At 42.5% G+C, this 60,948-nt stretch overlaps 2 protein-coding genes and 2 non-coding genes across 12 annotated transcripts; 1 reads left to right on the top strand and 3 right to left on the bottom strand.

The window, feature by feature from the left end:
* Positions 1–1,362: 1,362 nt before the first annotated feature.
* Positions 1,363–52,905, bottom strand: METTL9 (methyltransferase 9, His-X-His N1(pi)-histidine). Of its 8 annotated transcripts, XM_045382306.3 has the most exons (6): positions 52,599–52,905; positions 39,181–39,371; positions 33,949–34,158; positions 26,565–26,749; positions 15,136–15,184; positions 1,363–3,601 (listed from the first exon to the last, which is right to left on the bottom strand). In XM_045382306.3, the coding sequence occupies exons 1-6, from the start codon at positions 52,761–52,763 to the stop codon at positions 3,529–3,531; spliced, it is 873 nt and encodes a 290-aa protein (XP_045238241.1). In that variant the 5' UTR covers positions 52,764–52,905; the 3' UTR covers positions 1,363–3,528. The 8 variants fall into 8 exon arrangements, with proteins under 8 accessions (XP_045238241.1, XP_005591505.2, XP_005591506.2 ...); XM_005591448.5 differs by lacking the exon at positions 15,136–15,184; XM_005591449.5 differs by lacking the exon at positions 15,136–15,184 and having other exon boundaries at positions 1,363–3,598.
* Positions 6,236–20,102, top strand: IGSF6 (immunoglobulin superfamily member 6). 2 transcript variants are annotated; one of them, XM_045382307.3, is made up of 6 exons: positions 6,236–6,312; positions 11,238–11,597; positions 14,350–14,456; positions 15,170–15,220; positions 15,614–15,694; positions 18,744–20,102. In XM_045382307.3, the coding sequence occupies exons 1-6, from the start codon at positions 6,246–6,248 to the stop codon at positions 18,801–18,803; spliced, it is 726 nt and encodes a 241-aa protein (XP_045238242.2). In that variant the 5' UTR covers positions 6,236–6,245; the 3' UTR covers positions 18,804–20,102. The 2 variants fall into 2 exon arrangements, with proteins under 2 accessions (XP_045238242.2, XP_005591503.3); XM_005591446.5 differs by having other exon boundaries at positions 15,148–15,220.
* LOC123570762 (U6 spliceosomal RNA) lies at positions 17,911–18,017 on the bottom strand. The gene has a single exon (XR_006695006.2). It is a non-coding gene; the product is annotated as a U6 spliceosomal RNA (small nuclear RNA).
* LOC123570757 (U6 spliceosomal RNA) lies at positions 18,151–18,257 on the bottom strand. Its single transcript, XR_006695002.1, has one exon. It is a non-coding gene; the product is annotated as a U6 spliceosomal RNA (small nuclear RNA).
* Positions 52,906–60,948: the final 8,043 nt, after the last annotated feature.

Here is a 60,948-nt window from a genome sequence, read left to right as displayed (position 1 = left end):
GCATTGTACTAAGTGAAAGAAGCCAGTCATGGGCCGGGCGCGGTGGCTCATGCCTGTAATCCTAGCACTTTGGGAGGCCGAGGCAGGTGGATCACAAGGTCAAGAGTTCCAGACCAACCTGGCCAACATGGTGAAACCCCCATCTCTACTAAAAATACAAAAATTAGCCAGGCATGGTGGTGCACACCTGTAATCATAGTTACTCAGGAGGCTAAGGCAGGATTGCTTGAACCCGGGAGACAAAGGTTGAAGTGAGCTGAGATTGTGTCATTGCACTCCAGCCTGGGCAACAGAGTGAGACTCCATCTCAGAGAAAAAAAAAAAAGGAGGAGGGGGAGGAGGAATAAGCCGGTCGCAAAAAGGCAAATACTGTATAATTCCAATTATATAGGAGGTGACTGGATCATGGGGCGGATCATGACTACCAAGAGTAGTCAAAGGGGCAGAAAGTAGAATGAGAGTTGCCAGAGGATGGGGTGGAGAGAATGGAGAGTTCTTTTTTATGAACACAGTTTCAGTTTTGCAAGATAAAGGGAGTGCAAGGCCAGGGGCAGTGACTCACACCTGTAGTCCCAACACTTTGGGAGGCCAAGGTGGAAGGATCACTTGAGGCCAGGAGTTTAAGATCAGCCTAGGCAACATAGTGCTGATTTGTTTCAAGTTACTTATGAGCCCAGTTTTGTGCTCAGTGCACTCCTAGACAGTACAACTCAGTCCAGGCTGCCCTGATTCCATGCACTATCTTCCAGCCAGTGGAAGCACGGGATATAAGGTAACTGGGGGGTGCTTAAGCATCTGCACTAACATGGTAGGCCACTGTAGCCACTGGCAGCCCATGATACTCTACTGTCATTGCTAGAGAAAAAGGATCATGGAACACCTCTATCAGTAACCAAATAGTGGGAAGCAATTAATGAAAACATCTTGCTTCATTAATACTGTAATTAACATACTCAGTATAGCCTATTAATACTATACTCAGAACCAAGGGAAAACAAAGCTTTGCTCAGGAAGACTTGAAACATCTACATTTTATTTTCCAACCCGACTTTTTTTCTGTTAAAAGCCAACCATGTAAAAACTGACGACAGTCACACTGGATGGAAGAAAATACAGTATTGCTTTTAACTACTCTATACAAGCAATAAATGACTAAGGGCATTGTACCTCCTTTCCTCTCTGAGATCAGTGGTCTGAGCACTTTAGGAGCTTAAAATGCAGGTGCAGGGAGCTAGGAATCACAGGTGTAGCTTGCATTTCAACCTTTAAGGTCAATTGGTTAGCTTGCTTTGACCACAAATAAAGCTCTTCTTAATTTCTCTAGTAGAGTCTTAACTTGATATGAAGCACTTACACGAGGAATGGTGCAGACAAGGCAGCTTTATTGTACTTTGTGGGGAGAAAAACATGATTCCATTTAGGGGGAAAAAAGCCATTGACACTCAGTAAGCAACACTGCCATCTAGTGGAATGGTGACACACCACCAAGAATTTCAAGACCCGATACGAAATGTGAGTGCATTTGGTTTCAATTTTCACCATAAAACAGCACTTTTAATAAGCTGGTTTTCAGAGAAACTACTGATTTTTTTTGAGAAACTACTTTTATCTTTAAAATGCATAAATGTATGTGTTTTCTCTGTTTTGGGGGGTGGTTAAGAATGAGTTGTATTTTTCTTATTAGAACATAAAATTCTCACCTTGAAAGTTAGAAAACACTGGGGCAACCCGCCTCTTTGAACATCCATCACTTCTGCTTGACAGTCTAACAGCAACCCCTGATTTTGACAGACAGTTTATAAAGAAGCAAAACTCAGCTGTACAAGAACGACATTAAGTTTTCTCATTTCTTCTTTCTATTTTTACAATCTATGGTGCTAAGTATTTGTACTTCACTTATTTGAATTCCTGGAAAAAAATCATTAGAACACACCAATAACAATTTTGCATAAATCACATAACCCAACTCTTAGTATGACTGCACAGTAACAGTGGAAGATATTGGTGTGAGGATGTGGGAATGCAGTTCTTAATGAATAATAAAGTAATTCTTCAGGTTTTAATTCGCCTTTATACCCAGGTGTTGGAGTGACTGTGTTGATCTGATGACTTCTATGAACATATAAATGAGAATACTTAATGAAACACCTGGATGAAAAAAGAAATAAACTTGTGAGAATAACATATTGTTAATAACCACAATCTCATATCGACATTTCTGTTATTACTGAGATTTCAGATTCTGGGTTAAGTGCTCTGCTCTTTGGAATATCCACAATGGTTATTGATCTTGCTAATGGGTTCCTTATTGCAGCGTTTCTGGGTTTATGGTTGGAGGCACTCACGGATTCCAGAATGCATGAGTCTGACACGGTCTTCATCAAACCATATTCTTGGCAAATAATAAACTCCTTTAAGGATTTCAGGGAAGAGCCAAGCTCTGGGAGAGAGGTATACAAGTGTAGAGTAAGAAGTTGAATTAAAACATTTTTAGTTGCATTTTGTCAGTAGACAAAACTGAATGTTTCAATTCTGAGAACCTGAGATTGTCCAGAAAAAAACAAAAGTTCAGTGTGTGGGACATGAGCAATGAAAAGTCAGAACCAGGTTATTTTGCATTTTCACAGCAGCATTAACTGGGGAGTGGAGGTGGTCCCTGAAGTTCTATATCTGAATGAGGCTGGGTTTTTGTTTTTGTTTTTGTTTTTTTTACTGCCTCAGTGTTCACTGCAATTTGCAATCATCTCCCCTTCCCCCCAGTCTGAAGCCTTCCTTCCCCGCTATTCAAATTATCTGCGTCATTCACATAATGCTACTATTTGGGTACTCCTGAAGCCAAACCAATAAAAAATGCTAGGGGAGCCTTATATTAATTCAAACATGATGCCAAAGTCATCTCCAAAAAAGTTTATTAGCATGATTAAAAACATTTTCTTGAATAATAACAGAAAGAATTCTAAATATGAAAGAATATCAGCGGCTATACCTTAAAACCAGTATTTGGAATTGGATGGACAGCTTTATTGCCAGTCTTCAAAAAACAATCCATTGATTGGTTCCATGAAGTCGTGACTATTGCTTTGTCTGGGAATGAGTCCCTACTGTAATTAAGTATAAAAAATATCTTCCATCATAATTGGAGTGTGACCTGCGTTGGAGAGTGGCTCTGAGTAAAGAGTTGATAAAAATTCACAAAGAGTTGGGTTTTTGTCTTTTAAAAACATTCCTTTACACACTACAAAGAAATAATTAGTATTTTGGCTTTTTAAATTCCTACATGATATTTAGAATGGCGGTCCCCAAGGGTCCTCCCTTCACATAATTGTGAACACAGACCCTCTTCCAAGGGCACATCCCAGAGGATGTGGACTCTGAAGACTTTGACCTCCACGTGTTTATACTGGTTTGAGAACAAAGACAGCGTCATCCAGAACGTAGTAGTCATTATACATGTCACCTTCACACAGGTATGGCAGTCTGGTGAAAGCTTCGATAACAAAACCGGCTTTTCTGAAAACTTCAGGCAGACTATTCACTTGTTCTTCCCAGTTCTGTCCCTTGATTTCCAAAATTTCTGATGGTTTCTCCCACTTGCCACCTACTAATACAAATAAAAACATTCAGTTAAATTCTTGAACAAACAAGTGATTTAAAGAGGGAAGCAGGGAGGAGCCATATCCACCAAGGACTTGGTATGTTCCAGGCCTGAGGGCTTCATGAGTTACCTCTTTCATACTTCCCAGGTACTCTTTGAGACAGGTGGGCACAGAGGTAAAAAGAATAGACTCAGAAGGGCTGAAGAACTTGCCCACACTTGCAAGGTTAATGAGTGTCAGCACGGAAACGTAAGCCCAGGTTTGTCTGGATCCAAGGCCCACACTGTTATCTTCTCTGACAGTTTTGGGTAGTATCTGCCAGTAGACTGACTGGGGGGTGTAATGGTTAATGGGTTTAGAAAACTGGTTATTAAATGCTGGAATACTGCAACTGAGAGTAACATGTAATATTTGAAAGACAGTTTTGGACAAATGCAAGAAAATACCACTGGTGTAGTAAACTTAGGCAACTTATTACCCAAAGAGATTTATTAGGCTGAAAATAAAAACAGCTCATGAAGGATTTTAATTTATAAAAACAGATCATCACGGAGTTTTTCAAGGGAAACTGACTCATTCCTTGCCTTTTCAGAACAATTTTATTAACATTAAGCTCCAGGACCAGAAAGAGGTGGAACAGTAGGATGGATGCACTGTCCGGCATTTCTTCGACTAGAGATGAAGCCTCTATCAGTCATTTCCAAACATGAGCAGAAGATGCCTGGGGGACGAGGGAACTAGGGAAGGTCCTCAAATTCACATACAAACCTGGCACTGACTATAGACACACACAGAGATGGTAGTATATTTAACTTTGGGGGTACTTTTTAGGTACTATGGTGATACAAAAACTACATACATCTGTTGAAATGTTAAAACCAGATTGAGGCTAGGCGTGGTGACTCACACCTGTAATCCCAGCACTTTGGGAAGCCAAGGCGGGTGGATCACGAGGTCAGGAGATCAATACCATCCTGGCTAACACGGTGAAACCCCGTTTCTACTAAAAAAAAATACAAAAAAACCAGCCAGGCGTAGCGGCATGCACCTGTAGTCCCAGCTACTTGGGAGGCTGAGGCAGAAGAACGGTGTGAACCTGGGAGGTGGAGCTTGTAGTGAGCGAAGATCATGCCACTGCACTCCAGCCTGGGTGACAGAACGAGACTCCATCTCCAAAAAAAAAAAAAAAAACCAGATTGCGAATAACTTTCTGTCTTTCTGTTAATGAGAAAATATATCATGAGCAGATGCCAAGGGCAGACATCATATCATGGTGGAGAGATTTTTCATAATTTTCAGTGGTGCAGATGACACTCTTCCCATGTCTGGGGAATTGCCTGCCCAGAGTCTGGGAGAGAGGCAAGGCCTGGGAGCCGCTTTCCTGGCCTGCCGTGCAGCTGAGGCACTGGCATGCAGCCTGAGCCAGGCACACTTGCCCACGCCCTGGAATGGAGAGCCAGTGACCCAGAGCAGTGGGGATGTGAGCTTCTCCTTCTCTGGGGGTGGAGTAACGGCAGTGAGACCAAGGGGCCGGGGCAATGGTTGAGGGATGCTGACGAAAGGGCTGATGGCACCTAGTGTTTGGCAGTGGCAGCAGCATCCTCTTCAGACCTGTTTACGGTGTGATTTGAGGCATTCTTCCTGGCTGTGGATCCCATACAAGATTCACCAGCCCTCCCAGTGACTCTAGGAGCTACCTTCAAATGCTTGCATAAATTTCCTTTTGTTTAAGTCAGCCTGAGTCTGTTTCTGCAGCCTTACAAAGAAGACCCTTACTGAATCACTACTAAGCACTGGGGTAGAGGACACGGAGGACAGAGGACCCACGTATTTGTTTCTCAACATATTAAAAGGGGGTCTTTGGGCCAGGCACAGTGGCTCACACCTGTAATCCTAACACTTTGGGAGGCGAAGGCAGGGGAATTGCTTGAGGCCAGGACTAGCCTAGACAACACAGAATCTACAAAAAAATAAAAATTGGCCAGGGGTGGTGGTGCACACCTGTAGTCCCAGCTACTCAGGAAGCTGAGGCTGCAATGAGCTGAATCTTGCCACTGCACTCCCACCTGGGTGATAGAGACCCTGTCTCAAAAAAAGGGGGGAAGGCAGGTGTCTTTGGATTCAAAACTGGAGTACAAAAAGTTAATAATAGACAATTTACTTCTTCACTGCATTAGAATGTGTTGTTTACTAACTTTTCTCTTGTCTCTACACAAAGCCACTTCTCCTTCTGCTGTGTCTTTGTTCCCAGCAGTTACTGGCCCAGAGTGGCACCCACAGCAGATACCCTGGACGGTGACTGAACTGTTCTGAAAAATCCAAGTATGAATTATCTGTCAAACAATACTCCTTCTTCCTGGGAATATGTGCTACGTGTAAATCAAAATCTCACCCAAAAACATCTAACACCTATGAGGACTGTAAAATCCATGAAAAAAAAATGATATGCACATTTCTAAATGTGCTCCAGGCCAAAATCTCAACGTTAAATGGTGAAGCTGAGTTATATACCATCCTTGCACAATTTCAAAAAGTTCCTGATTATGGTTCCTTCATAAGAGGTTCCTCTCTTCAGCTCTTCCCTTCTGAAAAAAGAAAGCCAACTTTCCTTTCAAATACACACCCCAGCCCGCCCCGGCACACACAGAAATGGGGACTGTGAGCAGAAGCAACATCGCGCGCCATCTGCAAACCAACCTCATTCTATTTTGTGTCGGTAAGGTTCTTTTTCTTCTCCTCCTTCATTTTATTTAAATCAATTGCTATTTTTCACCTAATGCATTTATATTTTAAGCTCCTTCAGATTAATTTTTAAATGTATAACATTATGGAAACTGCCTAAGAGGATAAGTTTCCCTTTTCCCCTGAGAAATAGATAATAAAAAAATAGCTGAGAAAAAGTTTCATATTAACCTTGAAAAGTCTCTTTGCTATTATGCCGCTTTGGAGACAATCAGACCAAACAAAGGGCTGAAAATATTCTTAAAATTGTAGGTACATCAACAATTTATCATACTAACTTGATCTGCACATAGAAAGCAATAAACAATTATTTGCTGAATATTTTCAAAGAACAATTTCTATAAAAGTACTTTTCATTTAAGAAAAAAAACTGCCACGACTCCTTATATAGAGAATAGCAATCCCATAATATATGTTTTTAAAATTCTGCCTACCCGTTTTTTTATCTACAAAAGAGAAAGTATTTCCAATGCATCTAATAATCTCAGATTTGCCCACACAATTTGAATTATAGGGCAGGGAAGGGGGAAAAGTTCTTAAAATTAATTTTTTCTCATCTGTGAAGAAATACATCAAAATGTTAATGGGAGTTATTTCAGGCAAAAGGACTATGGGTGACTTTTTGCTTCTACTTTTAATAATCTGTTTTTTGCTAATAAGTATATATTACTTTCATAGACTTTTAATTAGCATTATTTTAAAGAAGAATTATTGTCTTTTAGAGATATATTCTGAAAGACATGCAGATAAAATGGATGGAATTTGCTCTAAAATAATATGGGAGTGAGGGAGTAGGTGGGAGGAGAAAAGAAACAAGATTGGGTCAAAGCCATGTGATGGCAGGGGGCTGACTGTACTACTTTGCTACTTTGATATGTTAGAAATTTGAAATCTAATATCATAAACAAAGCTTTGGGCCGGGCGTGGTGGTTCACGCCTGTTTGGGGGCCAAGGTGGGAGGATCGCTTGAGCCCAGGAGTTCAAGACCAGCATGAACAACATAACGAGACCCCCATTTCTACACAATAAAAAAAATAGCTGGGTGTGATGGCATGCACCTGCAGCCCCACCTACTTGGGAGGCTGAGGCAGGAGGATCACTTGAGCCCAGGAGTTTGAGGCTACAGGGAGCTGTGATCATGTCACTGCACTCCAGCCTGGGCAACATGGCAAGACATTTACTTAGTTCTTACTTACTAGATAGACAGCTTTGTTTAAATGTCAAGAATTAGTTCTCTACTTACTTTCAATATGGTTTGTTTGTTTGTTTGTTTTGAGACAGAGCCTCACGCTGTCGCCCAGGCTGGAGTGCAGTGGTGCGATCTTGGCTCACTGCAAGCTCCGCCTCCCAGGTTCACGCCATTCTCCTGCCTCAGCCTCCCAAGTAGCTGAGACTACAGGCGCCCGCTGCCACACCCGGCTAAGTTTTTATATTTTTAGTAGAGACAGGGTTTCACCATGTTAGCCAGGATGGTCTCAATCTCCTGACCTCATGATCCGCCCACCTCGGCCTCCCAAAGTGCTGGGATTACAGGCGTGAGCCACCATGTCCAGCCTCAATATGGTTTTTTTAAATAATAATAATAATCTTTTTATTCCCTCCACAGAGGAAATAAATTTTCAACCTTTTCATTGGATACTGTTTTTAAAAAACAATTCCTAGAATATGAGGCTTCTTAAAAGAAATTGTTCACAGAAGCAGGCTGTGGTGTGACATATCCAAACTTCTCTTTTTTGTTAATAGGTTGCCTAACTGGTAGGGGGAGGGAACCACAGTTTCATCACAAGTCCCCGCTCACATAGGAAATCATTACAATTGGTTTTCTCCCACACTCAGACTAATTGGGAAGAAGGTGGAAATAAGTAGAGATAGGAAATTCCAAAGTTACAATTACCTGTTTTTATCCTATATTACTAGTTTTTAAAGAAAAGTGTTAAAAGTCAGCTACCCGCCCCCCACACCAACCCTTTTTTTTTTTTTTTTTTTTTTTGAGACAAGAGTCTCCCTCTTTCACCCAGGCTGGAGTGCAGTGGCACAATCTTGGCTCACTGCAACCTCTGACTCCCACATTCAAGCGATTCTTCTGCTTCAGCCTCCCAAGTAGCTGGGATTACAGGCATCCACCATCACACCTGGCTAACTTTTTGTATTTTTAATAAAGACAGGGTTTTACCATGTTGGCCAGGCTAGTCTCGAACTCCTGACCTCAGGTGATCTGCCCACCTCGGCATCCCAAAGCGCTAGGATTACAGGCGTGAGCCACCACGCCCAGCCTCTATTCCTTTTATAGAGACAGGGTCTCACAGTGTTGCCTAGGCTGGAGTGCAGTGGTGCCATCACAGCTCACTGCAGCCTGGAATTCCTGGGCTCAATCAGCTTCCCATCACAGCCTCCTGAGTAGCGGTGACTAATGGCCACACCACCACACCTGGCTCTTTAGCTTCCCTTTTAGAAACACTACCTGATTTGGAAGGCTGAGGCAAGTGGATTGCTTGAGCCCAGGAGTGTAAGACCAGGCTGGCCAACATCACAAAACCCTGTCTCTACCAAAAATTAAAAAATTAGCCAGGCATGGTGGTGCACACCTGTAGTCTCAGCTACTCCAGAGGCTGCGGTGAGAGGATTGCTTGAGCCCAGGAGACAAAGGCTACAGTAAGCCGAGATTACACCACTGCATTCCAGTTTGGGCGACACAGTGGGACCCTATCTCAAAAATAAAAATGTGTAAATAATGGAATCGTCCACTTTTTAAAAATAATTTTATAAATAAAAATAAAAACATTATCCGAAAGATAACTTGAGACTGAGACAGTGATTAACCTTGCTAAGTTTTGGCAGACCCAATTCCATTTTAAATTTCCACTCAGAATATACTATAAAATGTTTCACTGTACTTGTAAGGTGCTTGAGTCTGGGCAGGAGACATGAGGTTGTATTTATCAGACTTAGAGGGGATCCAATCCCCTTGGCTGGAGATGGAGCTGAGCTGGGCCTCCCGCAGACACGAGGCTCTGAGAAGCTTGCAGGCCTCCTCCAGATGACTGCACCCTCTTGTCTGGTTTGCATTTATCAGGTCACCACAGAGCTCCCAGCTCATCTCACATTGCACAAATACTAAAATATAACATGATGAGAAGAAAGCCAGGCACAGTGGCTCACACTTGTAATCCCAGCACTTTGGAAGGCCGAGGCAAGTGGGTCGCTTGAGTTTAGAGGTTCAAGACCAGCCTGGGCAACAAGGCGAGACCTGTCTCTACAAAAAATACAAAAATTAGCTGGGCACAGTGCTGCATGCCTGTAGTCCCAGCTACTTTTGAGAAGCTAAGGCAGGAGGTCAGGGTTGCAGTGAGTCATGATTGCGCCACTGCACTCCAGCCTGGGAGACAGAGACTCTGTCTAAAAAACAAAAACAAAAACAAAAACACATGGTGAGAAGAGACTCGCATCACAAACGCCATGATTCTAACTTTAATTCCTCTGCTGTTATGAATGGGGATCCATAAGAAAAACGGTAAGAGAAAAAACGCCCCTGTCTGAAAAGTAAGCATCAGTCCACCTGGATGACTTGTCAATTTCATTTACAGTAGCAAAGGACAAACTCACACAAATAGGACCATTTGGGAACATATGACCAGGCGGAAGTCAGACCAAAAACTTGACAAATTCCAATTTGTCTCAACCAATACTATTTTACCTATGGCCTCCCCTGCCGCAAGAAGGGTTTAGGGTGGGTCTTTCCATTTGTGCACTCCAGTGGCTTTCCAGCTTCACATGCCCGGGATATGAAGGCCAAGGTGGGGGACTCAATCCTCGTAACTTGGAAGAGCACCACATGGTGGACAGTGCACTGGACTGGGTGACTCATCCCAGCTCTGTGAACACCTCGTGGATAGACATCCACAACCATCTCTCAAACAGCCATGTGACACTGTGGAAACAGTAGCAGTGGCGGCTGCAGCAGCAATCGCTCCCTTGTATTTAATACTTACTATAGCTTAGGCAGGTAAACACTTCCTAGGCATCGTCTTGAATGTCACACTAACTGCATGAGGTCAACAACACTATCATCATTTGCTAATGAGGAAATTGAGATCCTGAGATTATAATGCTGGGAACAGGCAGAGCTAGGATCTGAACTCAAGTCTGTGCCCTTTATCACAATCCTGTTAATTAAATAAGATAAATGCTACAAGGGCCTACAATGCAGCACACACGCCAGGAAGAAACCAAATCTGCTTAGCTATGGCCTGGCGAGCTCATTTGGTCCCTGCTCAGTAATCAAAGACATGGTAGGCTAAGCCAGGGCTGCATTTCCACAGGTGTACATCTTGCCTTTTATCATGTTTCCCAAAGGGACATGAGGCTCACAAAGGAACAATTGTGAATGGCCATGAATTCCTGGCGATCTCAACTCCCACAAAGCACAAACATCGCTGCTGTTCATAGGCTCCATCAGCGACAGCAGCGTTTGTCTGGGGACACAGGTTACCACACTGAGCACAGCACTCTGGGGAGGCCAGGGTGTGGACAAGAAGGTGGGCTGGGAGATTAAGTGACTGGATCGAAGGAAAGCTTGTAAGGAGCAAGAGTCACAGACAGACCCCAAACTTCTGACTCCAATACAGTGCCACCTCTGTGCAGGGCTCTGTTCCCCTGAAGCCTCTCTAGGGCTGGCCTCAAGTCAACAGACATCATGTGACCCAGCAAGTCAAGGTCAAAAAACAGGAGTTGGGACAAGTGAGGACCACTGGTGTCTGTTTTTAGTCTTATTTATATTGGAATTAAGGTAAGAAAAATAACAGAATGGCTGGGTTTCCTAACTCAAAAATATAAGTAAAATAAAAGCGCAGACAGTGAGGTGACAGGCCCATTAACCCACTCATCTGCTTCCTCCCGCAGGTGCTGTGGGCGCCTGTACTGTCTCTGTCACACAACCATGGTACCTAGAAGTGGACTACACTCACGAGGCCGTCACCATAAAGTGTACCTTCTCCGCAACCGGATGCCCTTCTGAGCAACCAACACGCCTGTGGTTTCGCTACGGGACTCAACAGCCTGAGAACCTGTGCTTGGACGGGTGCAAAAGTGAGGCAGACAAGTTCACAGTGAGGGAAGCCTTCATGGAAAACCAAGTTTCCCTCACTGTAAACAGAGTGACTGCAAACGACAGTGCAATTTACATCTGTGGAATAGCATTCCCCAGTGTGCCGGAAGCGAGAGCTAAGCAGACGGGAGGAGGGACCACACTGGTGGTAAGAGGTCAGTCAGCGAGGCTTTATTTCAGTGCATCACTGCATCTTGTTCAGGCCTGTAAAACCATTACCTCACTCACAAGCAGAAATCAGGAGATAAATTTGCTATGTTAATACCCTAGCCAGTGAAGGGTGTGATCTGAGCACAAGTCACCATGAGGTTTGGACTAAAGAACTACTCCAACTGGCTGGGTGTGGTGGTTCACACCTGTAATCCCAGCACTTTGGGAGGCTGAGGCAGGCAAAATCACTTGAGGTCGGGAGTTCAAGACCAGCCTAGTCAACATGGTAAAACCCCATCTCTACTCAAAATACAGAACTTAGCTGAGTGTGGTGGCATGCACCTGTAGTCCCAGCTACTTGGGAGGCCGAGGCAGGAGAATTGCTTGTAACCCAGGAGGCGAAGGCTGCAGTGAGCCGAGATCACACTACTGCACTCCAGCCTGGGCGACAGAGCAAGACTCTGTCTCAGAAAAACAAAACCAAAGAACTACTCCAATCTATCTCGAACATCCACGAACACAAGTCAGTGATTTGCTGGGTGCTCTATTCTCTCTCCATAGTGGCAGCTAACCAGCCATGTTCATCCCTTTTGTATATCACAGTGACTTAGCATAAAGTACCATGTCCAAAGGGAAGCTTGTGGTGAGTAACTATCAGCTTTCTCAGGAACTAGTCTGGTAATGCACCACCTAGACCAAAGCACTAGAGAAGTGTAGAAGATCAATAAACTGGACCCAGAGAAACTATGCAACATGGAAAAGAAGCACAGATTGGGAGGGAAGCTACTAAGGGATCCCTGACCCTTCCCATTCCGCCTGGTCATCAGTGAACGGAAAGTGATGACTCTCACTTCCTGAGATTTGATAAAACCCATGACAATTCCTCACCCGAGCAAGGCCATCAAACACAGCTAAATCCTATCAGTAATTTCACCAAGTCATTCCCTTGAGTAGACTGAGATTAAGAAATTTCCAAGAAAAAAAAAAAAAAAGGGAATTTCAGAGAAAAAGCTTTACATGATTCTGAAAGAACAAAGAGAACAGCAGCAATTCCTCACCTTATTGGGGTCTCTTCCCGTAGGAAGTACCCTGGTACGATGAGCACTGAGATTGTTAAAACATGAACTCAAAATCGACCAGCCCTTTGATTTCAAAACAGGACTCTGAGGAAGGGGGATCATCCAGTATTATAATCCCTGCTTTTAAACTACTAGGGTTCTAACGGGCTTTTGATATTCAAATGTCATTTAACCTTAGTTTATTCTCAGCTGTCAGCTAAATTATAAACAAGTTAAGGCACCTAAAGCATTTTTAATAGTGCCTGACATATAGCAAATAATAAATGTTAGCTACTGATATGAAAACACACACAGCTTTAGAGACTGGTATGTCTCACTGCATTAGCCTTCTAATAACATGTTAGTCAAAAGGGAAAATGGCTTGTGAAAAGATGAAGATCTCAAAACTGCAAGGCTTATATAAAGTGAAGTGAAAGTGAAAGGCAGAATTGAAAGTGTTAAGGCAGACATGGCAACTTCCTGTCTTTTCTACAGAGCTCTTAATTTAGCACTGAAGCTTTTTTATTTAAGTTATATAGATGTGGTTAATTTGTTAGTTTCACAAATAAAAATGCATGCTGCATAAATTGCATTCACAGGATAAGCATCTGTGGGATTTTTTTTTTTTTTTTTTTTTTTTTTTAAGACAAGAGTCTTGCTCTGTCGCCCAGGCTGGACTGCAGTGGCATGATCTCAGCTCACTGCAACCAACCTCCACCTTCCAGGTTCAAGTGATTCTCCTGCCTCAACCTCCTGAGTAGCTGGGATTACAGGCATGTGCCACCACGCCCAGCTAATTTTTGTATTTTTAGTAGAGACGGAGTTTCACCATGTTGGCCAGGCTGGTCTCAAACTCCTGACCTCAAGTGATCTGCCCGCCTCAGCCTCCCAAAGTGCTGGGATTACAGGCATGAGCAATCATGCCCAGCCTCTTCTATGGGATATTTAGTTGGAAAGTACTGGCTATTCAGACATTAAGTACAAATCTAATTGTATTTTGTACTCCAAATAGTCAGGTAATTGGAGACATGGCATGTTACTTAATCCCCTACCCAGAGCACAAGACAATTTCTGCAAGGACAGAGAAATTCCGAATGTGAAAATGGGTTCAATAACTCTATTTCCAGAATTTTATCATAAAGAAAAGAAGAGCACATTCGGTAAAAGTGCCTGTCTTTCAAGCACGCAGTGAGCACTGCGCTCCTCAATGTATGGCCTTCCCAGGTTCTTTCACAGATGGACTCTTCAGCTATGTGTACCAGTTCCAAGGTTATAAATATCATCCTTAACAAATACATGTGAAAATATCTTAACCACATAGGCAGGCTCTTGATGATGCTGGTAAACCATTTCTACCAAAAGAGATTTTAGATGCCCTTGAACAAACTGTCTGGAAATGTTTATCTAACTTTGAATAATCCTTTATCTAAAAAGTGATGCTCAGCAATACGACAAATGGTTGGTTGATTTTTTTTAATTTTTAAAAACAAGTAACATTTTTGGTTTAACATATTTAAAGAACTGATGAACTGGCATTAACTATCACATACTTGAGTACCTTTTGAGGTCTAGTTTATGAATAGGCAAGCAGAGTAAGTTCACGTTTCACCTCTAACATGCTGTGTCAAGGATACCTTATACTCATGTATTTGAAAAAACAGGCTTTAATAGTGACTGTGTTTCTGTTTTTGTAATTAAGAAATTAAGCTGCTCAGCAAGGAACTGTGGAGCTTCCTGACAGCTCTTGTATCACTGCTCTCTGTCTATGTGACCGGTGTAGGCGTGGCCTTCATACTCCTCTCCAAAGTAAGTCAAATCTTCTCGCATGCAGTGTCCCTATATCCTTGAATATTATCAAAAGGAAAAATAATTTCCATCTCTCCGCAAGTTACGGGCCTCAGCAAGAGCTCCCTAATTAATGTTTTCCTGTGCATCTGCAGGGAACGCCACCTGCAGGGAACACCACCTGCAGAAGAGTTCTCTCGAAGAAAGCATCATACATTCTCATCCCTGAAATTATTAGCCAGAGGACACAATTTGCAGTGTTTTCTCTTTAAAGCCCAGTAACATGGGATTAAGAAGAGAGCCATCCACTATGCTATCTTTCTGCTGTAGGGGTGAGGTGTGGGCAGGTGGGGGGTAAGATATTACTGTTATCTACGAAAGCTTTAAGAACAGTCTTGAAGAACAAAAATGGGTTGATGAAGAGACTAAAAGCCGCCTTAAAATCTTCAAAAAGGGCTAACGTTATTGAGAAAGAAAACCTTTTGGCTATGCGTATAAGAAGGGAGATATATACCATTATGTTAGGACTACTATAAATCCTACAATCAACATCAGTTTGTTCAATTAGTTTTTAATGGCATAAAAGCATCTCGGAAATGATGTAAAACTTATTAACTCTTATTGTATATCATTTAAATATTAAGTTAGTTTAATCTTATTAGGGCATGTGATACCTGCCGCCATTGTTATGAGTACATACAATGTTTCACAGACTTTCCTTCTCTTCTTGGCAGTCAAAATCCAAACCTCTAAGAAACAAAGAAATAAAAGAAGACTCACAAAAGGTACAGACCAACACTTGCAAAACATTTTTTAAATTGTGGCTGTTTGTAACTATTTCAAAACTGAAATATTTTTAGTTTTTAAATATTTAAATGTTAAGTTTAAACAGAGTATCAAGGTAATTTTCAACCATAGATACTGTTTCCTATTGTTGAGAAACTCAATGACAAAATAATCTCAAGGGGTAAACTGTGACTTAAATTGGACAGTTCTCAACCATAAATTCCATTTAAAGTTCTCAAATACAAAAGAGTTAACGGTAGGCATAGATGTGTTGGGGGAGGCAGTAGTTTTTGAGACTGGTGACAATAAAGCAAGAAAAGTTCTGATGATGTGTAGTTATCATCACTTATATTCCCAAAGGAGAGATTTTTTTTTCTCGTTTGTCTTTATAGAAGAAGAGTGTTCGGCGTATTTTTCAGGAAATTGCTCAAGAACTATACCATAAGAGACATGTGGAAACAAACCAACGATCTGTAAGTGTAAAATATCAAAAAAAAAAAAAAAAAAGTAAATACAGATATAAAGCATGTTTGAAAAAACTAAGCTGCCAAGGAGCTGTCAATAACCATGTTTTCCTTCAGAAGAGTCTGAAAGAGTTCTTTTTTTTTTTTTTGAGACGGAGTCTTGCTCTGTCGCCCAGGCTGGAGTGCAGTGGCCGGATCTCAGATCACTTCAAGCTCCGCCTCCCGGGTTTAGGCCATTCTCCTGCCTCAGCCTCCCGAGTAGCTGGGACTACAGGCGCCCGCCATCTCGCCCGGCTAGTTTTTTTTGTATTTTTTTAGTAGAGACGGGGTTTCACCGGGTTACCCAGGATGGTCTCGATCTCCTGACCTCGTGATCCGCCTGTCTCAGCCTCCCAATGAAAGAGAACTTTCACATGAAATGCATTTTTATATAGAACCTGTTTTAATAAATACATAACAAAAGATATCTGATAGAATATTAAATAGCCCCAGGCTGGCTTCTTAGTGACATGGAAACTTTCAGAAACACATTGGACACCAGCAATGTTCTCAATACAGACAATGATGCTTTAAAAGGACGGATTAAAAGCTACTCTGTACGGTATCCTGCATGCAGTGGTGGGCATTCAGTAGATACTGCAAACGTTTGTGGGTCAAATTATGAAAAAAATTACTTATTACTTATAAGGTGAAAATAAATTTACATTAGAAAACATGCAGCTAATGATACTAAAAAATGAGTATTTCTCCAGTGTCTGGAGTTGAACTGAAAAGAAGAATATATCTATACCTATAACACATCCTGAAAGTATTTCTTTCCTTTTTTTTTTTTTCTTTCTGAGACAGAGTCTCACTCTGTCGCCCAGGCTGAAGTGCAGTGGAGCAATCTTGGCTCACTGCAAGCTCCGCCTCCCAGGTTCACGCCATTCCCCTGCCTCAGCCTCCCAAGTGAGTAGTTGGGACTGCAGGCGCCCGCCACTACGCCTGGCTAATTTTTTGTATTTTTTAGTAGAGACAGGGTTTCACCGTGTTAGCTAGGATGGTCTCGATATTCTGACCTCATGATCCGCCCACCTAGGCCCCCCAAAGTGCTGGGATTACAGGCGTGAGCCACTGCGCCAGGTCGAAAGTATTTCTTTAAAGTCTTTTTTTTTTCTTCTTTTTTTTTGAAAAAAGTCTCGCTCTGTCGCCCAGGCTGGAGTGCAGTGGCGCGATCTCAGCTCACTGCAAGCTCCGCCTCCCGGGTTCACGCCATTCTCCTGCCTCAGGCTCCTCAGTAGCTGGGACTACAGGCGCCCGCCACCTCGCCCGGCTAGATTTTGTGCTTTTTAGTAGAGACGGGGTTTCACCGTGTTCGCCAGGATGGTCTCGATCTCCTGACCTCGTGATCCGCCCGTCTCGGCCTCCCAAAGTGCTGGGATTACAGGCTTGAGCCACCGCGCCCGGCTTATATACAGGTTCTACAAACGAAATGTTATCTTAATTCCAGCAGAACAGATACTTTCTTTCCATGATGCATGATGAAATAGCTCAAATAAGCTAAAATGTATACAAAATAAGGTTAATTTATTTTTATTTTTATTTATTTACGGAGTCTAGCTCTGTCTCCCAGGATGGAGTGCAGTGGCGCCATCTCTGCTCACTGTAAGCTCTGCCTTCTGGATTCACGCCATTCTGCTGCCTCAGCCTCCCAAGTAGCTGGGACCACAGGCGCCCGCCACCACGCCCAGCTAATTTTTTGTATTTTTAGTAGAGATGGGGTTTCACTGTATTAGCCAGGATGGTCTCGATCTCCTGACCTCGTGATTCCCCCGCCTCCGCCTCCCAAAGTGCTGGGATTACAGGCGTGAGCCACCGCGCCTGGCCTATTTTTATTTATTTTTTAAAATTTATGGAGGCCGGGCGCGGTGGCTCAAGCCTGTAATCCCAGCACTTTGGGAGGCCGAGATGGGCGGATCACGAGGTCAGGAGATCGAGACCATCCTGGCTAACACGGTGAAACCCCGTCTCTACTAAGAAATACAAAAAATAGCCGGGCGAGGTGGCGGGCGCCTGTAGTCCCAGCTACTCGGGAGGCTGAGGCCGGAGAATGGCGTGAACCCGGGAGGCGGAGCTTGCAGTGAGCTGCGATCTGGCCACTGCACTCCAGCCTGGGCGACAGAGCGAGACTCCGTCTCAAAAAATAAATAAACAAATAAATAAATAAATAAATAAATAAATAAATAAAATTTATGGAATGCTTCACAAATTTACATGTCATCTGTGTGCAAGAGCCATGCTAATCTTCTCTGTATCATTCCAATTTTAGTGTATGTGCTGCCAAAGCGAGCACAAAATAAGCTGAACTGATACACTAGTAAAGATATTTTCCTCTTAAACAGCAGCCAAGAGGGCAAATGCATCAGGAGACTGAAATAAGGCGACTTTTTTTAAGTCCAACTTTTACTTTAATTTTTTTCTTTTTAAAAAATATGGAATGCTTCACGAATTTGTGTGTCACCCTTGCCCAGGGGCCATGCTAATCTTCTCTATATTGTTCCAATTTTAGTGTATGTGCTGCCAAAGCAAGCGCTAAAAATCTAACTTTTACAAAGGATTTCTGCCAAGGAAAGAATATCGTCTTAAGTAGTCGTTTCATCCTCCAGTGTATATATGAATACATAAAGATGATAGGTCGTCTAATTACTAAGATGCCATGCTGAGTAATTATAAATCATTTTTCTTTCTGAGGCTGGGACATGTTTTCAACAACAAGGCCAAGGTATGTGGCCTGAAAGCAGTCTTAGAAGTGAGAATTGTAAAGCTCCCAGCCAGGATGTTGACAATAGCATCCAAACAAACAAACAAAAAAAAACAAAACAAAAAAAACAAAGATTTTTCAGTTCCCACATCCTACTCTATATACGGATGGGGAAATGGTAACCTGGCCTTTAAGATTACTGTATGGGCACTTAGGACCCAGAATCCAAGATGGCCCAATGGTTTGCATGTTCCTTGGCAGGTGGCTTCATTGGTTACATAACCTTAAATATGGCTTTCTATTTATTTATTATTGCAGGAGAAAGACAACACCACTTATGAAAACAGAAGGGTACTTTCCAACTATGAAAGACCATAGAAACGTTTTAATTTTCAATTAAGTCACTGAAAATCCAACTCCAGGAACTATGGCAGTGTTAATGAACATATATCATCAGGTCTTAAAAAAAATAAAGGTAAACAGAAAAGACAACTGGCTACAAAGAAGGATGCCAGAATGTAAGGAAACTATAACAGTCATTATCAAAATACCAAAACCCAACAAAATACAACTGAAAAATACCTTCCAAATTTGCCAAGGGAAAAAAAAAAATCTATTTTAAACATGTATCCTGAGTTTGCTTTATTCAACATGAGATGTGTGATGACTGCCATCCTGAAAATCTGAAGCCAAACCATATGCCTCAGTCTTGAGTGGAAGAATCACCTTTATGGTTTGTGGAAGTCTTGGGACAATCAAAATAAGTTGAGAGGGAGCAACGTAACAAAATTTGAGTTAGAGACATTCATTTTGAAAAGCACCTTAGTCAAAGTTTTTCCCTCTGATGTTGTAATGGGGCAATGGGGTAACGCACATTTGCCTGCCAGGGTATGAAACATCATGCTACCAGCAAAAGGAGAATAGAATAGTGGCTACAGTAAGACCATAAAAGCCAAAATACAGAAAATCCAAAGCTGAAGGTTAAACAGAGGAAACTTCAGAACAAATAAGCCACAACTGACTCTAGATGTCAGTGTTGTGCCAAGTAACAGCACCAGGGAAGATGTGGGCAACACATCTACTTTACAAGCACGTTTGTAATACTGATTTTTTTTCTTTTGTTTTTTTTGAGACAAAGTCTCATTCGGTTGCCCAGGCTGGAGTGCAGTGGTGCGATCCGGCTCACTACAACCTCCACCTCCCAGGTTCATGCCATTCTTCTGCCTCAGTTTCCCAAGTAGCTGGGATTACAGGTGCGCGCCACCATGCCCAGCTAATTTTTTTCTTTTTTTTCTTTTTTTTTTTTTGTGTGTATTTTTAGTAGAGATGGGGTTTCGCCATGTTGGCCTGGCTAGTCTCAAACTCCTGACCTCAAATGATCTGCCCGCCTTGGCCTCCCAAAGCTGGGATTACAGGTGTGAGCCACTGCGCCCAGCCTATAATACTGATTTTTAACCAATTTAGGAGGGAAATGTCAGATAGGATTCATGGTACAGCAAGGATATTTATGGAATTCATTACCACTTCACTAAGAAAACATGACATAAATTGTCCTTTGAAAGCTACTTTGGTATAAAAAAATCTAAAGTGCCCATAAGTATGCATTCATTATTAGACACAAATTACAACCTTACAACCTACTGTGTTTATTTCATTAAAGTGTTTCTTTTAAACTGGTATTGCCTAAGGTGTATTCTTTATAAAACTTAGAATTTTAAAATACTTTAAGATTCCTTTGAAAGTGTTTTTGCATTGATGGTTTAAATCAGTGGTATCAAACTTTCCTGATCATATGTGCCCAGAAAAATGGGCAGAGGAAAGGAGGCAGCATGGAACCTCATTTTTTTATGTGTATCAGTGTATATATGTGACTGCACATGTGTATATGTGTGGGGTTACATGTGTTTTGTATACAGTATATGCGTGAATATGTACGTTTGTACCTTATACACAAAAACAGAAATTAAACAATGGCATAAGCAGCAATATAAATAAAAAATGCTAATATTTTCCTGCCATATTCCAAAATAAACTGTTTTGTGTACTCTGCAGTGTATACTTCCCCACTCTGAGACCACTAGCTCAGGTAAAGTAATAAGCTTCTAAGCCAGACTGCAAAAAAGGGCAAACACTAATACCATCAAAATGAACAGAAGTGTTGAATTCAATCATTTATTTTTAATTTCTGGGAGGCATTACATTTTGGTACTGAATTTCAGGGCTGAAAATACACTGTTCATTGTGTAACTAACCAGGAGACAAAATCCCTAAGATAAACTAGTATTTGACTCACAATATGCCTTTCCCATGTAAGCAAGGACCATGTTTCAAAGATCGATTTTGAAGCTGAAATATGAAATATACTTTTGCAAAGAGTTCCATTCCTCTAGGTCATATGTAAGAATATCTGGTGTATACACAGTATTCATTCATTTATTCATCTATCCCACCAACAGTATTTATTTTCAAACTTCAAAACAAGTTTTATTTGGGAAATTCCTTATTTTGTTAAAGCTACAAGCAAGTTTCTTTCCAAATTACACTTCTAGAGATCTAGCAGTTTCAGAGATCTCAGTGTTCAAAAGTATATTTCGAAATTAACAAGAAAACCAAACCCACATCAAAAGGAAATAGCTTTCAGATTAGTTTGGAATGTACAGTCATTGATTTCAGGTGCCAACAATATTTACTGAGTGCTACACTACACAATCAAAGGCCTCTTTTGCAACCTATGCTTGGGTCATACTGAACTTGCTCCACCCCCACACAAACCTTATTCACACTTTCATGCTTTTGCACATGCTGTTCCCCTCAGCCTGGTAAAACACTTCAGACTACAAACACAGCTCACCTCAACATGAAACCTTCCCTAACTCACCCAGAGGCTAACAGATCTTTTCGTCTCTAATTCTTCAGTACTTACTTTGACATATTTCTTACCACAATTTCCCGCCATTATCTGTTGATATCTATATTCTGTACTATTCTGTGTTTTAAGAGCGAAAGCATGATTCTCATTTATCTCTGTATTTCCACTTGGTACACAGTAGGCCCTCAAATGCCTTTCAATAAATGCAACTGAACAATATTGCTACAGAAAAATGTTCCTTCAGCATTTAAATTGAAATTTGTAGCATACGTCAGTCCCTCACCATGAAGCTACACCCCTTTCCATAAAGACCATTCAACAAACCCCAACAGTATTAATTGTCCTGCTATCTGAGCATCCAGAAACATTTTCACTGAAAAGGATTAAGCTGTAACTTTTTTTTTTTCTTCTTGAGGAGTTTCACTCTTGATGCGCAGGCTGGAGTACAATGACGTGATCTCGGCTCAATGCAACCTCTGCCTCCAGGGTTCAAGCAATTCTCCTGCCTCAGTCTCCTGAGTAGCTGGGATTACAGGTGCACGTCACCACACCTGGCTACTTTTTCTATTTTTAGTAGAGACGGGGTTTCACTATGTTGGGCAGGCTGGTCTTGAACTCCTGACCTCAGGTGATCTGCCCACCTTGGCCTCCCAAAGGGCTAGGATTACAGGCATAAGCCACCACACCCAGCCTAAGCTGTAACTTTGTTTAGATTTGAGTTTCCCATGACAATGAAAAAAGAATTAATACTGAAATGACTTGTTTTAGTTTGAGCTACAAAAACAAATTACCATAGACTGAGTGGCTTATGAATAACAGAAATTTATTTCTCACAGTTCCGGAGGCTGGAAGTCTGAGATCAGGGTGCCAGCATCATTGAGTTCTGGTGAGGACCCTCTTTCTAGGGTACAGGCTGCTGACCTCTTGTTGTATCCTTGCATGGCAGAAGGCAGAGAGAAGCAAGGTCTCTCAGAACGCTTAAAAGGGCATTCATCCCATTCAGGAGGGCTCTGCTCTCATAATCTCATCTAATCCTAATCACCTCCCAAAGACCCCACGTCCTAATACCATCACGATAGGGGGTGGGAGCCTCAACATATATATCTGTTGATATATATATCAACAAACACGCAGTCTATAGCACAACTTTAAGAGGGAAATGTAATCACAGCACTTTGGGAGGCTGAGGCGGGGGCATCACTTGAGGTCAGGACTTCAAGACCAGCCTGGCCAACATAGCGAAACCCTGTCTCTACTAAAACTACAAAAATTAGCCTGGTGTGGTGGCACACATCTATAATCCCAGCTATTCCATGGGCTGAGGCAGGAAAATTGCTTGAACCCAGGAGGCGGAAGTTGCAGTGAGTAAGCCAAGATCGTGCCACCGTATTCCAGCCTCAGTGACAGAGTGAGACTCCATCTCAAAAACAAACAAACAAACAAACAAAACAACCATCTCAAGCCAAACAACAGCAACTTCAAGTAAAAAAAAAAAAAAAAAAAAATTAGCATCATAAAGTAGAAATATTTTCATTAAAGTTAGAAACAAGGCCAGGTGCAGTGGCTCACACCTATAATCCCAACACTTTGGGAGGCCAAGGCAGGCCAATCACTTAATCCCAGGAGTTCAAGACCAGCCTGGGCAATACCGCCAGACTTCCTCTCTACCAAAAAAATACAACAGTTAGATGGGTGTGGTGGCATGCACCTGTAGTCCCACCTACTCAGGAGGCTGAGGTGGGAGAACAGCTTGAGCCCAGGAGGTCAAGGCTGCAGTGAGCTATGATAGCACCACTGCACTCCAGTCTGGGCAACAGAGCGAGTCCCTGTCAGAAAAGAAAGAAAAAGAAAAAGAAAAGAAAAAAAAGAAAAAGAAAAAAGAGGGGAGGGGAGGGTGTTTTGTTTTTAAACATTACAAAGCAAATTGCTATCTAGAGACCTCCTCTAGTAAAGTTATACATCTAGTGGTGTGCTGGTAAATGTGTAACTACCAGTTTGGAGAAGAAAAAGGCTATTTGCAGTGTTTGTCAATTTTTACAGTGTAAATACTCCCATAATGGTCAATTTCAATAATGGCCATGTTTAACAACCAGTTCACTAAATTCCTACCAAAACAACAATCAGCTCTCATGAATCAGTCCAAGCCAGCTCCGGCATCTACAGCTTACATCTGGACAACCATGTGGAGACATATGTGCTGGTAAGAACTACTTTCCTAGATACATTTAAGTGGAAAAAGGCAACAGAAGTATTTATAATTGGGTACTGCCTGTATAAACAACTTTTTAAATGTACATACATACTTATATTTGCATAGATTATCTTTTAAAGAATATTAAAGAAACCTGAACAAGATGTGGAACAGGACTGGATGAGAAACTTTTCTGTTGTTGTTGTTTGAGACGGAGTCTGGCTCTGTCGCCCATGCTGGAGTCCAGTGGCGCAATCTCGGCTCACTGCAAGCTTCGCCTCCTGTGTTCACGCCATTCTCCCGCCTCAGCCTCCCGAGTAGCCGGGAGTATTGGCGCCGGACACCGCGCCCGACACCATGCCCAGCTAATTTTGTTTTTGTATTTTTAGTAGAGATGGGATTTCACCGTGTTAGCCACGATGGTCTTAATCTCCTGACCTTGTGATCCGCCAGCCTTGGCCTCCCAAAGTGCTGGGATTACAGGCGTGAGCCACTGTGCATAGCCGAGAAACTTTTTATTGTAAACCCTCTAGTAAGTTGTTTGAGCTATTTTTTTAAATTACTGAATTACTTTTTAATAAAAATTACATTTTTGAAAAAGTAAACACCATTAAATTTTTATTTTTATAATATAATTATCCTTTTCTTGACTACACATCTTTCCTTCTTTGGGGGGGGGGTACTTAAAATAATTCTCACTATATTCAATAACCCCTAGCCAAAACTGGGTCAGTAAGCCAAATAAACTGAAATTAGAATATTTTTTTCATTTTACTTTTTTCCAAAAAGCAAAACTGCTGTGGTTCAACTTCAAGTCATTTACCAAAACAATTATATAAGTAATCATTTCACCTACAACTACTTTTAGTTAAAAAAAATAAATTAAGGCAAGTATGCAAAGCACACTCAGATATCTTCCAACAGTCCAGCATTCATAAATCTACACAGCAAGACCATTTTGCATCTCCCAGTCCTCACGGTTTCACATGGAAATCATCAAGATCTAGTGACTCAGAGAAAAAAAGCAATAATAGCGTGCTGTGGCGCGTCTGCGAAATTTACAGGTCACTGAAAGTCACCCATAGCAACAAGGCTTCTTGTCTCAGGTCTGCAGTGTGTCACATGCCAGACTCCTCAGACTCAACAGGCAGCTCTGCACATCCACAATCAAGGAGCTTGTTTTCCACCCTTCCTGGAGACTGCCCTCTTGTCTAGCTTGACTTCCTCTCCATTTTTAGCATCAGACACACAAGGAAATAAAATTCGTGGTTAGATTGATGTTTCTTCCCCCTGCTCTTTCACCTCCTGCTATGCCAGGAAGTAGCATTAAAGTTCTATCATGTGGTTGTCCAACAGGACACAGGAACGCAGGACCTTCCAACCTGACGACTAGTGAGTGCAGTGTAGAGAGCTGGAGCTGAGGCTTAATTACACAGGGAGTAGTAGCACTGAAGTAAGATCAGGTTGCTGAATCACAAAGGAGGACATTTTGCAACATATAGATGATATATGTACACTCACATTTAAAAGCATTTTTTGTTTACCATGACAAGCCACTCAACAACAGGAACATAAAATGGAGATCTAAGATGGGAAACGGGAGATTTGTTCTCTCTGTTCTTTTCCACACCCTTCTATATCGAAAGAATTCCCCATTTTCCCCATTATCAACACAAATCTGAAACCATTTGGTAAATATTAAGACAAGAATTAAATCTGAAGGCAGTAAGATCTGGGGAGAAAAAATAACAAACAAGAAATTAAATTAATTTGTGACACCACAAATCCACACAGAATCCAATGGTTATAAGAAACAAGGGCATTATTCCTTAAGACATAGATTTTCATGATATTTGATGATGACGACATTTGCAAAATAGTAATAGATTTCTTCAAAATGTCTGTGAGCTCTTAAGAGTTTCTGAAGTCAAGGTCAATTGAGGCAATAAAATAGAAAATCTAAAGATTTTTCAGCCGGGCATGGTGGCTCACACCTGTAATCTCAGCATTTTGGGAGGCAGAGGCGGGAGGATCACCTGAGATCAGGAGTTAGAGACCAGCCTGGTCAACATGGCAAAATCCCATCTCTACTGAAAATACAAAAGTTAGCCAGGCATAGTGGCATGTGCCTATAGTCCCAGTTACTTGGGACACAGGAGGCTGAGGAAGGAGAATTGCTTGAACCCATGAGGTGGAGGTTGCAGTGAGCCGAGATCGCGCCACTGCACTCCAGCCAAGGCAACAGAGCAAAGCTCTGGCTCGGGAAAAAAAAAAAAAGAAAGAAAGAAAAAAAAGAAACACTAAAGATTTTTAAATAGTAACTTGTATAATTCATAAAATAAATAATTGTATATTAATGTACATTAACTTATGAAAATGCAAGAGACTTCAAGTCCTAATTTTCAAGATGACCTAAAATGCAAACCACATAAACTAAAACTATAAATTAATGTGGCATTAAGTCAGAATGGCCAGAAGTCACAGTAACTATGAAGTGATATGAAATCAACCCGTTTCTTCTAACATATTCTTCATTCAATATTGCTGAAAAGCAAGACCATGCAATCAAAAAATCAAATGTTACAGAAAGAAATGATACATGCTGCAACACATATGGTCTTCAAAAGAGAAAAAAACAAATAAGAGCATTTATCATTTTTAGAGTCTGGCACAAGAGATACAAAACACAAAACAAAACAGCCATGACATTCAGCAAGTATATATGACCAGATTTAAAGGAACTGTTTATTGCTCGATTCAGTTGGAAAACTAATAAATAAATGGTTCAAGCTCCATTTAAAACCAGAGATACAGATGCATTTTTGGCTTTCAATCTCAAGCAGTCAGACCCAGCTAAATATTAATTATTACTACTGCAGGGGGAATGCTAGATCTCTATAAAGTCCACCTTAAGGTGAACATTAACCAAGGTGGTGTTTTACATGGATTAACTGGATTACTTTAAACTGCAGGCTATTATGAGAAATACTAGACAGTGTTTAATTGTACACAGCACAAAATCACAAATACCAATAAACAGCTATCCTCGGTAACAGCCAGCCTGACTGACCACACTTACCGTTTTCCACATAAGGATGAAAGGGGAGGACCAGGGCCAGGATGACCCTGCCTCTAGTTGGCTCCAAGACACTTCTGATATCTTTTAACAAAGTCAGGGGCTGATCACAGCGGTCCAGCAAGTTCAGGCAGCTGATGACATCATACTGGAACCCTGTATTCTGCCATTCATTTATACCAAGCACTCTAGAAAAATCAGAAATAACTGTATTAACATCTCTCTAAAGACATCTTTAAAAATAACTGAGATGACAGTAAAGTCTTTAACTTTGTCTTCTAAATTAAGTTCAAAATCCTCTGTTATAATTTATGTTTGCAATAATGACATGGCCAGGGAAGAGAAAAATAGCAATCATATTTCTTTTTTTTTTTTTTTTTTGAGATGGAGTCTCAACTCTGTTGCCTAGGCTAGAGTACACTGGAGTAATCTCGGCTCATGGTAACCTCCACTTCCTGGGTTCAAGCGATTCTCCTGCCTCCACCTCCTGAGTAGCTGAGATGACGGGCAGGCGCCACCACGCCCAGATAATTTTTGTGTTTTTAGTAGAGACAGGGTTTCACCATGTTGGCTAGGCTGATCTTGAACTCCTAACCTCAAGCGATCTGACTGCCTCAGCCTCCCAAAGTGCTGGGATTACAGGTGTGAACCACCATGCCTGGCCCATATTTCTTTAAATTTAACATTTCACCTATTTCCAAATCTCAACACATATGAAATTTTCTTTACAAGAACTAATCATGTTTAGTAAGTATGAAGATGTAACCTGATAAAGTTATGAAACTAAAACATCAAATTCTTGAATATCAGTATAGAACAAGAGTCCTGCTTTCTACCACTCATTGGAACTTAATCAAAAAATATATCATATAATTAATGTTTTCTACTCCTAGGATCCCTTCTATTCTTAAAAATGGCTTGGGAGTGGTATAAAATAATTTCCATTGATAAACTTATGACCTTTGAGCACATTTCTGTTCCCAGGAAAGACATATTTCATACTTGAGAATCTTCATATCTAAATAACTACACAAAAAAGGGCCAGGCACGGTGGCTCACACCTGTAATCCCAGCACTTTGGGAGGCCAAGGCGGGTGGATCACAAGGTCAGGAGATTGAGACCATCCAGGCCAACATGATGAAACACCATCTCTACTAAAAATACAAAAATGAGCTGAGTGTGGTGGTGTGTGCCTGTAATCCCAGCTACTCGGGAGGCTGAGGCAGGAGAATCACTTGAAACAGGGAGGCGGAGGTTGCAGTGAGCTGAGATCATATCACTGTACTCCAGCATGGGGACAGAGCGAGACTCCATCTCAAAACAAAAAAAAACAAAAACTATACAGAAAAGATAAAGCCCAGGACATCCTATTAACACTAAGCATGGTTTAAAAAAAAAACCACTCTCGACCCTCAATCTCTCACTTTCATATACACACACAGAACACAGAGAACATTTTCAGTCCTCTACAATGTTATCTCTAGAAAGGGGGAGTTTTTATATCAAGAGTCTTTGTTAGCCACACAATTAGGCAATTTTACAAATTACTTGCTCCTGCTTGGTTATACCAATCAGAATGTGGTAGGTGAGACATGTTACGATAGAGACAGGTAAAAAAGGAAACATAAAAAAAGGATCTTTGGTAAACAAGTCTTTAGTAATGTTGAGCAGATACTGTAAGACAGCTCAGAAAATTCTAAAAGTATAATGAGGGCTGTTTTGAAACCCTCATTAGCATAATGATTTTTTTATAGCATTTCTGAATAGCAGAATTTTAAAAACACAAAGCACTTAGTTTCAATTTCTTTTCAATCTATATTTTTGTCAAACTAAAGCCTCTTCCAAATAGCAGCCTAACAAACTTCCAGGGACTAGTCAGATTCCTTACTGGAGCAGGTGTTTCAATGTACTAAATACTGTTTGAAGTAAGTAGGGCATTCTGGCTTCAAAATCACTTTGTTGTACTAAGTCAACTGTAATAGTAATTTTGGAAACTCAATTTAGCTTATTCAAAGAGTTTCCAAACACTACTCAGAAGACTACTTTCAGAACAAAAATGTCATCAATTCCCATTCTAAAAAATGGAAATTAATAAAGAAAGGACTATTTGTATATATTAATGCCTTAGCTAAGCAGCCAATTTAAAGTCATAAACTGTAAAATACAAATTATATATTTGATTTTAAAAAACAAAACAACAAAAAAATCTTACGTCTATCTGCAATGAAGCAGAAGCCAAACATCATCAGCATGGTCCAATTTAAATAATCTCACTAAATCTACCTCAGAATTAGTTTCAGATAGGTAGCCTCTGTGTTGGTAATTTTGGAAGAGAAATATATGCTCACAACAGAAAATGATGACTAACACCAAGACAGTTAAATCTATACCTATAGAAGCTCAAGTGCATCCTTACTTCTGTTTTGTGATTTTTATTTGAAAACTCACTCAGTTCCACTGATGAAGACAAATTGCTTAGCCCCACTAAAACTGCCTATTAGCCCAGGAATCCTAACAAGGTGTCAGAATTTTCCTCTTTCTAAAACATATTTCTAAACCTAGAATGAGGGTATCTATTCAGCAGATTATTATTTTCAAGAAAATGAGTTAATAACTCCAGAAGGATGTAAAATATATTTCTCTTTAGAGAATGATAAAGCAGTCAGGTGTGGTAGCTAACATCTGTAATTCCAGCACTTTGGGAGGATTGCTTGAGCCCAGGAGTTTGAGACCAGCCTGGGCAACACAACGAGACCCCATCTCTATAAAAAATTAAAAATAGCCAAGGATGGTAGCACATGCCTGTAGTCCTAGCTAAGCTACTTGGGCAGCTGAGGCAGAAGGATGGCTTGAACCAAGAGTTTGAGGTTACAGTGAGCTATGATTGCGTCACTGCACTCCTGCCTGGACGACAAAGCAAGATCCTGTCTCAAATAAAAGGGCCAGGCACAGTGGCTCACACCTGTAATCCTAGCACTTTGGGAGGCCAAAGCGGGCAGATTACCTGAGCTCAGGATTTCAAGACCAGCTGGGCAACACAGTGAAACCCCATCTCTACTAAAATATAAAAACTTAGCCGGGCGTGGCAGCATGCGCCTGTAGTCCCAGCTACTCGGGAGGTTGAAGCAGGAGAATTGCTTGAACCCGGGAGGCAGAGGTTGTACAGTGAGCCGAGATGGTGCCACTGCACTCCAGCCTGGGCAACAGGGTGAGATTCCGTCTCCCAAAAAAAAAAAAAAAAAAAGGAAAAGATGCTTTGCCATCTCAGGTTGGGAGAGCTCTAAACTTAGGAAATAAGCAATCAGTATTTTGATAAATCCTAAATAAAAAATGAAACACCAACAATATAAAAAAAACGTATTGTCTTGCTGTAAAAATCAAAACCACATCCTTTAGTTTTACAATTGGGTTTTCTGGCATAAACAATGACAACTTGGGAAGATAAAGGAAAAACTGGGCCATTTTCTGTTTATTGACCTATTTTTAAAATACAGAAACTAGCCGGGCACGGTGGCTCAAGCCTGTAATCCCAGCACTTTGGGAGGCTGAGACGGGCGGATCACAAGGTCAGGAGATCGAGACCATCCTGGCTAACACGGTGAAACCCCGTCTCTACTAAAAAATACAAAAAAACTAGCCGGGCGAGGTGGCGGGCGCCTGTGGTCCCAGCTACTCCGGAGGCTGAGGCAGGAGAACGGCGTAAACCCGGGAGGCGGAGCTTGCAGTGAGCTGAGATCCGGCCACTGCACTCCAGCCTGGGCGACAGAGCCAGACTCAGTCTCAAAAAATAAAATAAAATTAAATTAAAAAAATAAAATAAAATAAAATACAGAAACTTTAGCTGGGCACAGTGGCTCACGCCTGTAATCCCAGCACTTTGGGAAGGCAAGGCGGGCAGATTACCTGAGCTCAGGAATTCGAGACCAGCCTGGGCAATACAGTGAAACCTCATCTCTGCTAAAATACAAAAAATTTAGCTGGGTGTGGCAGCGTGCACCTGTAATCACAGCTACTTGGAGAGGCTGAGGCAGGAGAATCACTTGAACCCGGGAGGCAGAGGTTGCAGTGAGCTGAGATCGTGCCACTGCACTCCAGCCTGGGTGACAGAGCGAGCCTTCGTCTAGAAAAATTACAGAACCTTTATTTTAAAAGGCATGTTTTGCTCACGCCTATAATATCAGCACTCTGGGAGGCCAAGGGAAGAGGACTGTTTGAGGCCAGGAGTTCAAAACTGGCCTGGTCAACATAGTGAAACTCGTGTCTCCAAACATATGACACACAAACAAAACACACACACACACACATTCTCAAATTAGCCAGATATGGAAGCAGGCACCTGTAGTCCCAGCTACTGAGGAGGCTGAGGTGAGAGGATCACCTGAGCCCAGGAGTTCAAGGCTGCAGTGAGCTATAATCACGCCACCATGCTGTAGCCCAGGTGACAGAGACCCTGTCTCTAAAAATGCACATATTAATTAATAATAAAAAGCCTGTTTTTCATGGCCCAGATATTGAAGAGAAACAGAAAATAGTTCTAATCTCAAAAGGAAGAAAAAACTGTAAAATTAAGCTGAAAGTCTACCTTGCCATCTTGGATTGGGAGACCTCTAAACTTAGGAAATAAAGATACCACTTCCTCGTTAAAACCTCAAACTGCACCAATAGTTACAAAATTTACCACTTTTGTGACAAGATTTTCACTTCATACTAACATTATGAAAGGAATGCCAATCAGTATGAATTTCCCATGCAGGTCAAACTGCAGGTTTTTGGCTTATGTGCTGTATACAAGGGAAAAAATTAAACCAAGTATTTTTTATGTGGTAGATATCTTTACATACCATGTACACTCCAGATATATTACTAATTCAAACATCTAAAGTTTCACTGAAAATTCCATTTAGACACTTAGAATAAAAGAAAAAGAAGACTGGGGTGGTTAATCATCTGAAGATGGGTTTAACACCTTCCTCTTCGACCCACTTCAAAGCATGGATTTTTTAAAGGGGAGCTGGAATCAGATTAGGAATTCAGCCTGACTTAAGCCACTGTTATAACAAAGGTCAAAGCATTCCAAGTTTTGAAATGCCAAATTAATTTCTAACTGAAGGAAAACATGTCAATTATTACTATGCAGACCCACCAGAACCTTATCTGAGACAGACTGCTAAAGCTAAGGGGCTTTCTAATCACTAGGCTCAACTTCCTAATGTCTCTTCCTATAACATCCCTAACAGCAATTCAAACACTGACAGTGATAAGGACTTAAGACGGTTCAAGCTAGGAAGGTCGATTTCCCTAAGCTGTAACTCAACTTCTAAGGCATAGCTGTGCCTGATCATACCAAAGACTACACCTACCCCTTTCCTTCCATATAAAAATCCCACAGAGTATCTGTTCACAGTAATCTTCCCTTCTCCAGGCTAAAAATTTCCATGTTTTGCAAATGCTCAAACCAGTGCTGCTCTAAAAGCTACACTGATGTTGTCTCTAGGGTTAATCTGCAAAAGTAGAAACATGTGGATAGGAAAGTGAGTGATTACATAATTCTTTCTCCTTTCTCTCTAAGGCTAACTAGACTTCCAAAAATATCACAGAGAAGGAGGCTGACTCCAGCTCTACCTCCCCCATTCTGCACTGAGCCAAGAGACAGAAATCTCCCAATCAATAAATCATACTGAAATAAGAATACCCTTCTTCTGGCTGGGTGCGGTGGCTCATGCCTGTAATCCCAACAAATCTTGGGAGGCCAAGGCAGGCGGATCACGAGGTCAGCAGTTTAAGACCAGCCTGGCCAACATAGTGAAACCCAGTCTCTACTAAAAATACAAAAAAAAATTAGCCAAGCATGGTGACGTGTGCCTATAGTCCTAGCTACTCAGCAGGATGAGGCAGGAGAATCACTTGAATCCAGGAGGTGGAGGTTTCAGTGAGCCAAGATCACGCCACTGCACTCCAGCTTGGGTAACAGAGTGAGACTTCATCTCCAAAAAAAAAAAAGAAAATTATCCTTCTTCCTAGTCTTTCAAGCTCCAGATGACCTTAAAACCAAAATTAACACTGATGACTATATATTAAAAGCAAAACAAAACAGAAAATAGCAAGTATTGTTAAAGAGTGGAGAAACTGGAACCCTTGTACTACATTGCTGGTAGGAATGTAAAATGGTGCGGCAGCAATGGAAAAGTATTGCAATTCGTCAAAAAATTAAACCCAGACTCAGCCATGTGATCCAGCAACTCCACTTCTGGGTCTATACCCAAAAGAAGAACAAGTAGGGGCTCAAGTAGGTATTTGTACACCCATGTTCATAGCAGCATTATTCACAACAGCCAAATGGCAGAAACAACCCAAGTATCCACTGACAGATAAATGGGTAAACAAAACGTGGTACATGCATACAATGAACTATTACTCATCCTTAAAGAAAATTTTGGGCTAGATGCAGTGGCTCACACCTGTAATCCCAGCACTCTGGATTACTTAAGGTCAGGAGTTCGAGACCAGTCTGGCCAAGTAGTGAAACGCTATCCCTACTAAAAATACAAAAAAAATTAGCCAGGCATGGTGGCATACGCCTGTAATCCCAGCTACTTGAGAGGCTGAAGCAGGAGAATTGCTTGAACCTGAGAGGTAGAGGTTGCAGTGAGCTGAGATCACGCCACTGCACTCCAGCCTGGGCAACAAGAACGAAACTCCATCTCAAAAAAAAAAGAAAGAAAGAAAGAAAATTTTGGCCCATGTACAACATGAGTAAAACCTTGAGTAAACCTTGAAGACATGCTACATGAAATAGGCCAGTCTCAAGGAGCTAATGTATATAATTCCTCTTATACAAAGTACCCAGAATAGTCAAATTCATAGACAAAGTAGAATGGTGGTTGTCAGGGGTTAGGAGGAGGGAAAAATGGGGAGTTACTGTTTATTGGGTACAGAGTTTCCATTTTGGAAGATAAAAAATTCTGGAGATGAACAGTGGTGATGATTGTACAACGATGTAAATGTACCTAATACCACTGAACTGTACACTTAAAAATAGTTAAAATAGTAAATTCTATGCTATGTATATTTTAACACTACTTAAAAAAATTTTTTTTGAGAATGCCAGATTCTTATTAGGGAAGAAGTCCCTTCTTCTGATCTGCCTTTTCCGAGCTATCTCTCGCTAGTCCTTTCCTTCCCTAGAGTGCCAACCCCTCTGCTCCAGGAAAATACTGCCACCAGAAGATTATTTCTCTATATTTCCAGCTACTTATGTATAACATGATTTTTTTTTAAATTCCTAATCATGGAAGACCATTTTTGATTCGTATCCTTTAAATAATAAACTTTCAAGAAGAAATGCATCTAAAACCAAAAAATATACCCCATGTCTAAAAATTATACCTGTATTTCTTTTTCTGAAGCTGCCATATCATAGTTTCAGAAAGCTCAGTGGCATAGATTTCTTCAAAATGAGGGCTCATGATTTTTGTGACTTCTCCATCTCCAGCACCTAAATCAAGAAGTCTGTGGGTTTTCCAGTCTGGATTAATTTTAAGCAGTCTCTGAAATTGATCTGGTGAAAACACAAACATTGAGCCTCTTCCTAGCAACCTGAAAAAAAAAAAAAAGGACAAAAATCGAAGTGTCTATGCAAATTAACCACCCCTTACCATACACATACAAAGTGAATATAGTGACTCAGCACCAACAACCATAATCACTTATTACACGGTTAAGTTTTTTTTTTTTTTTAGACAATGTCTCACTCTGTCGCTCAGGCTGGAGTGCAGTGGCACGATCTCGGCTCACTGCAACCTTCGCCTCCTGGGTTCAAGCAATTCTCCTGTCCCAGCCTCCCAAGTAGCTGGGATTACAAGCGTGCACCACCACACCTGGCTTATTTTTTGTATTTTTAGTGGAGACGGGGTTTCACCATGTCGGCCAGGCTGGTCTCGATCTCCTGACCTCGTGATCCACCCGCCTCAGCCTCCCAAAGTGCTGGGATTACAGGCATAGGCCACTGCGCCTGGCCTTTTTTTTTTTTTTCTGAAACAGAGTCTCACCGTGTCGCCCAGGCCGGAGTGCAGTGGCGCGATCTCTGCTCACTGCAAGCTCCGCCTCCTGGGTTCATGCCATTCTCCTGCCTCAGCCTCCCGAGTAGCTGGGACTACAGGCGCCCACCACCTCGCCTGGCTAGTTTTTTGTATTTTTAGTAGAGACCAAGTTTCACCGTGTTAGCCAGGATAGTCTCGATCTCCTGACCTCGTGATCCACCCGCCTCAGCCTCCTAAAGTGCTGGGATTACAGACATGAACCACCATGCCCAGCCAAGATATTATCTTTTGTATCATTTCTATGATTAGAAGACAAAGTTAATAAAATAAGAAAATGCCTCCAGATATCATTTGTCTTTGGAGTTGCAAATAATGTCCCAAAAAAGCATGGGAAGAGGGAAATAAAAGGTGGAAAGGGGAACGGATGACAGGGGAAGGAAGAAGAAATAAGAGATGAAGGTGAAGAACTTAAGTCAAAATAGGAAGGAAAAGTGGAAGGAGTAACAGAAAACATGTTTATCAGTTGAAAAAGATGACAAGCTAACACAGCTAGACCAGAGTAGCAGAGAAACCAAATAGGAAAAAAAAGTGATTTCAAATATGGAATTAAACCATGGATCAGGAAAAAAAGAGCTTTAGTATGATAGATTTTTAAGAGACACTAGAGAAAAGAGGGAAAAGAGTGGTCCTTGTGATGTCGGTTAATATGCATTAAAGTAGATTCATACTTATGTCAGTTTATATGGTTACAACTGTCTGGGTCCTATTATTTCTAAAGGTCCTAGAAAACACTCAAAACCATAGTAATGCCATTGAAAAAAGAGACTGAGGGGAGTTTAAATGGAGATCAAAGAGAACCCTCAGAAAAGCAACTATAGGTCCAGCCAAGTCTCATGGATGCATCACCGTGGGAAATAAAATGCACTCCCTATTTAGGACTTGTTTTCTAGCTCTGAAATTCTAGTTTATCTAGGGCAGGGATTCTCAACCCTCCATTAAGCAGCAGAACCCTTTCTTTAAATGAAGTGGAACTCACAGACAATATAAGATCCTAAGAGAGCAGCTGCTGTTCGAATGAGGTTGGGAGCCCAGGAGCTGTGGCCAGCCCACTTCTAGGCCTTTCTCTGCAGCCTGAAGCAGTTCCTGAGGCACTTCCTCCTCAGACTCTGGAAAACAGTCTGGGGACCACTGGTCTAGGAAGTGGCAGGCAAACCTGTTCTGTACTGCTGCTCTCTGGAAACAATCATAAGTTACATAATGTTTGCTGCTATACAGTGACTGGAAAGATGCGTGCAACATGGTGCCCAATGTAAGACCAGTTTTAGGAAGAAATACGAATAATGGAGCTCATGTAACAAAGTCCCCCTTCCTTTTCCCATTATGGCCATAGGAAAGTTTAACCAAGTTTACAGTAAATCTTCTGCCCCACAGAAATGCTAGAAAATTGGAGAGAGAAAGACCTCAGAGACCACTAAACGTGATGCTACCGACTACAACTGCTTACTAAAGACAATCACGTCTCATAAAAGACAAGTTGTTTTAATCCTCAATTGTTCATATATTACAGTAAGAAAATAGCAAATCTGAACTTGCTGAAGTAGTTGTACAAAATTTAACAAAGAAACCAGAGTCACAGCAGAAAGAGGCTACTGGCAGCATGGCTGAGGGGAGGTGAGTTTCACTCAAATACTGATGCTGACTTGCCACAGGACCAAAAGTAAGTCACAAAACAGTCATTTTGCTTAAATTTTCCCAGAGCATGCTTCCCAAGCCATCTCCTTGGGATGTGAGGAAACCTTGACATGATAATTATAAAATTCTAGAACTAGAGGTCACCTGAGCTCAGAGCTCACAAGTTCATCTGACTGGTCTACATTTAAAGGCACCAGAGGCTGGGCATGGTGGCTCACGTCTGTAATCCCAGCATTTTGGGAGGCCGACGTGGGAGGATCTCTTGAACCCAGGAGTTTGAGACCAGCCTGGGCAACATGGTGAAACCCCGTCTCTACAAAAAATACAAAAATTAGCCAGGCACAGTGGCATGAGCCTCTAGTCCCAGCTACCTGGAAGACTGAGGCAGGAGGATTGCTTGAGCCTGAGGAGGTCAAGACTGCAGTGAGCCATGACTGTGCCACTGCACTCCAGCCTAGGCAATAGAGTGAGACCCTGTCTCCAAAAAAAAAAAGAAAGAAGGCACTAGAGAGAGAGGGGAAGGACTGTCCTATTTCCAAAGAACATGAGCAACAGAGGCTCTACAAAAAGATTAACACTGTCAAAAAATAAATCAAAATCCATCAAGCCCAGTGTTTATCAACCAGGATGAATTTTGCCCTCTAGGGGGCAATGGGAGTAGACAGGAGAGTTTCCAGTAATCACAAGGACCTGAGGGTACTACTGCCATTCAGTGGGCAAGGCCAGAAAAGTTAAGATTTCCTGCAGTGTAGGTGGCAGTCTCACACAATGAAGAACAGTCTCACCTAAAATACCAAGCCTAGTACAAAGTTACCCATAAACACAAACCGTGAAGAGATATGACCCTCTAATTTGGGTTTAACTTTAGTGTTTAATAACCATCCTAGGTTCTCTGGTCACAATCTAAGTTCTCACTAGACTTAAGAGTCTATGAAGAGGTGTGCCTCTTCCTTATAAAATAAACTCTGGAACATCTATTAAGTCTTTCCTTACTTAGCCTTCTCCTTTCCAGCATAAAGGAAGTTTGGTAAGTATCTTAAAGTAATTCCAGACAATACCACCGTAATGATTTCTGTGAGAGATGGCCACCTGTAGTAATAATCTCCCACTGCCATGGCTGGAAAGTATTGATGGGCCCTAAATTTAATTTTTAGTTGAGAATAGGACACAAGGCAAGAGGGATTAAAAGCAGGGTAGGTTTCAGAAGAAAAAAGCAGAAGAGTTTTAAGTAAGGGAAGCCAAAGGGGTTTACTAACTGTATTGCGTCTTTGATCAAACTGTGAAATTCTAGAGCAGGGAATTTTAACCAGGGTCTTATGGGTAGAGGAAAGGGGAAATAAAAGTTTGAAACCCCCAAAATCATACATAAAATGTTGAATGTAAGCACTTTTTGAAGAGAGGATTCCTACCTTTTATCACTTTCAAAGAGCTACAGGACTCTAGAAAGGATAAGAATCTCTGCTACAGTGACTCATCAGAATTCCAAAGGAAGAATAAATGGTATAGAACAGAAATTCAATATAACCAATTTAAGGAACAAAATGTCAGACCAAGTTGTATCAACTCAACTACCCATATAAAAATAACAACTGCTTGCCAAAGCAAACGTATGGCAATTTCACATAAACAATGAAGAAAATCAACTGAGAAATCTTGAGAAATGGCTTGCAGTGCCTAAAAACATATTTAAGGACCAGATGATACACTGGGGATCCAGACAGTCAGTAGAAACTGGCTCCAAACCTCAAGGGAAAAGAAAAGTGGGCTCAACCAGTGGTCTGAGTGGTCCAACGAGGCTTTTTAAGCATTGAGCCTATTGCTTTTTCTCTTTGGCATTTTAGAGTCTAGGTCCTTAGGAATGCCTGAAAATATGGCCAAGAAAGGACTGGAAAATCAAAACAAAACAAAAAACTTGTAAAGCTTTTTCTATGGATATATATGAGGGAACCACTCTGGGGACAGAGAATTCCACAATAAGTTTATAAAATTCTGGTGAACCTAGACATTATTTAAGAACAGATGCAGGACTCTTCACTCAAAATAAGCCATCATCCATTGTTGGACTAATTAGATCTCCCAAAAACAATTTGCTACTTCGAAGTATGTTTAAGGCAAAGATCTTTACTTTTCAGCCTAAGGGTGTAAAGCCCTCAGCTTCAGGGCTTGGTTCCGGGAGTCTTACTACTTTGTGGTCCAGAACCAGCAGCATTCAGCATCACTGGCATCGTTTTAAGAGCTTGTTAAAAATGCAGACTCTCCAGGCGCAGTGGGTCCCACCCATAATCCCAACACTTTGGGAGGCAGAGGTGGACGGATCACTTGAGGTCAGTTAGAGACCAGTCTGGCCAACATGGTGAAACCTCATCTCTACTAAAAATACAAAAATTAGCCAGGTGTGGTGGTGCACACCTGTAATCCCAGCTACTTGGGAGGCTGAGGCACGAGAATCGCTTAAACCCAGGAGGCGGAGGCTGCAATGAGCCCAGATCACGCCACTGTACTCCAGTCAGGGCAACAGAGCAGGACTGTGTCAAAAAAAATAAATAAATAAAAGCAGACTCTCAGGCCTAGCCCCTGACCTACGAACTCATAATCTGCATTTTAACAAGATCCCCTGGTGATTCCTATGTACATCAAAGCCAAGAAGCACTACCCTAAGTAACTCCCGCTATGAATACACATACTAATGAGGCTGCCATGTTATGGTGAATTTAAAGGGCAGAATCACAGAAAGATAAAATGATGGACTAACTGCCAAGGTTCTGACTAGTAGAAGTATTGTAGCTCAGGTAGTCAACATGCTGAACAAGATAACTTTTCTTTTTGTGTTTTTCCTTTTGTAAACCTAAGGATAAAGAAAAAAAATAAATGTCCAAGATTCACTTACCCATTGATAGATGTTCTAGACATAAACAGGCTAAAAACAGATGACACAAAAGAATGATATAATTGGATAAATAGCCAGCCCGATTTCTCAATGCTGTTGTTTAAGAAGATCTGTGTTCCTTGATCAAGGTAACTCTGAACAAAGACAGCCTGGAGTGATTCGCATAATTTCTCTCTGTTGCACACATACCACTAAAAAAAAAAAGAAGAACAAAAATTAAAACACATAACCAAAGTGTCACCTAAGAAATCCAAAAACAAAAAACCAGAAGACTAAATCAAATCTAAGATTTCCAAATATTACCTACCATCTCATGATACTCTGAGAATAATCATTTCTTATACTCATATAACCTATAAAATATAAAGCACTTCTTCAGACATGACTTCTCATTTCATTTTCTTACAGCCCTCAAGGTAAGTCGAGTGGGTGAGGGAAGGGTGGAGAGGCTTTTGGGTCATTCAGCTTAGTAGGCAGCAGAACAAGACCATAGCTCAGGCACTCGGACTCCCAGCCCAGTGCTTCAGTCACTGTATCCCTGAGATTTAGAAAGCTCTGCTGGCCTCTCTTTCACTGAGATTCAACATCAGAAGGCAAACAGCTGGCAGTATCCTTGCTTTTAGATAAGAAAACAGTCACATAATCCAATGCCTTAACTCAAAACCACCCAACAAACCCAAATAGCAAAGTAAGCAACAGAATTTAACACTCCAGTGACCAGATTAAGTTGCCTTTCTTCTTGTGGGCTATTTAAAAGAGATCTTTAGAAATCTTGAGGTGTGCTTTACAAATAGGTCATATGACATTCCTACAGAGGCAACATGTGCTCAAGGAAGATTAAGAAGTTACTTAAGGTCATACTGCAATCAATGAGAAGACCAAGTAGTAACATGCTAAGACCCAGATTTCCAGGAATTGGCTCTACCCAGAATCCACATTCTAGAACAAAATTCAAGAGCTTCACCTACAGATGAAATTTATAATCTTTCATAATAAATGAGTTAGCATACCAGAGAGGTGGGGAAGCAGACTGTGTATCAGCTTTAGTGTCAGCCCCCAGTCAAGTCCCGGCTCTGCCCTTCCTATGTGAGCTCAGACAAATCACTTAATCTCTGAGCCTCCATTCATTTGTAGAGTAGAGACATCACTGGTGTCTATCTATCCTGGTAGGGTACTACAAGGATTAAATAAGATAATGTAGGCAAGGCCTCAACATAACACAAAGCACATAGTGAGAATCCTACAATAATAATAGCAATGAGATTCCTCTAACATGGCCTGAGAAATAAGAGTAAGCCCCTTAGGTACAGTGATGAAACTACAAAGTATATCAGTTACTATTAACCCATTATCTGTCATGAAACACAAATTTTTCCCAGTCAACCGGCCAAGAGTAATTTGCTTCCCCCTGACAAATATGACCTTTTATCAGCGGTAGACGTCCCATAAGCGCATGCACAATTGGTGGACCAGCTTTACAGTCATCCTAAGCTTACTAAATGTTCAGTGAAATCTTAAGTAACATTCCCGATGCTAACGTTAAAAGGAACTAGTTACAAATCAACACAAACAAAGAGACACATTAAATCTCAGAGATTAATCATTTTACAAACTCTGTTCCCTAAACTGGGTAAACTAAGCCTTTCCAGTTGTGGACTGATTTGTGCTAATTTGCCATTTCATCACAGTTATCAAAACTGCTTGGACTTCATATATAAAACTATTTTTATTTTTCCTACTCTATATGACAAGCTAGGAAGCTTTTTACATTCACTGCCTACATTTTTTTCCCTCGGTCTGAAAATGTTCTCACTTAATGATTTTCTAATTCTTAATACTCATTGTGCCTGAAGTTATGCTCCAGTGCAGGTCATAAACCGTTTTTTATTATACTCATGACCTCCTGGTGCACGTTCTGAACTCTGTAATATGGAGGCCACTCTGACTTTTATTTATTTTTTATTCTCTGAAATGGCTAATCAAGATGAAAGCCATCACCTTGATAAAAGGCAATCAGGTGCATTCTATTAATGTGGATGAGAAGTCATTCAAGTGAAACAGAGAAGCTAAGAATTCCTTGGCATCCACTTGTAAATGGACTAGAACAACAATAGATTCTGACTTCCAGAACCAAGCAGGAACTGGCACCATTAACTGCAAATAGTGCTTTCAAGCACCAAGAGGAAAACTCAAGTTTTTAATAGCATTTTTCTTAATTCATCAACATTAACACGTGTGGTTGAACGTTTACTGTCACACAGGTCTTTCAGGAAAGAAACTGCCTATTGAACAGAATGTGCTACAGAACAAAAACAGAGCAAAGCTCTTCTCTGTAAAAAGAAAGGTGAAACGTATGTCCTTTCTGACCATTTGCATGACACAAATGTCGATTTCACAGCAGCATTGCCAGAAAGTGAAAACAAGTCAAATGTCCATCAAATAGTGGATAAACAAGATGTGATAATAGATTCATATAAAATAATAGCATATTCTGCCATACAAAGGAATGAAGCACTACTTCATGCTCCAACATGGATGAACCTTGACAACATTATGCTAAGTGAAATAAGTCAGTCCACAAAAGACCGCATACCGTATAATTTCACTTCTGTGAAATGTCTTGAATATGCAAATTCAGAGATAGAAAGTAGATGGCAGATTGTGGCTGCCAGGGGCTGGGGAGCTGGGACAATGTGGAGTGGCTGCTAATGGACATGAGGTTTCTTTTTGGGGTGATGAAATGTTCCAAAATAAATACTGGTGATGGCTGCAGAATGCTGTGATTATATTAAAAATCAATGGATTGCACTCTTCAAAAGGATACATTCCATGGTATGTGAATTATATCCCAATAAAACTGTTTTTTTAACACACACACACCCCTCCCTAAATATGTAGGTGGCAGTTAGATCTTCCAGAAATTAAAAGTGGCCTGAAAACGTAAGTAACTTAGCAAACCTCTTAAAATACAAATTTTAAATGCAAATCTGATCACATCACTACCCTGCTTAACAGGAACCTTACGATAACATTCAAAATGCTTAATATGGCTTACAAGGCCCTACACAATTTTTGTTCATTCTATGTCACCAGCCTCACCTCATGACATTCCCTACCAACCCATGACCCCTGGACCCTCACTCCATCACACTGCTCCAGCCCTTCGTTCTTTTTTCTGGAAGGCCCCTTTCCCGTGGCTGTCTCACATGGTATTTGCTCTGCCCCCCACAATTCCCACCACCTAAACCACTCTCTCTTCACCTGGTTCGTTCAACTTCAGCCTAAATATTTCCTAGGTATATTTTCCTTCAAAAAGAAAATATACCTAGGAAAGGCTAGGCTAGGCCCCCTGTTCTAATACCCTTTCATACATCCCATTTGTCCCTTCAGTAATATTTACAATCTCTGGATTGAATAATTGTAGACAATTGCATATTCAGTGCCTATCTTCCTAGGTAGACTGAGAGCTTCATAAAGGCAGAGAAAATGAATGGCTTCAGTGCCTGGCACAGATACAGACAAACAATAAGTGTTCATCTACAGGCAGTCTAAACAGATAGAATTTGGAGTTTCTAACAAAATCCTAGAGGAAACATAAGGATAACCACAGAGACCGCTGCCATGGGGTTTCTGTCAATTTCTGAAACTCTGCAAGGCCTTGCTTAAACCTAATTTTGCAAACAGTGGTTAAAGCTACCCACTCACCACAAAATTACATTACCACAAGCAAGGAAGCAAGCGATGAAGGAAGACACCAACTGAGCACCTATCATGCACCAGGCACCAAGCCAAGTGCTTTACATTTCATTTACCACCTTGCAACTTCTGAACAAATGGGAAGCCTAGGGTCTCTAAGCAGCTCCAGCTGATTCAAGCTCCTGCTCCAGGTACCCGTTGTTTTATAAGCGTTTCTTTCAAAGAAGCTTCTCTTCGCTTAACTCTACCCAGTGTGTCTGCTAAAGAAAAGAAAGCAGGACTATCCTGCCAATTAAACAGAACTAGATGTGTGTAGAGAAAAGATAACCTGGTCTAGATAGTAACGGAAGTCCTGTAAGCCAGGGTTTCTCACCCTTCACACTACTGACATTTGGAGCTGAATGATCCTCTGTTTCACGGGCTGGCCTGCACATTGTAGGATGTTTAGCAGCATTCCTAGCACTTACCCATCAGGTTCCAGTAGCACTACCCCAAGGGACAGCCCAAAATGTCCCAGGCATTGCCAAATGTCCCCGGGAGGCAAAACTGCCACTGCTTGAGAACCCATACATGGACTTACCCACAAAATGTCACTGTACTGACTCTCCAGTAATGTTTCCCACTATCCCAGCCTAACTATAGTCTAGGGACTCCAGCTGACTGAATTAAAAGATGGACTCGATCGCCTCAGGGAACCTACATTCCAGAGTGAAAATAAAATCAGAAACCAAGGGAAACAAGTAATGTGACTATGATCTTGAAGAGGAGCTTCACAGCCTTAAAGGAGCAGTCACCTTGCCCTTAAGGTGAAATACCAAGGAGAGAGAAAATCTGCAGGAACCCCTGTAACCCAATGGGCAGGCCTCCTGGTTTCGCCTCTCTCCAGACAACCCAGCTTAGATAGAAAGCTATGCTGAGCTCACAGCACTGGGTGGCTTGTCTGTAGGCTCCCGTGTACTTTCAAGCAGGTGAGTTCTTTGTTTTTGTTTGTTTGTTTGTTTTTGTTTTTGTTTTTTTGAGATGGAGTCTCCCTCTGTCTCCCAGGCTGGAGTGCAGTGGTGCGATCTTGGCTCACTGCAACCTCTGCCTCCTGGGTTCAAGTGATTCTCTCCCTTCAGCCTCCCAAGCAGCTGGGATTACAGGCACCCACCACCCCACCAGGCTAATTTTTGTATTTTTAGTAGAGATGGGATTTCACCATGTTGGCCAGGCTGGTCTCAATCGCCTGACCTCAGGTGATCCACCTGCCTCGGCCTCGCAAAGTGCTGGGATTACAGGTGTGAGCCGCCGCGCCCAGCCGCAGGTGAGTTCTTTGAATGTGTGTTCCTCAAAGACTACAGAAACAAAGGTGCACAGGCAAGAACAAAGTACTATGCTCGTTAAATTCACACACTGACAGGACTACGTGCCCGCCCTACTGTGAGGCTGGACTCCTTGGCTGGAGCCTATCATATCTGAAAAAGCATCTTATTAGCATCTGCCTTTAAAGCTCACTCAAATGTTGTTCGATCTAAATAAACAAGGGAATCTTTTAAATGACAAACTCTAATCAAATGAGAATGATTACATTCAGCCATCTGCTGATGCCAAGTACAGAACAGGATGTGATAACTAAACATAACATCTAAAAATTACAGTAAATAGCAATATTCTCTCTACTGGCAACACAACTGCAAAGACACTAACAATTGGCCAGGTAGTAAACAGCCAAATCAGGTGGCTGCCAGGCGTTCTGAATGCATGTCTGACAGTATTCGCCAAAGTGATTAAATATTAGGTCATATTGTGTTAAAAATTTCCTGGCTGGCTACGGTGGCTCACACGTGTAATCCCAGCACTTTGGAGGCCAAGGTGGGCAGATCACTTGAGGTCAAGAGTTCAAGACCAGCCTGGCCAACATGGTGAAACCCTGTCTCTACTAAAAATACAAAAATTAGCCAGGCGTGGCGGCAGGCACCTGTAATCCCAGCTACTAGGGAGGTTGAGGCAAAAGAATCACTTGAACCCGGGAGATGGAGGCGGTAGTGAGCCCAGATTGTGCCACTGCACTCCATTCCGGGTGACAGAGCAAGACTCTGTCTCAAAAAAAAAAAAAAATTTTTCATTAAGCCCATGAACTCCTCCTAACATTTATATAACCTTGGTTGATGAATCACTCGTTCAAAGCAGGAATGCAATTTTCCTATAAAATTATATTTGCTAATCAGACCAAAGAATATGGTTAAAAGTTTTTCTGAAATTATTTTTGGAGTTTATCAACTAATCAAACATGTAATATATAACATATCCAAAATACAACATTCCCAAAATACAAAGGATTTAAGCACACTAGCAGAGTCAGAAAGTCATTTTTAAAACTGACTGATTTTAGATAATGTGGTATAATAAAAAATACATATTTGGTCTTTGTCCCAGGTTCCTGATAGAGTTCCTAAAACCCTTGGAGAATCTCAGGATGATAAGGATATCTTTTGTATGCTAACAAGATGACTCCTGATGGGGTGGGAGACCCAGATAGCTTCAGGATGGGGACCAGGCTGTGGGTACAAGGTTCAAACTTTCAGCCCCACCTTCCAATCTCTAAGGATGGGAAAGGAGTTGAAGACTGAGTCCAATCATGCCTATGTAATGACACCCCTAAACTACAGGGTCCTGGCAGCTTTTGGGTTGCTGAATACATTGATATGATGGTTGGGTGGCTCATCGGAGGAAAGAGACACTCTACACCACCTCCTACACCTCACCCTATCCACCTCTTCTACTTGGCCGTTCCCCAATTGTATCCTTTGTAATAAACCAGTAAACCTAGGTGGGTTTTTTAAATTATTATTTTGAGACGGAGTCTCGCTCTGTCGCTCAGGCTGGAGTGCAGCAGCATGATCTCAGCTCACTGCGACCTCCGCCTCCAGGGTTCAAGCGATTCTCCTGCCTCAGCCTCCCCAGTAGCTGGGACTACAGGCGCCTGCCACTACGCCCAGCTAATTTTTTGTATTTTTAGTAGAGATCAGGTTTCACTGTGTTAGCCAGGATGGTCTTGATCTCCTGACCTCGTGATCCACCCACTTCAGCCTCCTGAAGTGCTGGGATTACAGGCATGAGCCACTGCACCCAGCTAATTTTCTGTATTTTTAGTAGACACCAGGTTTCACCATGTTAGCCAGGATGGTCTTGATCTCCTGACCTTGTGATCCACCCACCTCAGCCTCCCGAAGTGCTGGGATTACAGGTGTGAGCCATTGCACCCCTAAGTATTTTCCTAAGTTCTATGAGTCATTCTGTTATAGGAAATTATGGGGTGGGGTGGGGTGGGGTAAGGTGAAGGTAGAGTTGTGGGAACTCCCAAATTTGTAGTCAAGTTGGACAAAAGCACTGGTAGCCTGGGGACCCAGGACTTGCAGCTGGCCTCTGAAGTGAGGGCAGTCTTGTGGGACTGAGCCCTTAACTCTGTAAAGTGTGATCTTAACTCCAAGTAGTTAGTGTCAGAACAGGATTGAACAATTAAACACCCACTTGGTGATGGAAAAATAGAGAATGGCTGATGTCAGGAAAAAAAGACAACACATGTAAGAATCTTTTTTCAACTTTAAGCCTTACAAAAAGCATGCACAAACCAGATAAAGGCCAGAACTTCAAGCAGCTGTCCTGTTCTCATCTAATTCACAAACTGCAAAATCTTCAACTAGCATTGTGCACACAGCTACCTAACTTCAGTGTCCACACAGAGTCCTCAATAGAATGAGGGCAGTTTCCTATTCAGAAGGTAAGCCTAGGCCAGGAGCAGTGGCTCACACCTGTAATCCCAGCACTTTGGGAGACTGAGGCAGGAGGACTGCTTGAGGCCAGGAGTTTGAGAGCAGCCTGAACAACATGGCAAGACCCTGTCTCTACAAAAAATTTAGAAGCTACTCAGGAGACCAAGGCAGGAGGATCTACTGAGGCCAGCAGTTTGAGGCTGCAGTGAGCTATGATCGGGCCACTGCATTCCAGCCTGGGTGACAGAGCCAGAACCTGTTTCTAAAAAACAACAAAAAAAAATGAAGGCAAGCCTATTTTTACCACACCACAGACAACACAAGGTTTACTAAGAGGGGCATCATAAAGCAGGAGAAAATATGTTGCCTTGAAACCAGACAAAGCTAGGTGCAAAGCCCAACTCTATCATCCATTAACTCTGCGCTATTGAGCAAGTCTCTTATCTCTCTCAGCCTCACTCTTCCGTATGTAAAGTGCGGATGATACCACCAACCTCCAAGAGTTCTGTGAGGACCAGTGGGGATAACGTATTTGAAGTGCCTGGCACACAATAGAAGGCCAGTAACTGTTCATATTTCCTTCCCCTTTCTCTCCAAGGCAAGGGCTGGTCAGAGGAGAAGTGCAATTCAAGGGAATGCCTAAAAACCACACTGTAAGTCTGGGCATCCAGCCACTCTCAAAAGAAATGGGTAATCAAAGACCCAAGGCATTCAGTGCTACCAAAAACAATCAGAAAAGCTCCACTGCTCAGGGTCTATGAACACAGAATCTTTTCTGAGTTGGCCAGACCAACTCCTTCAACAGACCTTGACAGCTAAGGATTCCAAATTCACATTCTAAGACTTTACAATGCAATCAACTCAGTCCAGACATTTCACCATAGACACCTTGCATTTAAGCACAGCACAGGAGTAAATATTCAGACCATTCACCATTTTCCCACAAACAATATAAACCCAACCCATAACCTGTTTATGGGAGATTTCAATGTGTAGAGTGACAGGCACCCTCATATCCATGAGGGGAATCAATTAAAACAGATTAAATTGCTTCAGCTTTGACTTAATAACAAATTACTGACAATCCTCACTGCAAATACTAAGTACTCACTCCCTGTAGGACAGGAAAATCCTAAAATTTTAACAAAGCTTCAGAGGGTCTACACAACAGAGCTTTTTACTGGACGCCATTAGGGTCTTCTAGGGCACCTCCAAAGAGAAACATAAAGACTCCTGGTATATCCAGCACAAGAAAGAGATTGTAACATTCTGTGAAATTGAAGCAAACACTTGTTGGGGTTTCAACACAGATTATGAGGAAGGAGAGAAATCCTTTCCGAAGTCTCTTTGGTATTCAGCTACAAAGGCCTCCAGACTCTCGAAGGCAGTTCAGAGGAGGACACCAATCCATCACTGTCTGTCCGGCTTAGCTGGCTGACTATCCTTGAAGCATTGTTAACTCATGCCTGACTCCAGTCTGCCTCCACAAGGTAAATGAGGGCTACAGGGAAAGGAAACACTCCGTCCTTTAGCACAGTGTTTGGCTCTGGCTAGGCTGTCCAAGTATTTTTTCATTTGGGGGAAAAAAAGGATTTTAATTCTTTCTTGAATTCATCATCACTTGTGGGCATAGCACAGTTCTGAGCTTATATAAGAAAGTGAAAAAATAAGTCACTCCTATACACATACTTGCAATTTTAAGTTACACCTTAATAAGTCCGGATATTTAATGTTATCTGTGCTTTTAAAACACCTTGCAGGCCGGGCGCGGTGGCTCAAGCCTGTAATCCCAGCACTTTGGGAGGCCGAGACGGGCGGATCACGAGGTCAGGAGATCGAGACCATCCTGGGTAACACAGTGAAACCCCGTCTCTACTAAAAAAACAAAAACTTAGCCGGGCGAGGTGGCAGGCGCCTGTAGTCCCAGCTACTCGGGAGGCTGAGGCAGGAGAATGGCGTGAACCCGGGAGGCGGAGCTTGCAGTGAGCTGAGATCCGGCCACTGTACTCCAGCCTGGGTGACAGAGCGAGACTCAGTCTCAAAAAAAAAAAAAAAAAAAACACCTTGCAGTATGTCACCTGGAGAAATCGTTGTGGTTTGGTTCAACGAGTTCTATAACAATTTTTTCACTCCATCAATTGAGAAGCTATTGAACGGCTATTATTACCAAGAACCTGGGGCCTACGGGTCCTTTCATAGTTTCAGTAGCTCCGTAATAGATGCATTAACTTTAAGCACCAGGTGCAATGCAACAAAAAGAATAGATCCTAAGTTTTTTGTTGTTGTCTTTTTAAATTCTGAGTCTGCCAACACTGAAAAGTGACAATATCTACTAGAGTCTCACTGCCTGCCTCTATTTCTTCCCAGAGAGTCAATCTACCCACCCTGCAACCTGTGATTAAGAATATGCTGTTGGAGGCTGGGTACAGTGGCTCATTCCTGTAATCCCAGCATTGTGGGAAGCCGATGTGGGTGGATCACTGAGGCCAGGAGTTCAAGACAAGCCTGGCCAACATGGTGAAACCCTGTCTCTACTAAAACTACAAAAAAATTAGCCGGGTGTGCTGGCGCACGCCTATAATCCCAGCTACTGGGAGGCTGAGGCATGAGAATCGCTTGAACCCAGGAGGTCAAGGCAGCAGTGAGCCGAGATTGTGCCACTATACTACAGCCTGGGTGACAGAGTGAGACCCTGTCTCCAAAAAAAAAAAAAAAAAAAAAGCTGTTAAGAAAGCTGGGAATTTCTCTTGCAAAAATTCTTTATTCTGTAAGAAGCCACATAGTAAATGTTTTAGGCTTGCAGGCCATACAGTAGCAAATATGCTGCTGTTGTAGCCTGGGAGCTTGCAGACCACAGGTAAATGAATGTGGTAGTTCTCTTTCAATAAAACTTTATTTGTGGGCTGGGCATGGTACCTCACACCTGTAATCCCAGCACTTTGGGAGGCCCAGGCAGAAGGATCACTTGAGGGCAGGAGTTCAAGATCAGCCTAACCAACACAGTGAAACCCCATCTGTACTGAAAAATACAAAAATTAGCTGGGTGTGGTGGCATGCACCTGTAATCCCAGCTACTCAGGAGGCTGAGACATGAGAATTACTTGAACCTGGGAGGCAGAGGTTGCAGTGAAGCAAAATTGGGCCACTGCATTCCAGCCTGGGTGACAGAGCGAGACTCCATCTCAAAAAAAAAAAACTTTATTTGTGGACACAAATAAATTTGAATTTCATAAATGAAACTTCATGTATTACAAAATGTTATTTTGATATTTTCTTGGTAACCATTTAAAAAATATAAAACCATTCTTATTTCATAGGCTGTAAAAAATATGTCTGTGAGACCAGTCTGGCCTCTGGGCCACTTCCCTGATCTAAGTGAAACCCTGCTTCTTGCTTGCCTAAAGTGAAACATAATCCCAGTTTTGAAGCTAGCACACCAAACCAAGTTACTAAAATGGCACTGCTACTACAGTTTTAGAGCAGCTTTAGCCCAAAGGAGCCTTGCCTCTCCAAACTACACTAACAAAATAGCAATTTTTAATGAATAAACATTGCCCAAGATCTCTCTTTTAACCACAGAATCCTCCATCATAATTCCTTAATAAAATAACCAGAAGGAAAACTTGCACTAAGTATGGTTCAATCAAATCCACAACCCTGCTTTTATGCAACTCCAAAAGAACCAGATGTGGCTGGCTATGGAACTCACACACCCAACTGAACACTTAGAAGACCTTGTATAAAACTATTAATCTGAAGGAGGAAAAACAGTTACAGTTATTTCACAAGCAACGAAGTTATAAGGCAAACACAGGATCCCGGAATATTAAGTGGAAAACAAATTATCAACTCAGCCACAGTGCAGAAAGGACAGTTTCCTACTTTATCTCATGGTGGTTTCTACACAGCTTTCTTCTGTTCATTTTAATCTTTATTCATGGACTATTATCTTCATAATATGAATGTATTCATGTCAAAATAATGTCTGGATTCATTATTCTAAGGAAAAGAGTTGACCCCTCCCCCAAATATTCAGAAAATACCGGATTAAGTCTTCACCCTAAAGAAATTATCTGCCCAGTTGTTAGTGAAGGGGTACACACACGCACGCACACACACACAATATAAATATAGTATCTGAAATAAATGTATCTGAAACCAGTATTAGTCTTCATTAGAACCTAACAGATTCAGCTTTAAAAAGGTCCACAATTAGAAAAGTATCCTCTGCTGGGAGATATTCTGAGGCTATGTCTACAGCTGTAATTCCACCTCCATACAAATCAGTGTTGAAACAGTGTTTCAATTTTTAAGATAAGTGCAATTCTTTTATGAGCAATGAAAACATATCAAGTGGCTGCAGGAGGGGTAATCATGATAAGTGTTATCATAAATACCAATAGCTAAGAGACTCAATCATAATCCCACATCAATGGAGATAAACCGCTTTTTCTCCTATCCAGCACCTTATTTCTATCAACTGCTTAAAAATGTTAAAAATGACATTTCTAATTCATTGTCTACACCACTGTTCCATATGTGACATTCTGATAACTGTACAATTAACGGTACAGTACTTTGAGTTGTCTCTATATGAACTAGTATAAGTTCATCATAAATCCATAGGAATAAATGTGGCTTTGTAATTTAAGTTCACGTACATTCCTAACCATATCATACAAGTGATCAATGATACTGATAATTGCATCTAACAAACTGCAGTGGCTGAAGGCTTTCAAAAAAATTTACAGAAATTTAGCATTCCTTTACAAATAGAAAAAAGTCCAATATAAATATTACTAAAAACGAAATGCTACTTTTCTAAATTGCTCTATCTCCTTCTTAGACAATTCTCTACCCTCATTAAAACACATGAAATCAACCTGGGTGTAAATTCTCTGAACACCTGGCATAATAAAAAAGTAACGTAGGAAAATGAGAAATATATGAAAATGATGAGACACAAGATGATATAGGGAATAATTAGTGATCCATGGAAAAGCAAAATGTACTATAAATGCTAGCTATGACAAGACAACACTCTGGCAGAGTTCAAAAGCCTCTTTTCAATGAATTTAACATTAACTGCAAACTGTGTTACGGTCAAATACGAAACATCTCACCTAATTCTACAGTTAACCTGTACACGTTTAAGTGGCACAAGACCGAGCTAATGAAAAGCCTACCTACCAGGTCACAGCGCAACGCTCACGATGCATAACTACAACTCCCTCCCGTCCCGTTCGGTTTTAAAAATGCTTCCTGTAAAACTTGCATAATCTTCCTCCTCATCACACACAATCTTTCCAGCAGGCTGACTAAATCCAAGTTTAAAGGAGATCTCTGCTAGGTAGGAGGGGAAGGTTCCGTAGGATGGGAGCGACAACCTGTCAAACCCATTTTTTAAGCGCTTAGGGGGAAATGTCACCCGAATCAGCCCGGAGAGTTCAATGGCTTGCGATGTACAGTTACATTTCTTTTACGACCCTTTGTACGTTCTGCGATTCATCGAGACAAAAAGAGGTGCTGGCTTTTCGTTTTGTTTCTCGGGGGTAATGGATCTGGCCGGGTCTCTTCAGTCTCAGGCCTCGGTGCCAAGCGGGCGCCCCCGGTCACGCTCTGGCCCCAAAGTTCCCCAGTCCCGCCGCCGGGTGTCCGCAGTCACCGCCCGGGACCCAGGAACAATGCGGGGCTCCGGGGCGCTCGCGATCGGGCCCGGGAGGGGGAAGGGGAGGCCATGCCCCGCCTGCGCCGCGGAACAAAAGGCGCTCGCGGGGCCGGGCCCGGGTCCCCGGGGCTCGCGAAGCCGACGCCCGGAGGGGAAGGCGCGGGGAAAACTTTCCGAGAGGCCGAGGCGGAGGGGCAAGGGCCGGGCCGCCCCCTCGCGGAACCGCCCCGCACAATAGCCGGGCCCAGCGCGGGAAGGCCGGGCCGCCACGCCCCCGCCCCGGCCCCAGCCCCGACCCGTACCTGGTCGTTCTCCTTCCTGCCGCCCGCGGCCGTCGCCGGCCCGCCCGGGCCGCTTGTCATGTTCACGTACAGGGAGCGGGTGAGCGGGCTCCGCAGCGTCCACATCCTCTGCGCCAGCCACACGGACGCCAGGCTCAGGCACAGCCAGCCCACCAGCAGTCTCATCGGGGGCCGCGGCAGCTCGCTCCGATCACCGCCGGCGCCGGGGCGAGGAGGAGGAGGCACCGCCGCCTCCGGCCACAGCCGCCACCGCCCGAGCTCGAGCCATCGCGTCCGACTTGCCCATCCAGCCCCCTTCAGGGCAGAGGCTGGGGGTGGGGAGGAGCAGCCGGCGCGCAGCCTCGGCTCCTCCCCCATCCCTTCCGACCGCGGAACGCCACTGCCCCCTGCACCAGTTTCTACCCGGAGCACTTACGAGCGGCCGCGGCGTTTTCTCTCCCGGCGTCCTCCCTCGGTCCAGTGAGCGGGCCGCTGGGAGGCGGGACAAAGGGAGCGCGCATCCGCCCGGAGGGCGTTCTCGTGTCCCGGCCCTGCCTCGGCCTCTGGTAATGGCGGAGGTGCTTTTAATTTTTTTGAGGCGTGAGGCGATCACTTCCGAAGGCGGTAACTGCAGCCCTCCTGCCCCTCTAAGGTGGTGCCGGAAGGACCTCTAGGCTTTCCTGGCCTTAGTCGTTACCTCTGGACCGTCATCCCACTCCACGGCGGGACTTTGACCGGGTCGTGCAGTTAACTCCGGGGGCGCAAAGAGGGGAGTCATTCCTTTTGTGCATCCTGACACACACAGGTTCTTCCCGGAGACGAATGCTGCCAGTACTGGTTACCCGCTCCGATGCGTAGTTTCCAGTTTGCATTTAGAACCGACCTGCTAGACTCCCTCCTCTCCTCTCCCCTTCCCACCACCACTACCCGCCTGCCCCGTTCCCCAAGCCTGAGAAGTTGCTGGCTACGTGTTTCTATAAGGAATGAGTGAAAATTCTGCCTTTTAGGGAAGCTACCGCAGCTTGGGTACCCACAAGTAATGTTTTAGATGTATTGATGGCCCTGCCCAAGAATGAAGACCTCAAGTTAGACTCCTTGGCTGACTTGTTTCCTTGAATTAACAAGGAAAGGTGGACCCAACACTCAGAGCGAACTCAGCTCTGGGAGCAGTGTTTAACCCGGATATTTATTTGATCAGTTATAGCACGAGAAGACCTAGCAACATTTCAGAACTGAAGGGTTAAGTACACTGTGTTCCTGTGACTGCAGTTCTTCCTGCTGATAGCCACGCCACAATTAAGGAGTAACATATTTCGTGGGGGTCCCTAACTTTAATACTTTACTAGGTTTGTTTGGAAAGTGCTTTTAACTGCACCAGAAATAATGTAAATGTGTCTAAGTTCAAAACAAAAGAAGTAAACCTTTTGGTTAATTCGATGTTGCGCATCAGAGATTTTCATTTATGAAACAGTGGGGTGGTGAGCCACAGATGTGGAACAAAATCATTCTTTACCCAACAGCTTTTTTTTTTTTTCTCCTTGACACTGAGTCTCGCTCTGTCTCCAGGCTGGAGTGCAGTGTGGGACGATCCCGGCTCACTGCAACCTCCGCCTACCGGGTTCAAGCAATTCTTCTGCCTTAGCCTCCAAAGTAGCTGGGACTACAGGTGCGCACCACCATGCCCAGCTAATTGTTGTGTTTTTAGTAGAGACGGGATTTCACCGTGTTGGCCAGGATGGTCTCCTCTTGACTTCGTGAGCCGCCTGCCTCAGCCTCCCAAAGTGCTGGGATTACAGGCGTGAGCCACCGTACCCAGCCCAACAGCTCTTTTTATTAGCTTCTAAGAATCTCAGCTGGCCACCTTTGGCTAACAAAGATATCTTGTTGCCTAATGTAACAGGCTGTAACAACAAACAAAAAGGCAGAGGGTGGGTGGGGGGCGGTATTTTGTGTTCTCTCCAATATACTCCCTGACTGCTTCCTGCCAAAACCCCAAAGAGCCCAAGCCTTACTAAATCTAGTTCAAACCTCTAGTGGTCCTGGCCCAAATCATCAAAAAGGAACTACGGTAGCAAGTCCACTAACTGTTTATTTACCATGTCACTTCTCCTTCCTGTCTCTTAGGATCAGTGTTAACAGACAAAGCAACTCTGTCACAAAAGGAAGCCTTCATCTTTTTAAAGTGGGGGTGAAAGCAGCAGGAGTGCATAAAATGGCATATTTCCTTTCTGAAGACAAAGGAGACAAAAAGGTATGCCCCAGCTATAGAGTCAGACCACATAGCTGTAGCTCAGAGGCTGCAAAATGTTTTCAGATGAACAAGCAAGTAGATGGCTGCTGTAGTCAGAAGGATTTTGGGGTCAGTTGACTGCCACGAAGCCTAACAGCTCAAAGGAGCAGATTTTGTTTTATATCTGAGCAGCTGGCCTGGAAAAAATAAATCACTCATACATTTAAAATACTCTATAATAACCACAAAACACTCAAACCCATGCTCTTTACATTTAGCAGGCACAGGAAGAAACCAGAGCATCCGATGATCAAATGATTTGCCTGAAGGTAGCAGAGCAAATTCAATAGCTGACCTTTCCGTAGAACTTGGTATCCCAGCTCGTGGTCTTTCGATCCATCTAAGAAGCTTTGCTGTCTCTTCTCAGAGAGCCTCTTGAATTACAAATGAGGAGGAAGGAAAACAGCAAGAGTAAATATACGAAGCAGAAGTTCAGACTGCCCATTGGGGACTGCCCCCTTCCTTCATCTGCTAGAATGTCACTACCATATATTAAAACCTCAATTATCCATAATGGAGACAGGAAGAGGCAAGATAACACAAAAAACCAAATAGGAGCCAATACTTGTTCTAACATGATCTTGAGATGCAGTCAGTGATACTCAAAAGACACACAAATGACCCTCTGCACCAAACTCTGCTGATTGACCCTAGGTGTCTAGCTTGGGTCACAGCCCTGCACACAGGCCCAAAATTTTGGCGGGATCACTTTCCTATCTAGATCTCTAGGCAAAGGCTTTATGTTATTGTTGTTCTTTGAAGCTACAAAGTTTGGCATTTTCATATTCTCTTTTCAATTACGAAGTATCATGTTAAGAGAATCCATAAGCAGAGGGTTTGGATCTATACAAAACCTATTGGTGATTGTTATCTCCTTGAAGAGATAATGATTTAAAAAGAAATCATATAGACCAAGCGGGGTGGCTCATGCCTATAATCCCAGCACTTTGGGAAGCCAAGGCAGGTGGATGGCTTGAGCCCAGGAGTTCAAGGCCAACCTGGGCAACATAGAGAAACCCCATGTCTACAAAAAATACAAAAATTAGACAGGCATGGGGACATGCACCTATAGACCCATCTACTCAGGAGGCTGAGGTGGGAGGATCACCTGAGCCTGGGAGGCTGAGGTTGCAGTGAACTGAGATTGTGCCACTGCACACCAGCTTGGGTGACCCTGTATAAAAATAAAAATAAAAATAACTCATATAATCACTCTTTTTTTTTCCCGGAGATGGAGTCTTGCTGTGTTGCCCAGGCTGGAGTGCAGTGCCATGATCTCGGCTCACTACAACCTCTGCCTCCCAGGTTCAAGCAATTCTCATGCCTCAGCCTTCCGAGTAGCTGGAATTACAGGTGCCTGCCACCATGCTCGGCTATTTTTTGTATTTTTAGTAGAGACAGGGTTTCACCATGTTGGCCAGGCTGGTCTCGAACTCCTGACCTCGTGATCCGCCTGCTGTGGCCTCCCAAAATGCTAGGATTACATGCGTGAGCCACTGCACCTGGCCATAATCATGTTTTTATGGACAGATATTTTTTATGCTTCTTAATATTCTTTTGTATATCTTCAGAGAAAGATACAAGTTTTTCCCAGTATATTCAATAGAATGTGTCCTGTAGTTATTAAGCAATGAGCACCTCTAACAAAATTAGCAAATGTACTCAACAATTTGTTTAATTAATTAATGTAGGAGATTTTTATCTGAATTTAGTTGATATAACTTCAGTCCTATGCAATGATATCACTGTGGGCCCCAGCTGATGAATTCTAAGTCAAGGCAAAACTGCAGACAGGTTAAACCAAAAAAAAAAAAATTAGCAGCCTAGGGCGGGCACCGTGGCTCATGCCTGTAATCCCAGCTACTCAGGAGGCTGATGCAGGAGAATCACTGGAACCCAGGAGGTGGAGGCCACAGTGAGCCGAGAGCCGAGATCATGCCACTGTACTACAGCCTGGGCAACACAGTGAGACTCTATCTCAAAAAAAAAAAAAAAAAAAAAGGAGCCTCAAGTAGCAGAATTGAACCAGGATGTTAGTAGTTGGCCAGGCGCAGTGGTTCACGCCTGTAATCCCAGCACTTTGAGAGGCTGAGGTGGGTGGATCACGAGGTCAGGAGTTTGAGACCAGCCTGGTCAACATGGTGAAACCCCGTCTCTACTAAAAATACAAAAAAATTAGCCAGGGGTGATGGCGTGCACCTGCAATCCCAGCTACTCATGAGGCTGAGTCAGAAGAATTGCTTGAACCCGGTAGGCGGAGGTTGCAGTGAGCCAAGATCACGCCACTGCACTCCAGCCTGGGTGACAGAGTGAGACTCCATCTCAAAAAAAAAAAAAAAAGAAGACATTAGTAGCAAATACAATTAACACCGTGTGCTTCATTGGAGAACTCCCAATGCTACTCATTAGCATAGTAGTTTATCATCTGCACTTTGAGCCAGACTATCTGGGTTTTAAGCTGGGCTCTATGCTTCTTGATTATGCAATTTGAGGCAAATTACTTGACCTTTACATATCTGTTTCCTCATCTGTAAAATGGAAATAATAATAATGGTTACCTATTTCATAAGGATGCAGTGAATATCATGTTATATACTCTAAATATAAAGGGCTTATCAAGTGCCTCAACATTTAGTGAACACTCAAAAAATGTTAATTTGTTTTCACTTTAACTTGGGTAAATCAGCCTCATCTGAGCCTCTCTTTCTTCATCTGTAAACTAAGAGCCATGGTTCTGAGCTGTCTGCTTCACAAGACATTTGTGAGAATTAGATGATCTGAGAGTTTTTTTAACTGTAAAACATCAACCAAAGTTATCATAATAAAGATGCTCAGTGCTAATGTAAAATGCCCATGTGAGGGATCTAGGTTGCCAACCTATGAGAATCTAATGCCTGATGATCTGTCAGAGACTTTAGTCTTTGCAAAGCTACTCTCCATAAAACATTCTCTTAGAACCCATGATGATAACATCTCTTAATAATGTGTCTATCTTCACACATGTGTCTATCCTCATGACATTTCAAACTAACTGAGTGGGGAAAAGAATATAAAACACAAAACTAGGCTGAGGTGGGAGGATCATTTGAGGCCAGGAATCCAAGATCAGCCTGGACAACATGTTGAAACCCTGTCTCTACTAAAAATACAAAAATTAGCTGGGTGAGGTTGTGCAGGTACTTGGGAGGCTGAAGCATGAGAATCACTTGCACCCAGGAGGCAGAGGTTGCAATGAGCTGAGATCGCACCACTGCACTCCAGCTTGGGCAACAGAGCAAAAGTCTGGCTCCAAAATCAAAGTAAAACAAATAAACACAGAACTATAAAAAAAAATTCAAACCTAAAAACAAAATCGGCTGGGCACAGTGGCTCACGTGTATAATCCCAGTACTTTGGGAGGCCGAGGCAGACAGATGGCTTGAGCCACCAGCCTGGGCAACATGACAAAACTGTGTGTCTACCCAAAAAAGAAAAAAAATAAAACCTACAAAAATTAGTCAGGTGGCCGGGCGTGGTGGCTCAAGCCTGTAATCCCAGCACTTTGGGAGGCCGAGACGGGCGGATCACGAGGTCAGGAGATCGAGACCATCCTGGCTAACACGGTGAAACCCCGTCTCTACTAAAAAATACAAAAAACTAGCCGGGCGAGGTGGCGGGCGCCTGTAGTCCCAGCTACTCGGGAGGCTGAGGCAGGAGAATGGCGTAAACCCGGGAGGCGGAGCTTGCAGTGAGCCGAGATCGCGCCACTGCACTCCAGCCTGGGTGACAGAGCCAGACTCCGTCTCAAAAAAAAAAAAAAAAAAAATTAGTCAGGTGAGGTGGTATGTGCCTGTACACCCAGCTACTCAGGAGGCTAAGGCAGGAGCATCAACTGAGCGTGGGAGGTTGAGGCTGCAGTGAGCCATGACCACAGCGCTGCACTCCAGCCTGGGTGACAGTACAAGACCATGTCTCAAAAAATAAAATAAAAATCAAACAGTAAACTCAGATTACCTACTTGTCAAAGATGCCTGTCTTTTTAGTAGGAAAGTCTTTTCCCCTCTGATATATAAAATTCTTTGCAGCTGGCTCACCTATTTACCCAGTCTATACCGGCCAGGGCATTTCACCTGCTCACAGAACCTTGTGAACTCCCATGATTTCCTCCCTCATCAGTCTCACATCTGTTTGAGTTTATGTCAGGAATATCAACAGAAAGACAAAGAAATGCCACTTTCACATATGCAATAAATATTTATTGTGTATACGGAATATACCAGGCCCTGGATTTACTGGAATATAAAGCAAAATAAACACAATGTCTCACCTTCATAGAGCTTACTGTCTAGTAAGGAGGCAGACCCGAATACATAATTATGAACTGCTGAGAGCAGAGAAAGGATTTGTATACTGTTACGAGAACTTAGAGAGATCTGACTTAATTGGGGGTGGAGGGCATGAGGGAAGGAGAGTGTGTAGGGAAAGCTGCCCTGAGGAAATGTGCTTTGTGTTCATTTTGATATCCCATTGCTAAACTTGAAAGCTTCCAGATTTCCCAAGTTGCTCCTGGACTACAGGTATCCCCAATAATTGTGACAACAGAAATGGAGATAATGCCAGACAGGCAAGCCCCCAAGTGGCGCTTAGCCCTCTGGGTTCTTGGCTCTGTCAGGAAGGAATTCAAAGGCAAGCCAGAAGTAGAAGAAAACAGTTATGCTGAATAGGCTGTGTTACAGCTCCATGACTGCTCCTGCAGAGCAGGCTGCTACCCCATAGGGAGACAGTAGCAGCTCAGGGTAGTTTTGCAGCCATATTCATATCCCGCCCCCCCCCCCTCTTTTTTTTTTGAGACGGGATCTCGCTCTGTTGCCAGGCTGGAGTGCAGTGGCACAATCTCGGCTCACTGCAACCTTTGCCTCCCGGGTTCAAGCAACTCTCGTGCCTCAACCTCCCCAGTAGCTGGGACTACAGGCATGCGCCACTATGCCCAACTAATTTTTCTATTTTGAGTAGAGACGGGGTTTCACCATGTTGGCCAGGCTGGTCTCAAATTCGTGACCTCATGATCTGCTCGCCAGGCATGGTGGCTGGCACCTGTAATCCCAGCTACTCGGGAGGCTGAGGCAGGAGAATTGCTTGAACCCAGGAGGCAGAGGTTGCAGTGAGGTGAGATCGCATGTCACTGCACTCCAGCCTGGGCAATAGAGCAAGACTCTGTCTCAAAAAATAAATAAATAAATAAATAATTGCATGTAGATTAAGGAGCTGTTTATGCAGAAATTTCTAGGGAAGGGGCAGTAACTCTTGGGTCATTGGATCACTGCCATGGAAAGGGACAGTAACTGTCGAGTGTTGCCATGGCAGTGGTAAATCGACATGGCACACTGGTGAGCATGTCTGATTAAAGCTACTTTTGCCCAGGCCCTGTTTTGGCTAGTTCTTAATCTGGTCCAGTGTCCACTCCAGTGTCCGAGCTCCACATCTGGAGTAGAGTCCTACCTCCTACCTCAGACTGCTCATCAGAGCCTTCTAGAATGTGAGGAATCCCAATGTCCCTCACATACACTCATGGAGTTCTAGAGAAAATGAAATGAGTTGTCTGGACCGCTGTCAGCACAATCCCCTATACACATAGTCAGCTCTCAAATAGTAGCTATGGTGGTTATTATGGAATCATAAGGCAGATGTGAACCTAGCTCTCCTTGCACATGTTACTTAAGCAGTCCAAGAGATGAACAGCCATCTACTTCAAACTTAATCTACTATGAGACACATTCATTAGAGAGAGTTCTTCAACCTAAATCCTGGGCTCCACCAAACAAATCAGTTTCTCAAAAGAATTGTGTGAATTAGGCATTTTATTTTATTTTATTTTTATTTTTTGAGACATGGTCTCTGTTGCCCAGGCTGGAGTGCAGTTGTGCAATCTCAGCTCACTGCAACCTCCACCTCCTAGTTCAAGCGATCCTCCCACCTCAGCCTCCCAAGTAGCTGGGGCTACAGGCACACACCACCATGCCCAGCAAGTTTTTTGTGTTATCTTATAGAGACATGGTTCGCCATGTTGCCCGGGCTGGTCTTAAACTCCTGAACTCAAGTGAT

This window comes from Macaca fascicularis, chromosome 20 (assembly GCF_037993035.2).
Source record: "Macaca fascicularis isolate 582-1 chromosome 20, T2T-MFA8v1.1".
Taxonomy (NCBI): Eukaryota; Metazoa; Chordata; class Mammalia; order Primates; family Cercopithecidae; genus Macaca; species Macaca fascicularis.
Note: the sequence above shows the minus strand (reverse complement) of the source record. Positions and strands in the feature narration are given on the sequence as shown.

Bases quoted from the DNA above. Each gene is read 5' to 3' on its own strand.
- IGSF6 (XM_045382307.3), top strand. From the start codon at position 6,246: ATGGGGACTGTGAGCAGAAGCAACATCGCGCGCCATCTGCAAACCAAC. The intron at 6,313-11,237 runs GTAAGGTTCTTT...TTCCTCCCGCAG, and splicing joins CCTCATTCTATTTTGTGTCG to GTGCTGTGGGCGCCTGTACT. The intron at 14,457-15,169 runs GTAAGTCAAATC...TCTTCTTGGCAG, and splicing joins CCTTCATACTCCTCTCCAAA to TCAAAATCCAAACCTCTAAG.
- METTL9 (XM_005591448.5), bottom strand. From the start codon at position 52,763: ATGAGACTGCTGGTGGGCTGGCTGTGCCTGAGCCTGGCGTCCGTGTGG. The intron at 26,750-33,948 runs GTATAATTTTTA...TGATTTTTCTAG, and splicing joins CTTCAGAAAAAGAAATACAG to AGTGCTTGGTATAAATGAAT. The intron at 3,602-26,564 runs GTAAGTGTGGTC...TATTTGTATTAG, and splicing joins TCATCCTTATGTGGAAAACG to TAGGTGGCAAGTGGGAGAAA.